The 72,089-nt window shown below is 45.1% G+C and overlaps 2 long non-coding RNA genes across 2 annotated transcripts; one reads left to right on the forward strand and one right to left on the reverse strand.

The window, feature by feature from the left end:
• Nucleotides 1–8,780: 8,780 nt before the first annotated feature.
• LOC132386191 (uncharacterized) lies at nt 8,781–49,320 on the reverse strand. The gene is made up of 4 exons (XR_009509427.1): nt 48,811–49,320; nt 38,084–38,176; nt 14,894–14,963; nt 8,781–9,212 (listed from the first exon to the last, which is right to left on the reverse strand). It is a non-coding gene; the product is annotated as an uncharacterized LOC132386191 (long non-coding RNA).
• Nucleotides 27,453–36,173, forward strand: LOC132386192 (uncharacterized). The gene is made up of 4 exons (XR_009509428.1): nt 27,453–27,482; nt 30,102–30,266; nt 31,873–31,919; nt 36,045–36,173. It is a non-coding gene; the product is annotated as an uncharacterized LOC132386192 (long non-coding RNA).
• Nucleotides 49,321–72,089: the final 22,769 nt, after the last annotated feature.

Below are 72,089 nucleotides of genomic sequence, written 5' to 3' on the forward strand. Positions count from 1 at the left end.
CATTGGGATCCTCCTGCCTGCCTCGTCTGAACACTGGGATCCTCCTGTCTCCCACGAACTCTGGGAACCTCCTGTCTCCCACGAACTCTGGGATCCTCCTGTCTCCCACGGACTCTGGGATCCTCCTGTCTCCCACGTCTCAACACTGGGATCCTCCTGTCTCCCTCGAACTCTGGGATCCTCCTGTCTCCCACGAACTCTGGGATCCTCCTGTCTCCCAAAAACTCGGGGATCCTCCTGTCTCCCACGAACACTGGGATCCTCCTGTCTCCCACGAACACTGGGATCCTCCTGTCTCCCACGAACTCTGGGATCCTCCTGTCTCCCACGAACTCTTGGATCTTCCTGTCTCCCACGAACTCTGTCTGAACACTGGGATCCTGTCTCCCACGAACTCTGGGATCCTACTGTCTCCCACGAACTCTGGGATCCTCCTGTCTCCCACGAACTCTGGGATCCTCCTGTCTCCCACGAACTGGGATCCTCCTGTCTCCCACGAACTCTGGGATCCACCTGTCTGCCTCGTCTGAACACTGGGATCCTCCTGGCTGCCTCGTCTGAACTCTGGGATCCTCCTGTCTCCCAATTCCGAACTCTGGGATCCTCCTGTCTCCCTCGAACTCTGGGATCCTCCTGTCTCCCACGAACTCTGGGATCCTCCTGTCTCCCACGAACTCTGGGATCCTCCTGTCTCCCACGAACTGGGATCCTCCTGTCTCCCACGAACTCTGGGATCCACCTGTCTGCCTCGTCTGAACACTGGGATCCTCCTGGCTGCCTCGTCTGAACTCTGGGATCCTCCTGTCTCCCAATTCCGAACTCTGGGATCCTCCTGTCTCCCACGAACTCTGGGATCCTCCTGTCTCCCACGAACTCTGGGATCCTCCTGTCTGCCTCGTCTGAACACTGGGATCCTCCCGTCTGCCTCGTCTGAACACTGGGATCCTCCTATCTGCCTCGTCTGAACACTGAGATCCTCCTGTCTGCCTCGTCTGAACACTGGGATCCTCCTGTCTGCCTCGTCTGAACACTGAGATCCTCCTGTCTGCCTCGTCTGAACACTGGGATCCTCCTGTCTGCCTCGTCTTAACACTGGGATCCTCCTATCTGCCTCGTCTGAACACTGAGATCCTCCTGTCTGCCTCGTCTGAACACTGAGATCCTCCTGTCTCCCACGTCTGAACACTGGGATCCTCCTGTCTGCCTCGTTTGAACACTGGGATCCTCCGGTCTGCCTCGTCTGAACACTGGGATCCTCCTGTCTAGCCTGAACTCTGTGATCCTCCTGTCTAGCCTGAACTCTTTGATCCTCCTGTCTAGCCTGAACTCTGGGATCCTCCTTTCTCCCACGAACTCTCGATACTCCTGTCTCCCACGAACTCTGCGATACTCCTGTCTCCCACGAACTCGGGGATCCTCCTGACTCCCACGAACTCGGGGATCCTCCTGACTCCCACGAACTCTGTCTGAACACTGGGATCCTCCTGTCTGCCTCATCTGAACACTGGGATCCTCCTGTCTCCCACGAACTCTGGGATCCTCCTGTCTCCCACGAACTCTGGGATCCTCCTGTCTCCCACGAACTCTGGGATCCTCCTGTCACGCACGTCTGAACACTGGGATCCTGTCTCCCACGAACTCTGGGATCCTCCTGTCCCCCACGTCTGAACACTGGGATCCTCCTGTCTCCCACGTCTAAACACTGGGATCCTCTTGTCTGCCTCGTCTGAACACTGGGATCCTCCAGTCTGCCTCGTCTGAACACTGGGATCCTCCTGTCTGCCTCGTCTGATCTCTGGGATCCTCCTGTCTGCCTCGTCTGAACACTGGGATCCTCCTATCTGCCTCGTCTGAACTCTGGGATCCTCCTGTCATCCACGTCGGAACTCTGGGATCCTCCTGTCTGCCTCGTCTGAACACTGGGATCCTCCTGTCTGCCTCGTCTGAACACTGGGATCCTCCTGTCTGCCTCGTCTGAACTCTGGGATCCTCCTGTCTGCCTCGTCTGAACACTGGGATCCTCCTGTCTGCCTCGTCTGAACACTGGGATTCTCTTGTCTCCCACGCCTGAACATTGTGATCCTCCGGTCTGCCTCGTCTGAACACTGTTATCCTCCGGTCTGCCTCGTCTGAACACTGGGATCCTCCTGTCTGCCTCGTCCGAACACTGGGATCCTCCAGTCTGCCTCGTCTGAACACTGGGATCCTCCTGTCTGCCTCGTCCGAACACTGGGATCCTCCTGTCTGCCTCGTCTGAACTCTGGGATCCTCCGGTCTGCCTCCTCTGAACACTGGGATCCTCCGGTTTGCCTCGTCTGAAGACTGGGATCCTCATGTCTGCCTCGTCTGAACACTGGGATCCTCCTGTCTGCCTCGTCTGAACACTGGGATCCTCCTGCCTGCCTCGTCTGAACTCTGGGATCCTCCTGTCTGCCTCGTCTGAACTCTGGGAACCTCCTGCCTGCCTCGTCTGAACACTGGGATCCTCCTGGCCTGCCTCGTCTGAACACTGGAATTATCCCGCCTCATCTGAACTCTGAGATCCTCCCGCCTCGCCTGACCTCCGGGATCCAGCCCCACCTGCCTTACCCCTTGCATGCCATGGCATCCCCATCCTGTCCTATCTCTAGTACTTCAGTGTCTGCGTCCTGCATTTGGGTCCAATCCTGCCCCCTACCTGACAGCTATCCTCTGCCGGATTCCTACCGAAACCCGAGGGTCGCCCGAGTACCACAGGTCAGTAGATTCGGGGTAACGAGGTATTGTGGGTTTAAAAGTTTATGAGGTATCGCGGTAACAGAGGATCCGAAGAGATGTTGTGAGTACTTAAAGTTTGTAAGGTATTGTGAGAATTCAAGTCTCAATACTGGAGACCCACAGGGCTGCTTACTGATTCACCTCCTCTACTCCCTGTACACCAATGACTATATCGCCAACCACAGTTGCATTATGCTATTGAACTCTGCCGGCGTCACTACATTCATTGGCCTAATTTCAAACAGTAACAAGATGGCCTATCAGGAAAAAGTCATGTATCCTACACAGGGGTGTCATGAAAAGAACCTTTCCCTCAATGTCGCAAAAACTAAGCAGCTACTGGCGGGTTACAGGCGGAATGGAGACGGGTTCAACCCTGTTGACATCAGTGTGTCTGGATTTGAGAGGGTAACCAGCTACCAATTCCTCGACATCCACATCCCTGAGGACCTCACATGGACTGTGCACACCAGCTCTGCGCTGTGCAGGTACAACAGCACCACTTTCAACTCAGACGGTTTGAGAAGTTTGGTATGGGCCCCCAAATACTATTAACTTTCTAGAGTGGCACAGTTGGGAGCATCCTGACTGGCTGCATGACTCCCTGATGTGGAAACTATACCCCGCTTAATTGCAGGACTCTGCAGCGAGTGGTGAAGACAGTCCAGCGCATCTGTAATTGTCAACCCCCGATGAAAATGGACATTTTCAAGGACCGGTGTATGTCAAGGGCCCGAAGTATCAAAGGGATCCTAGCCTTTCCAACCACAATCTATCCCAGTGGCTACCATCCGGGAAGCGATACCGCAGCATAATAGTTTCGTCCAAAATCTCCGGGATAACTTCTTCACCAGGGCATTAGACTAATAAGCTCACGCTGATTTGAGTGCACACGATAATACATTGACTGTTCTATTTATTATAAATGACCATGATTGCACTTTGCGCATTGGGATGGAGACGTAACGTCAAGATTTTTACGCCTCATGTATGTAAAGGATACAATAAATAAAAACAATTCAGTTCAGTTCAATTCAAATTCAGTTCCCAGCACTGATCCTCCTGGAACGCCTCTGTCCACAGATCTCCAGTTCGAGTAACACCCTTCAACCATTGCTTTCTGTTTGCAATCTCCACCGAGCGTAAATGCTCTGGATGAGATCACCATGACAGGCCTTGTTGAAAGCTTTTCAAATTCGACTAATACAATATCCACCCCGGGCTTCATCAATCAACCATTTTTCATAAACAATGTGATCAGGTTTGTAAACTATAATCTCACCCACACAAAGCCATTTTGCAAACCTCAAAAAAATATGCCTTTACCGATGTGAGTTGAGTCTATGAGTAAGAATTAATGTAAAGACTAATGCACGAGTCAACCATTTACTGGACGTACAACAAAGCTGGATGAGCTCAGCAGGGCCGGCAGCATCCGTTGAAAAAAGCAGTCAATGTTTTTGGTCGAGAACCTTCGTCAGGACTAAAGTAGCAGGGGGCAGGGGCCCTACGAAGAAGATGGTGGAAAACGAATCAGAGGAAAGATCAAGGGTGGTGAGGGGAAGCAGGGCGGGGTTAGGCAGGAGAGGAGAAGAAGGTATCTAAGGGGAAAGCACAATGGGTTGCTGACCCCACCAGACCACCACACCAGCCTCCGGAACCAGCATATTATCCTACGCAACTTCCGCCACCTTCAACAGGAACCCACCACTAAGGACATCGTTCCCTCTCTACCCCTCTCTGCTTTTCGCAGGGATCGTTCGCACGCATCTATCCGATCTTCTCTTAAATATTGAAATCAAACTTGCATGCAACACTCATTCTGGCAGCTCGTTCCAACAATCTCACAACCATCTGAGTGAAGAATTTTCCTTTCCTGTTCTCCTTAAACTTTCACCCATCATCCTTAACTCATGCCCTCTGGTTGTAGTACCTCCCAAACCCCGTGGAAAAAGCCGACTTGCATTCACCCAATCACTGGGACTTCATCTGTGCAGGGGTGATCGATACCAAAGGGATGGTTTGCATCTTCACCAGAAAGGGGTGGTGGTCAGTATCCTGAGGTTCTGCGCTGTTTTTTCACCACACGCTTTCTGACAAACGATCATCGCAATTGGCAAACAAGAGGAAATCTACAGCTGCTGGAAATTCGAGCAACAAACTCAAAATGCTGGAGGAGCTTCGCAGGTCAGGCCGCATCTTTGGAAAAAAAAATACTTCTTCTGTTAATGCTGTCTGGCCTGCTGAGTTCTTCAAGCAATTTTTGTGTGTAGACCATCGTACGTTATAGTCTGTAACTTCCTTTTGGAATTGAAGACAATTCGATGTGGCTGAACCGAGGCGAGATAGCCGATCCTTTGCTGAGAGCAAGGAAGACACAAGCTTCGATCGGTGTCAGCACCGTGCGAAAGCCAGTTGCAGGTGCTGAGGTTTGGGCAAGATTGACTCTGTGTTTTACTTTAGTAGCAATGTTAGATCTGTGAAGGGAGCACTGGTCTGAACTGCCCAGAGAAATTACTCTTGCCAATGGAACTGTTTTGAACGCTGACATTAAATTTCTTATAATGGACTGCACGAATCCTAATCTCTGAAACTACTTCACGAGAATGAGCGTGAAGTCTGTTATTGCAACTACGGGGTAATGGGATCAGATTTAGCTAACTGTACAGACAATAGCTATGTCACCAGTAATATCACAACTTCTGCTGATGGCAGTTACAGAGTCGGCTGGCAGGCTGAACAAACGCTGTCAAGGGGTTATTACAATTCGGCATATGTAGTACCAAATAGATACCATCTGCCAGCGTTGAAGGATGAGGGAGACTGAGCAACGTTACTGGATTGCAGTGTTCCTGTTCTGGGACCGTGGATAGACATGAAAAGCCAGAGAAAGCAGCACCTCCTAGTGGCCACATATTTTAATTCCACGTCCCATTCCCATTCTGATATGTCTATCCACGACTCCTCTACTGGCACGATGAAGCCACACTCAGGTTAGAGGAACAACACCGCATATTCCGTCTGGGTAGCCTCCAACCTGATGGAATGAACATTGATTTCTCTAACCCGTTAATAACCTTCCTCCCTTTCTTAGCCCATCCCTGATTGATTTATTCCCCACCCTCCCTTTTTACGGAGACACTAATCTTACCTCCACTAATGCCCACTTTTAAGTACTCACCCTGGCATTTTAAAGCTGCACCTTGTCATATTTGATACTTGCACCCTGGGTAAGTGATTCTGCTTGTCTCCTCCTCTCTTAGTTTTATAAACTTCTACCATTTCACCTGTCAGCCTCCTTCACTTCGTGGAAAACAGTCCAAGTCAGTATGATCTTTCCTTGTAACTGAATCCCGCGGTCCAGGTAACATTCCTGTGAATCGTTTTTGCATCGTTTCAGCTTAACCACATCCTTCCTCTCGTGGTGACCAGAACTGCACAGGGTACTCCTGATGGTTTCATTATTGATTTGTACAACTGTATTATGATGTCCCAGCTCCTCCCAAAGCCTTTTGCCGATGAAGGCAAGCATGACGTGCACCTTCTTCACAACCTTGTCTACCTGTGTTGGCACCTTCATGAAATTATGTACCTGTACCCCAAGTCTTTCTTTTCGTCAACAATCCTCAGGAACCTATTATTCTCTGTCTGTGTCATAACCTGCTTTAACTTTCCAAAATCCATCATTGTGCATTTGTCTGACACTGTAACAAAACCTCTCTATTTCTCTACAGCAATAAATATCAATGAACCATTCACCTCTGAACCTTGGTCATATATGTTTTTATGAACCACTCACTACACCCATCTCTACTTTGTTGTGCAGGAGAACACATTGCCGCCTCTCTATTTCTCTCATTGACAATTTATCTCTACATAAATAATTGTCTGACTTTTGTTTCCTCCTGCTTCTCTGCATGCCATCACACTTTACCACATTAAGCTTCATTTACCAAGTATTCTTCTCACCAGCTTCCCCATGTCTTGTTGGAGAGACCAAATGTTCAATCACAACACGTCCCCTCATCACGTTCCCCATCATTGACACCGTGGATTCCGCACATTCTGCCCTTCCATCGGGTCATTAATATCAATAAGTCACTGATGATCCAGAACTGGTCCCTGGAAAACTCCACCAATTATATCCTCCTTACACGTTACTCTGTCTCAGTATGATAACCTGACTTCAATCAATATTAACACACTTCCTTCCCAGCACAGAGCCCTTGTCTTGTGCACTTGCCTTACATGTGGTAAATGCCCCTGAAAGTACAAAGACTCACTTCTCCAACTTCCCCTATAAAGTCTCAAAACTCTGGTATCACACAGAATGCTGGTGGAACGCAACAGGCGAGGCAGCATCTATAGGGAGAAGGGCTGTCGAAGTTTCGGTCCGAGACCCTTCGTCAGGACTAACTGAACGGAAAGATAGTAATTGATTTGAAAGTGGGGGGGAATGCAAAATGTCAGGAGAAGACCGGAGGGGGTGGGGTGAAGCTGAGAGCCAGAGAGGTGATTGGTAAAAGGGTTACAGAGCTCGAGAAGGGAAAGTATCATGGGACGGGATGCCGAGTGAGAAAGAAAAGGGGAGGGGAGCACCAGAGGGAGATGGAGAACAGGCAGAGTGATGCGCAGAGAGAGAAAGAAAAAATAAAGGGAAAAAGGGGAAAAAAACTAAATATGTCAGGGATGGGGTAAGAAGGTGCATTAACGGAAGTTAGAGAAGTCAATGTTCATGCCATCAGGTTGGAGGCTAACCAGCTGGTATATAAGGTGTTATTCCTCCAACCTGAGTGTGGGGTGAAGAGTCTCGGCCCGAAACGTCGACAGTGCTTCTCCTAATAGATGCTGCCTGGCCTGCTGTGTTCCACCGGCATTTTCTGTGTGTTGTTTTAATATTCAGTAACCCAGGTTACAGGGTCCAAGACCAGGTTCCAGATGGACAGGGTGGTGAAGAGGGGTTTGGAACACTGTCCTTCAGTCAGGGCACCGAATATAGAAGCTGGGAAGAAATGGTGCAGATGTACACCACGTTGGTTTCGCCGTATTTTGCAAATAGTGTTTAGTTCAGGTCGCCCTGCTGTATGACAGACACCAATCAGCTGGAAAGAGTGCAGAGGAGATTTACTGGGATGTGACTGGATCTGAAAGGACTGAATTGTGAAAGGTGTTTTGGACAATTTTCCCTGGAATGTCAGAGAATGAGTGCTGGTATTGCAGAGGTGTATTGCAGTGTGGGTCGAATAAAACAGTCTTTCTGCCAGTGTTGGGGAATCAGGAACCGGAAGGCATTGGTGTAAGAGGAGATCTAATAGGAACCTGAAGGGCAACATTTCCAAGCACAGGCTGGTCAGCAAATGGAATGAGCTACTGGGGGTGTGGTTGAATCAGGTACATTGAAGCAGTACTCGGACAGGCTAATGGGAAGCAAAGGTTTTGAAGGATATGGGTCAAAAGGTGGGAAATGGGAAAAGGACGGAGGATAACATTGTTCATAATATCGTTGTGAGGCGGTTACAGACCAGAAGCTCAGATGGGAATTTTGGTCAGTGTGGACCATTTGAGCTGAAGACTTGTTTCTGTGCTGTGTGAATCTGACTGTAAACCCTCTTGGTTTAGTTCAATGACATTAAACTTTTCTAAATGACTTGTCATTTCTTCACAGATTATAGACTCCAGTACAGTTACCTACTTTTTTTTCCTTTCTCTTCCACCCTTCAGCAATGGTTTTCAGCTCCACTGGGACCTTTCTGTAACAGTGATTTTTGACAGATTCCAATGTCTCTACTTTCTCTCCAGCCTTCCTGTGAAACCGTCTGGTGCAGGTCGTTGGGAACTGGATATTTTGCTTTTAGTCCCATTAGTTTATCACCCCTGATGGTGATTGCTACACATTATGGCACAGCATTGAAATGTCACCGTTAGATATCTGTAGGATGTTTGCTATGGCCCACTGAAAACACTAATGGAAATTATTGAGTTAACTAATCTGTTTTTCCTTGATATTTTTATCTTTTGTCTCATCATGAGTTACTGGAAAAATCCCGACTGTTTTGTCCACCCTGTCGTTGCCTCTTTGTTTGTTCTCTGAGTTAATATTTACCTTGAACTCTTTTAACCACAGACTGTTGTTTGCTCCCTGTGATTCCTCTGTCTGATCGGGATAAATGTCGGCTCTAACGAACCTTCTCCTTAAACATCTGCCACTGCTCATATTCAGGATCCTTCACCGCAAGAACTCTCTGTAATACCACCTCTTTACACAGATTACAACTGAAATGGCATGTTCCTGGGTAAATAAACTACTGTATGAAACTGTCTCTGACCATTCCACAAATTCCTCTTCCACTGAACCAGTCTGATTATTTTAATCAATAAACAAACAGAAGCAAACACACAGAGAATGTTGGAGGAACTCAGCAACCAGTCGACAGCTCGGGCTGGGAACCTTCATTCTGATTAAAGAGAAAGAGACAAAAGCCAGAATTAGGTGATGGGGGAGGAGTAGAAGGACAAGTGAGTGCGGGAGGGGTCTGGTTTCTGGAGGAACGATTATGTGAAGAGCTGAGTGACAGGCAGAAAAGGCAAAGAGATGAAGAGAAAGGAATCTAACAGGAGAGACGCAGGACCACGGGATTACACAAAAGAGATGGAGAGCCAGACAGAATTGATGAGGAGGTCATGGCGGTGCGTGAGGGGAAGTGAAGGAGTAAAAAGCCACCAGAATGGGGCGGGGGGATCCGAAGGAACGCTGAGGTGGAGTGGGCGGAAGAAGCACAGGATATTCATTTCTTGAATTTGAAGAAATCAATGTTCATGCCGTCGAGATTGGAGGCTACACAATCGGAATATGAGTCGTTGCTCATTCAACATATACTTGGCCTCATCGCAGCAGGAGAGGGGGCCATAGTCAGACATGCTGTTGATGGCCCTCCGCTGGTCAGGTTCGACCATGGATATTGTACCTTCGCGGATGAAAGTCAATATGCAAGTCAGGGTAGTACGATACATAAAGCAAGCTGTTGCCCATGCAGGGGTGAATGCTCTCCACGCAGCTGATGAATCCAGAGCAATGGTCGAGACCGATGCAGTCAGGCACCAGAGGTGTCGCAGAATTAGCGGTGTGTCTCGAAGTAGGGTTGACCGTCTCTAATGACATTTGATCTATTTCTGTCACAGCCCTAGCTGTATCTACACTAACTTCCCTCAAGGTCCAAGGGAAAATCCTGTCAGGACCCAAAGGCTTTTGCCATTTTATATTCGTTAAAAGCGCCAGTACTTCCTCTTTTTTACTCATCATAGTTTCCACAACTACCATACTTGTTTCCCTTATCTTACACGATACAATTTACTTCTCCTTATTGAATACCGAAGAAAATAAATTGTTCAAAATCGACCCCATCTCTTTTGGCTCCACATATAGCTGTCCACTCTGATTCTCTAAGGGACCAATTTTCTCCCTTACTATCCTTTTGCTATTGATATAACTGTAGAAACCTTTAGGATTTATTTTCACCATACTTGCCAAAGCAACCTCGTATCTTCTTTTAGCGTTTCTATTTTCTTCCTTAAGAAAATTTATTTATATTCTTTATATTCCTCAAACACGTCATTTACACCATGCTGCCTATATTCATTATAGATCTTTCTCTTTTTCGAAATAATCTTCCAATGTCCCTTGAAAACCATGGCTCTCTCAAACATCTCACACTCTCTCATACCCGGACTCCAGCACCATCAATACTGGTTCAAAAGACCATGTAATGGCCCCCCGTCGATCTCGGCTGCCACAGCAACCCAGGGCATATTCAAAATCCGGACTCCAGCACCATCAATGCTGGTTCCAAAGACCATGGAATGGCCCCGCCGTCGATCTCGGCTGCCACAGCAACCCAGGGCATATTCAAAACCCGGACTCCAGCATCATCAATGCCAGTTCCAACGACCATGGACACCTTCAACGCAATTGCGCAGACCCCAACTGCGACTCCAGCCTTGAACACCAGGCCGGGTCTTCACGTGCAGCGGTTGTGACTCCTGTCTGACCTTCCCCAAGCACCACTCTGCATTCTCCTCTCCCTCAATCCCATCGTCAGCTCCTGGACCCTCAGAGGCTCCACCTTCCTCTCACCCTAATCCTCCCCTCTCCACCGACTTCACCAGCCTCTCCCCTGTGATCTTATCTCTCAACCGTGCCGGGAATTTACCATCCCCTCCGACATTCAACTCCCTGAGGCAGAGTGCTCTGTCCTCAGTAAAGACCTCATCTTTGTGCTCCTTCGCCCACACCTCAGCGAGTTCGACGTACGCCATGATGCTGAACTTTTCTTCCGCCGGCTCCGTCTACGAGCCTAATTCTTCGGCAAGGACTCCCACCCCCACCGATGACCCGTCTTCAACCAAACTCCTCTTCATCAACACCCCGCTCTGGTCTTCTGCCTGCTCTGGATCTCTTTATTGCTAGCTGCTGACGGAACATCAACCATCTGGACTTCCACTTGTTCCACTTCCAACCTCACTTCTTCCGAAAGCTCTGCTCTCCGCTCCAACCCCAAACTCAGTATCAAACCCGCTGATAAGGGGGCGCTGTCGTGGCCTTGTGTACTGACTTCTACATGGCCGAGGCACAGCGACAACTCACTGATACCTCCTCTTACTTACACCTCGATCATGACCCTACTAAGGAGCACCAGGCCACTGTCTCCCAAACCATCACCAACCTTGTCAGCTCAGGGGAGCTCCCATCCCCTGCCACCAATCTCATAGTTCCCACACCCCGTACTTCCCGTCTCAGCCTCCTGCACAAGATGCCCAAACCTGCCTGTCCAGGTAGACCTATTGTCTCAGCTTGCTTCTGCCCGACCGGACTCATTTCTGCGTATCCTGACACTGTTTTATCCAACCTTGTTCAATCCCTTCCCACCTATGTTCGTGACACTTCTCATGTTCTGAATTTTTTCGGTGATTTTTAGTTCTATTGCCCCCCACTGCTTTATTTTCGCCATAGATGTGCAGTCCCTATATACCTCCATCCCCCACCAAGAAGGTCTTAAAGCTCTCCGATTATTTTTGGATTCCAGACCAAACCAATTCCCGTCTATCACCACTCACCTCCGTCTAGAGGAATTCGTTCTCACTTTCAATAATTTGTCCTTTGGCTCCTCCCACTTCCTCCATACCAAAGGTGCAGGCAGGGGCACCCGCATGGGTCCCATCTACGTCAGCCTTTCTGTTGGCTTTGTGGAGCAGTCCATGTTCCAAGCCTATACGAGTATCTGCCCCCCTCTTTTCCTTCGCTACATCGACGACTGCATTGGTGCTGTTTTCTGCACGCATGCTGAACACGTTGATTTCATTAACTTTCCCTCCAACTTCCATCCTGTTCTCAAATTTACCTGGTCCATTTCCGACACCTCCCTCCCCTTTCTTGATCTACCTGTCTCCATCTCTGGAGACGGCTTATCTACACATATCTTCTATAAGCCGACTGAATCTCACAGCTACCTGGACTATTTGTATTCCCACTATGTCTCTTGCAAAAATGTCATCCCCTCTTCGCAATTCCTGCGTCTCCGCCGCATCTGCTCTTGGGATGAGGCTTTTCATTCCAGGACGAAGGAGATGTCTTCCTTTTTCTATATACCGTCTGGGCAGCATCCAACTTGATGGCATGAACATTGACTTCTCTAACTTTCGTTAATGCCCCTCGCCTTCTTACCCTAGCCCTGATTTAGTTATTTCCCCCCCCCCCCGCCACTTTTTGTTCTCTCTCTGTCCATCATGCTGCCTGTTCTCCATCTCACTCTGGTGTTCCTCTCCACCTTTCTTTCTCCCTAGGCCTCCCTTCCCATGTTCCTTTCCCTTCTCCAGCCCTGTATCCCTTTTGCCAATCAACTCTCTAGCTTTTTGCTTCAACCCACCCACTCAGGTCTTTTCTTATATTTTTGCATTTCCCCCTCCACCTCCTATTTTCAAATCTCTATCTTTTCTTTCAGTTAGTCCTGACGAATGGTCTCGGCCCGAAACATCGACAATGCTTCTTTCTATACATGCTGCCTGGCCTGCTGCGTTCCACCTTCATCTTGTGTGTGTTTCTCGAATTAGCAGCATCTGCAGATTTCCTTGTGTTTACATTGATTTCTTACAATTTTAAAAGTAAGGTTGCTATTAATTGATACCAAATTATTCAAAGGAAAATTTTCATTCTTATGAAAATTTATTTTATGTCCTGAAAACTGGCAAAAACAGGAGAATGAAGGAAGTACGAAAGGTAATGAAGTCTTAACATTAGAAATTTAAAGCAAAAGGTCATCGGCATAATGCAAAAGTTCTAAAGAAAGGACATATTTGACACAGCTTTGTGGACCAAGAAGCCTGTATTGTGCTGTTGCAATTCTACGTTCTGTATGTTCCTATTCTACCTGTTTCCTCAACACTACATGCCCTTCCACGAATCTTTCTAACATCTGAAACTTGGCAACACAGCCATCTATTCTATCATATAAGTCATTATATACAGCAAAAAAAAAGAAGTGATCCCAACACCGACCACTGTGGAACACCACTGGCCACTGGCAGGTAACCGGAAAAGGAGCATTTTATTCCCAATTGCTGCCTCTTACCAATCAGCCAATGACCTGACCATGTTAATAACATTCTAGTAATATCATGGGCTCTTAGTTTTGTAATCAGCCATCTGTGTGGTAACTTGTCAAAGGCCTTCCTGACGTCCAGATAAACAAAATCCGCTGCATCCCATTTATCTATCCTACTTGTATTCTCCTCAAAGAATTCCAACAGGAAGACGTGAATTATTCAACGAGTAAATAAATAGACTAAGCTCAGAGATAGTGCTTAGCCGATGACGAATTATTTTGACACAACTAAAGCATCCATTTATCACTGACTGAAGAGTCGTGGAAGATTGAAGATTGTCACCATCCAGACTTTAGGTGATCCTAACCCTCTGTGCAATTCCCAATCTACAATACAAGGTCAGCAATATTCATTTGTTACTGAAAGCTTGGAGCCATAAAAATGTTATAAAATAAACATTTAACATTGAATCGGATAGAAAACCTGATTCATAAAGGTTTGGATACAGGAGGAAGTGGTTTATGATGAATGTTAAATTGTGTCAATGCTTAAAATAAGGGATAGCAAAAAATAAAGGCCTGAAAGAGGACCACAAGCTTTAGGTTTGGAGGCCATTGTGCCTCAATGACCCTGAGTTCTATGTTGTCTGGAGACAGGGGCTTCCGCTTTGGCTCTCGGCAGTATCAGCCGTACCAAATAGGTCAATAAGTAGAGGCCAGGCTAAGAGAGGTCCACGGGTCTGGGCGTTCAGCCAAGGAATAACAACTCTGACTAGTAAGACCAAACTGCTCCAGAAACAGCAATGAAGAATTATTCTAGATCTGAGTGTAAGGCTTCTCCTCAGTCTCCACGTGGGATGTGTACTGGACTGCACTGAAACCCAAGAGGAAGCTAGTGACATGGTGAAGAAAGCCCTGACCACGGCCAGAGAAGGAAGACATTTATTTCTGCCCTAACTGTCAGTAGTGTAATTGGCAGAAAATATAAATATAATAGTTGCACTTGGACTTTTAGCATTTTTCATTCTCAAATTATAACAGCTCAGAAGTGGTAGTCGGATGCAGCAAATTGAAGTACTTTATTACACAGAAGGAAACAACTCCAATGTCATGATGAACATCCTCTTATCATTAGTCGTGTGCTCTGAATCATTCACCAGGAAATGCTGATGGATATTTGCCATACACACACATACTCATTGCAGAAATCAAAATCATATTTCTGGAGGTGTATTTCCTTAGCATCAGCTTGGCTTACAATTGAGACTGGATACAATTGGAAAGGAAGCTGAAATGTTTTCTCTGGAACACCAGAGACTGAGGCGGGATCAGATAAAAGTTTATAAGATTAAAAGAGGCACAGATAGATTAGACAGGGAGTATCTGTTTCCCGTGGTTGAAATGTCAAATACCAAAGGGCAGGCATCTAGAGTGAGAAGGCATGGGTTCAAGGGGCACATGAGAGGTAGGCTTTTGACTCAGAGAGTTGTGGATGACTGGAATGCATTGTTCTTACGAGCTCTTAACAGATCTTTACTTACCAAACGGTTACCTGCTGTGTTCTGGACAGCTATGTGGGAATATGCATCTCAGACTTTCGCACATATTTTCCTGTGAATTGACAAGAAACAAAGAACAGTGAATTCAGCTTGCAGCTCCGTTATCTCAGACTATTGACTTTGTTGCCCATGGAAGAATTCCACAGCATGCTTTCTGGAGTGCTGTTGCACTGAAAAGGGTTCAGGTATGAGGACAGGTGACAGAAAATAGTTGAGAGAATAACACACGCCAATCCTCATGGAGGGATCAGAAATTAAATGAGGGAGCTAAGTTCCTGGGTGTGAAAATATCCGAGGACCTAACCTGGACCCAACATATTTATGCTGTGGTAAAGAAGGTATTTCGGCGGCTATATTTCAATAGAAATTTGAGTAGATTTTGAATGTCACCAAAAACGCTATACTTTCTTGGAAGCTTGACAAAATTTGACATGTTAGCTGAAACATTTACAAATTTCCACAGTTGTTTGTTAGAGAGTATATTGACTGGTTTTCTCGTGGCCTGATATGGAAGCATCAATGCCATTGTACGGAAAAGCCTGTCAGTAGTAGTAAATATGACCCAGTCCGTCATTGGTAAACCAAACCCACTAATCCCTCCTACCTAATGTCCAAATCCCTCCATCTTCCTGCATCAGATCACCTCTCAGTCTCTGGAGTTGCAGTGAAAACAACTATTTTATTACCCCTCTTGTGATAGTACACACCCTTTAACTGAGGCAGCATCCTGGTAAACATACTCTGCACCCTCTACTGAGCCTCCACATCCTTCCAAGTGTGGGGCCACCAGAACTTTATGCAGTGATCCTGACGTGGCCCAACGAGAGTTTTACCAAGTTGGAACATGAATTTTGAACTCAGTACCTGGACAAATAAATGAAAGCATTCTGTAAGCTTCTCTGAAGCAACATATCAACCTGTGTAGCTACATTCAACTAGCAATGAATGGGGATGCCATGATCTCTGCTCAGCAACACTCTAAAAGACCTTGTCCATAACAGAGTTCTGTCTCTTTGCATTTGCCCTGCAGAGTTGCAGTTCCTCACATTTCTCTGGGTCAAATTCCATCTGCCATTTCTCAGCCTATATCTGCAACTGATCTATATTTTGTTGTATTTATTGCCACTCCCTTGTACTATCCACAGCTCCGTCAATCCTGGTATCATCTGCTAATTTACTAACGAATCCATCTACATTTTCATCCAGGACATCTAGAGACATTACAAGCAGCAGAGGTCCCATAATAGATCGCTGTGAAACTCCACTAATCGAAGACCTCCAGCTCCAATGTTTTCCTTCAACCACTCCTCCTGTCTCTTATGCGAAAGCCAGTACTGACTCCAAACAGCCAATTCCCTGCCAACCACATGCATCTGAATTTTCCGGATTACCATCCAAAAAGACTTTGCCCAGCGCCTGAGTAAAATCAATGTAGATACATGCACTGCCTACCCTTATCAAGCTCTATGTAAATAGCTTCTATTTGGATAAACAAGTTTGCCAAGAATAATCAATTGAAGGTGACCATGAACAAACAGGTCCTGACTCAGTGTCGTCAGTTGGGGGTCGTATGTCCTCACTGTCCCTGGGAACAAATCCACATATTTAGACATCAAAGTTAACACTATTGCTGCCAGAAGAAGTGAGAAACAAGATACACTTAAACATCATCCATAACATTTCCAATCTGTTGAACCCATTTCCCTGCAATTTAGTGAAAGACTGTCTATAGCCGTAGTTATGTGACTTGTCAGGACCTCAGTCCGAGCATGATTCAGCTGTACCCTGTCCAATCAAATCATCTACATTCCTCCCCAAAAGTGGGACCAAAGTATCATGAATATCAGCAATCTTCCTCCAGTCTTTGAGGCACACTTTTAACTCCCTAATCTAATTGATCCTGTAACAAGCGCACGCACTTTACATAACAATGCAGAGTATATTAACCTTTTGATTCTGATTCCTATATTTATTTCTCAGCTGCTTAGCAGTCACTTTTCAGTGGTTATCCTATTTGCTGGACTCACCTGGACCAGGACCACTGATCATTTTTTTTTCTCCCACCCCAAATTCCTCCGCAGTTCAGATGTGATGCCCCAAATCTATTATTTACTTATTTATTGAGATGCAAGATGGAACAAGGACTTCCATCCCCTCAAGCTGCGCCACCTAGTAAACCAAGGTACAAGCTGTGTAATCACAGGACAATTTGTAATGATCAATTCACAAGCCTATCGGTCTTTGAACCGTGAAAAGAAACTCGATCAGTCGGGAATATACCAAGCTTTCCACTCAGTGGATGTAAAGAGACTCCGAGCATGATGGGACTGGAATTGTTCTCCAAACTCCGGAACGTCCCAGTCGCCCCACTCTTTAAGAAATGTGAAAGGCAGAAGATAGGAAACAAGGGGCCAGATAATCAGACTTTAGTGGTAGGGACGATGTTGGAGTTGATTGTAAAGGATGTGGTTTAGGGATTCTGGGAGGCACGAATAGCTTGTCGGAGGCATGGTTTCCTTGAGAAAACCTTGCCTGACTAATCTGTTGGAATTCTTTGAAGAAAGAAAAAAATAAGATAGACAAATATGTTGATGTTGTGTCGATGTAGATACGTTGATGTTGTGGACATAGATTTTCAGAAGGCTTTTCACAAGCTGCCACACATAAGGCTGTTTAACAAACTATAAACCCATGGTATTATTGAAAAGATACCAGCACGGATTCAAGAAGTGCTGCTTAGCAGGAGGAAAAGAGCGGGGAGAATGGGATTCTTTTCTGATTCATTACCCTGACTATTGGTGTTCCTCATGGCTTTGTGTTGTGACCAATTTTTTTTTATTATATCAGAATGATTTGAATGATGTGATTGATGGACCTGATGGAATTGATGGCCTTGTTGCAAAGTTTGCAGACGATACAAAGATAAGTGAATCGGCAGGTGGATTTGAAAGAATAGGGAAGATACAGAAGAATTCGACACATTAAGGGAATGGTCAAATAAGTGGCAGATGAATCCAATGTTGAGAGGTTTATGGTTGTAAACTTTGTTAGAAGAAATGAAAGTTTTACTGCTTTCTAAATGGAAATAAAACATAAAAATCTGAAGTGCAAAAGCATTTGGGATTCCTGTGCAGCATTTGAAAACTTAATTTGTTGGTTGATTCTGTGGTCAGGAAGGTAAATGCCGTGTTAAATTTTATTTCAAGAGAATCAGAATATAAAACCGAGGATTGAATGTCTTGTAATATGAAGAGCATTTAGAACATAGAACATGGAAAACTTCCTGCACAATGCAGGTCCTTTGGCCCACAATGGTTTACCGAACATTTTTTTGAATTTCGAATTTACCCCGGATTACACATAGCCCTCTATTTTTTCTAAACTCCATGTTCCATCCCAGGAGTCTCTTCAAATACCCTATTGTATCCTCCTGCACCATTCCACGAACTCATCACTCACTGCTTAAAATACTTACCCCTGACATCTCCTCTGTATCTACTTCCAAACACCTTCAAAATGTGCCCTCACACATTAGCCTTTTCAGCCCTGGGATAAGACCTCTGACTATCTGCACAAACAAAGCCCCTGATCATCTTATACACCTCTATTATGTCACTACTCATCCTTCGTTGCTCTGAGAAGAAAAGGACAAGATCATTCAATCTATTCTCAATGGGCATGCTCCTCACTACCGGGACCATCCTCGTAAATCTCCTCTGCACCCTCTCTGTAGTCTCCACATTCTTCCTTTTGTGCAGCGACCAGAACTGGACACAGTATTCCAAGTGGGGTCTGACAGGGGTATATATAGCTGCAATATTAACCTCTCGGCTCTTGATCTCAATCCCACAGTTGGTGAAGGCCAATGCACCGTATGTCTCATCAACCACAGTCAACCTGAACAGCAGCTTTGAGTGTCTTATGGACTTGGACCCCAAGATCCCTCTGTTCCTCCACACTGCCAAGAATTTTACCATTAATACTATATTCTGACATCATAATTCACCTATCAAAATGAACCACCTCACATTATCTTTGTTGAACTCCATCTGCCAACTCTCAGCCCAGTTTTGCACCATATCAATGTTCTGCTGTGAAATCTGACAGCTTTCCATACTATCCACAACACGCCCAACCTCTGTGACATCAGCAAATTTACTAAATCCTCTTCCACTTCCTCATCTAGACCAGTTATAAAAATCAGAATGAGAAGGGCGTCCAGAACAGGTCCCTGAGGCACACCACTGGTCGCCGAACTCCATGCGGAATATGCCTCGTTTAAAATCACACTTTTCCATCTGTGGGCAAGCTAGTTCTGGATGCTCAAAGCAATTTCCCTTGGATCCCATGCCTGCTTAGTTTCTCCATAAGCTTTCCATGGGATATCATATGAATTGCATTACTAAAGTCCATATACACTACGTTTTCCGCTCTACCTTCATCAATATATTTAGTTACATCCTCAAAAAATTCAATCAGACGTAAGGCACAACCTTCTTTGACAAAGCCATGCTTTTAATTTCTAATCATATTATACCTCTCCATATGTTTATAAATTCGACCTCACGGGATCTCTCCACCAAAGTACTAACCATCAACTGAAGTAAGACTCACTGGTCTTCAATTTCCCGGGCTAACTCTGCTTCCTTTGTTGAATAATGGAACAAGATCTGCAACACTCCAATCCTCCGGAACTACTTCTGACCCATTCATGAAGCAAATATCATTGCCATGGGCTCCACCCCTCGCCTTCCACAGTCGCCTGTGTTCCATTCACACGTATCCCCCGGCACTCTTTATTGGTCCTATTCTCTCACGTCTTATCCCTTTGCTATTCCTGTCATTGTATAATGTCTTGGGGTTTTCCTTTATCCTGCTCATCAATCCTTCACCTGGCCGCTTCTGGCTTCAATCTTCTAGATCTCAATCATTATCTAGTCTTTCGCACTTTTTATGAGCTTTTGCTCTCCTCTTGATTAGATTTACAACAGCATTTGTACCCCATGGTTCCTGTCCCGTACCATCCTCTCCCTGTCTCATTAGAACACATCTCTTCAGGAATCCACACAACCATCCACTGAAAATTTACCACATTTCTGCCATACATTTCCTGATAACATCTGCTGCCAATTCAAGCTTCCACGTTCCTACCGGATAGCATGATATTTCCCCCTACTCTTATTAAACGTTTTCCAGCTTATCTGTTCCTATCCCTATCCAATGTTATGGTAAAGGAGATAGAATTGTGATTTCTATCTCCAAAATGCTCTACCACTGAGAGACCTGACACCTGACTAGGTTCATTTCCCAACACTCGATCAAGTACAGCCTCTCCTCATGTAGGCTTATCATCATATTTTGGCAAGAAACTTTCCTGAACCCACCTAACAATGCCACTCCATCTAAACCCCTTGCTCGATGGAGATGCTAATTAATATTTGGGAAATTAAAATCGCCCACTAAGTCAACCCTGTTATTATTGCATCTTTGATGTCCCTGTCATCTGAGTCACAGGGGCAGACTCTGTGTCAGAAGTGCCACCATAGTTGCTTCCCCCATAGACTGTCTCCCCCAACAGTACTCTGCATTGTTTACAAAGCATTTTCATAGCACCAGACATGTTAGACTGCCACCAACATAATAGTACCCTAACCCCATAACCAACATTTCTACTTCATATCCAAGATCCACAAACCCGCCTGTTTCAATGAATTTCTCCCAGAGCCATGGACAGTGAGATCTCTTCCTAAAGGTAAATGCCTTTTCAAAATATTCTTGGCCTCTGTTTGTTAACCCTGAGTTTTCCAGAGCCCAACTTATTCTCAAAAGTATCAGAAGCAAAGTGGATCTACCTCAGTCTGCACAGGTGAATTTGACTTTCCTCCACTTCTGTAATTTGTGCATTGTTAACCTACACCGACAAATACACCAGCTCAACAGGTTCAGTAACTCAAGTTCAAGTACAGACAACCAAATAAAGAAATGTTCCTCCAAACCATGGTGCACTCAGAAAACATATACCCACAAAGCACAGCACATAAAACACACCATTATCACAAATAAATGGCTAAAATAAAATTCACAATACATGCAGTGGGCAGCACGGGTGAATTGTAAAGAGTAAACAGTAAACAATAAACAGCTCACATTGCTCGTGATGAGACCTTGGTGGTGAGAGGATATTTATTAGGTTCTCAGCCTGAGGGAAGAAGCTGTTACCCAGTCTGGTAGTCGTAGACCTGATGCTCCAGCATTTCATTCCTAAAGATTGTGGGTGTCAAAGAGATTGGCGGATGTGTGGTACGAGACCTGAACAAGTTCAACTTCGTTATTTCACTAATGCTGCCCTCAAACGTTGTTAACATTCATTCTGTCTTTGTTCCTTGAGCGTGTCCTGTCAACCAGCCAGTCCAGAATTCTTGTTGTCATGGAGAATGGCTGAGAACAGAAGCAGTTCTTGCAGTCTCCATTTCTCTAAGTTCATCTTTCTCCCTCTATGATACGTCAGTCTTCCATCAGCTGAATAACAGAACTGAGCAGCAACAAGATAAGCAAGGCCACATGGTCGACAGGCACCAGTAGAACACACAAAGGGTGAAATATACATTGATCAATTTGTACTTTTTATGACTGCACAGAAAATATATTGGAATACGATGCACTGTTTCGATGTAAGTGAACAATTGGTGAGGTGTAGAAGAGGATATTTTAGGTCCGAATGTAAATGTCTGGGTCAATACGAGTGGCATTCAGATCTGTCACTGAAAGGGTAGCGATGAGCGTACTGGAAATATAGGTGCAGCAGATAAACACCAGTAACATTTTTAAACCTGATGTGGATGTAAGACAAAGAACACCATGTTTGACAATACGGTTAGATATCTGTTTATTAAGTTTAACTAAATCAACAGGGAGTGAAGAACCAAGAACTGAAAATAGAGAATATCCTTGTGTATCAGTACATTCTAAATTTACCCACTGTGGGCACAATGGTAAATCTAAGTCTAATTTCCAGTATAATAAATTCCGAATATTATTCGCCCAATAGTAAAATCTAAAATTGGGTAAAGCTAAACCACCATCTTTTTTAGATTTCTGTAACTGTCTTTTACTTAATCATATTTCAACGGAAAAATGGGAAAATACAAATGGTTAATTCCTCTTCTATATGTGCAAAACATGCTTTAATACAATTTAAGGTTGTACATAGAGCTCATATGTCTAAAGATAAGCTTGCTCGGTTTTATTCTCATGTTAATCCTCAATGTGACAGATGTTATTTAGATGTGGCTTCATTGACCCACATGTTTGGTCATGTCCTACTTTACATAATTATTGGAAGGACATATTTGCTACCATTTCCTCAATTTGGAATATTGATTTACAACCTCATTTTATTACTGCAATTTTTGGTATACTAAATGAAGATGATACTCGATTCTCCCCTTCAATTAGACAAATGATTGCCTTTGTAAAATTAATGGCCAGGAGATCTATATTACAAAATTGGAAAGAAGTAAATCCTCCTACCACATTTCAGTGGTTCTCTAAAACTATTTCTTGTTTAAGTTTAGAGAAAATTAGAAGTACTATTTTTGATTCATCAATTAAATTTGAAGAAACTTGGGGACCGTTTATTCGACACTTACATAAGAATTAATTTGGCTTCTTCCAGACATTTACTCTTATTATTCTTGTTCTGGTATGGAGTTCCGGAGTTTTTTGACACTATCATATACATATAAACTATTATTATTGCCCATGTTAGTTTAGGTTTTATTTTTATTATTTTCTTAAATATACATTTTTTCTTGTATGTTATACTTTTTTTTTCTTTTGACGATTATTTTAATCCTTTACATGTATAATCAATGTAGGTTAGATTGATTATTGTATGATCTTCTTTTTGCTGATAGTTTAATAAGATATTATTATTTTGTTACCAATTTCAGTTTCAAATCTATTGTATTCATAACCTGTTTAATATAATATTATGTTATGTTTTTTTATAAAAACTAATAAAAAGATTGAAGAAGAAAGAAGACAAAGAACACCATGAATGTATCAAGTTCAGAAAGTGACCAGCCTCTGATCTCTGCTGGATAGTGGAACAGGTTTAGTAGTCCCACAGGAAACACTGAGATTCTAAAGTGTTTGAGATTATCACTCATCATTCACTCAAAATCTACATTATGCAAGCTGTCCTCTTACTACAATTGTTCTCTGGAGAGCCTGCTCAGCATGGCCTACGACAATTAATCTGGGTATGTTTCCATCTTGGCCCACAGACACTTCATAACGCCAGTCCATGGGGTTAATTCAGTATTAAGCCCGAAGGCTGAGTGCTGCTTACTATATATAAAGTCACACTCGATAACGGAGTCAGCTTACAGGGGAGCTGGAAGCACTAGTGACAGTAGATCAGTTTGACAATTGATCCTCTGCACTGGTTTGCCAGCTGACTGCACATCAGCTAGACTCAAAGAGCACAGGGCCAGTTCCAGAGCGAGCAGCTGCTCTGCTGACATCGGCAATCAGTGAGGAGCTTTTTCCACAGACTCAGTGTTAAAGATTCATCGGCTGAAAACACATGTCCACTATTACAAAAAGAAAATAATTTGAACTACTTAATACAATAGATTTGGAGAAATATACTGCACAGAAAACAGGCACTACGGCCAAACACATCCACGCTGAGCAAGTTACCTGAATGAGCTTCTTATTTGCCCTCAATGACCCTCTAAATCTTTCAAATCAATGCACATGTCCAAATGTCTTCTAAATGGTAAAAACATGTCTATTAACTTAGTTTGTACTTAGTAAATCTGAGATGAATTTAGCCAGGGGATTTCCCAGCTTGTGAACTGGGAAGATCTGTGGAATGCCACTCTCTCTTTTTGGACTCTATGGAAAGTCTATGGTGGAGCTGAGTCCGATGCAGGATTTACAGTTGTCCATTTATGGGGATTTCCCTCCACAGATACGTATTAGTCGCAATTAGAGATCAGACTTGACATCTATTGCACAAAGACCAGCTCGTTCAATTCATACAAAGTCTGCAGGGTAACATAGTATTCCTCAGCTGACGAGAAATAAATCTCAATAATTTATTCACGATGCCCGATGACCTACCTTTTTCCCTTCAGGAGCTGGGGTTTGGATTCAAAGATATTAAGTGGTGTAAAGTGCTGACCACTGATTTGCTACGTGGAAGTGGGTGAGATGATTCTGCATTGACAGAAAAGCTGACGTCATCCTGTTACATATTCCGGCAACAATGAATATATGTTCGGCAAGGGGTTCTGTATAACAAATAACACGTTTATTAAACACAGAAAACAAACCCCCCCAAAAGTAACCAAACACTAACGTAACCGGAAACAGCTGCTGTGCGGCAGCTCAAACAGTCCTTAAAGCGATATTGCAAAAACAGTTCTTGAAAGTAGTATTGCCAAAAGTTCGATATGCTCACAGTTCAGCTAAAAGGAGAGACTTTATAAGACTATTTAAATTTTCTTTCACGTCGCTTCACTTCCATACCCGATGTCGAACTTCTCCCACGACGAATTTACAAAATGGAACGGCTTAAAGGCACTGACCTTTCCTTTATCACACTGTCCTCAATCTCCGGCTTTCCCGCAGAGATTAACACGTGAACAGTCCACGAAATCCTTTCGATTAAGGATTAAATAAGGTCGAACCCGTTTCACCGTCGAAATAGATCCTCCTCGATCTTCGATCTTCACTCTCCACTGATTTCGGAACTAGCAGTATTTCAAGAACCTGCTGGCAATGATCTTTTAAACTTTTGGCATTTGATAAAACTTCAACCTTCAGCTAAACTGCGTCATCCCATTAAATCACGCAGTGGCATGAAATCAACTTGACAAATCCAGCCACGAGCTGCCCCTCCTCACAGGGTGGGGTCTTCCTTTTATAACCAGTAAAAAAAAACTGTCACATGATCTCTACTGGCGGGAAAATGACGTCATTTCACCATCACAAGACCATTACCTCAAGTCCAGTACAGCTTCAACCCCTGTCAAGTGACAAGGGTACCACTGTCATGTCACGAGTACGTAACCATCCATTCGTGGAATATACTGTTTTTAACTTTCCATTTGTTTTACAGTACCCAGTGAAAAACATCCACTTCATGTGACAGAAGCCAAAACAGATCATAAGTCTGTTGGTTATTCAAACTTTATCTGGAGACCTAATAGAGAAATCCCATCCTTACCCATTCTGGTTTTTCATCACTCTCATCCCTACATCTAGACTCCTGACTCTTATCTGCCTCCTGACAAGCCTTTTGATAGTATCAAGTCTCCAGGAGCTTGTCAGGACGGGGACAGGATTGGACCCGAATGCAGAACGCAGGCACTGAAGTACTAGGGGTAGGACAGGATGGGGATGCCGTGGCATGCAGGGGCTTATGCAGGCGGGGCTGGATCCCCGATTTCGTGATAGGGCAGGAGGATCCCAGAGCTCGTGGCGGGCCGCATGGATCCCGGGCAGGGCCACCTCCCAGGCTAAAAACACGGAGGCATCTGCAAGGAGCGGACACCTGGGCAGGTGCGGGGCACAACCCTTAGTGAGCAATGGGTGGAAAGGGCAGAATCCCCACCGGGCAGCGGCAGTCCAGCCGGGCCTGCCTGAGGGAGGCAAGGAATCAGAAGAAAGCTGCGTCCAGCGTGAGCAGTAGGGCTACCGTGATACACCGGTTTATTGGGAAGGGCAACCAACAGCGTGACAGCGCAGGCAAGGCGACTAAGGCGGAACAGCGGGACCAGCGCACACGAGAGAAGCAGTGGAACAAGTCCAACCGGACAGAACATATGCAGAAGAGGCCGGCAACAGGGCAAAACAGGATTCCGAGCAGGCCGGCAACCAGGGAAAGAGCAGAATTCAGAGCCGGCAGCCCAGGTACAGATCGGGTTAAACCGGCTTCGGAGTAGGACAACCCACACCCAGGCTCAGTCCCCGAGTCCCTTATAAACACCTGCCCCCTATTAGGCTACAGCTGTCCCTCCTTAAGTCAAGACGATCCAATGGCTGCGGGTGACAGGAGGGCTGGCTGGAGGAAGAGAAGAATGCTTAGATTCATGGTACTTTGCTTCCACTATTGCGGAAGGATGGAGATGATTTGATTGGACAGGTTCCAGCTGAAACATGCTAGGTCTGAAGTCCTGACAAATCACATAACTAGGGCTGTGGACAGTATTTCAATAAATAGCAGGGAAGTGGGTTCAACAGATTGGAATTGGAATGTTTTTATTATTGCCATAGGTACCGCAATAGTGAATGTTTTTGCATGTATACCCTTGAGACAAATCAAATCATATCGTTACACAGTGTAATGAGGTAGGATAAGGTAAAACATTAATAATGCAGAAGGTGTAGAATAATGTGCAGAATAATTACAATAGAATTAAGGAAAAGTATGGATGAAATAATAGCATCCATGACATCACTGACGAGCGCTGCCTCAAAAAGGCAGCATCCATCATGAAGGACCACCACCACCCAGGACATGCCTTCTTCCCATTTCTACCATCATGGAGGAGGTACAGGAGCCTGAAGGCACACACTCAATAGTTCAGCGACAGCCTCTTCCCATCTGACATCGGATTTCTTACTTATTTAACTTTTTTATACTATTTTTATAGAAATCTAACTGTGATTTACTGGTTTTATTATAATGTATTACGATGTACTTCTCGAGCATAACACATTTCAAGACATATAGCAGTGATATTAAACCTAATTCTTTTTGTGAATATTAAAGAGGATACAAAGAGTACTTTTACAGATGTATAAACAGTAAAAGAGAGTGTAGAATGGATATTGGACCTCTGGGAAATGACACTGGAGAAGTTGTCAGACACACTGAAACGGCAGAGAACTGTACACGTACTTTGTGTCAGTCTCCAATGTTTTCCGACATGAAGAGATGCCAGAAATTGAAGCCTGGGCGGCATTGAGTATCATCACTTTTAATAAGGAGATATTGCTTGGAGAGTTGTAAATCCTGACGGTGGATGGACAAGACATCACGGATTCGCAAAAAGAGGCTGAAGCGATTGTGAAGGCATTCACAGTGCAAGAATAATTAGTCAGGAATTGCTCCCCGTGACCGGGAAATCACAAATGTCACTCTACTCCTGAGGAACACAGGAAGGAAAAAGATAGGAAATTATTGGTTGCTGACCAAGATTGCAGTGGACGGTGCAATTTGAGAGTCCATGCTACGGATGAGGTATAAGTGCATCTTGGTTCTTACTTCTCCTAACAGTAAGAGTGTTCACTTTGATTGTGTAAATATGTGGATTTCATCTCCAGGCACAGTGAGTATATAAGATCCCCATTTGAATACACTAAGATATGAACTGTTTGTTCATAGTCACAGTGCATTGATTACTCTTCACAAACATGTTTATCCAAATATTTGCGCCATTGCAAAATACTCCATTTGAGGTTGTTCCCCTCCCTGAATCACAATATATAGGGGACAACCACCGAAATCTGATACAGCAGCTCAAAGAAAGCAACTTCGATTTCTTCGTTACAGGTAAATCTGATTTGTCTGAGTCTTTCTGAAATAATTATTGACAAGCATTAAATGGAGATGGCTTCATTGGTAAATTGGCAGATGATGAAACAATTGATGGAGCTGTGGATAGTGTGGAGAACTGGCAATAAATACAGCAAAATGTAGATCAATTGCAGATATAGGCTGGGAAATGGCAAATGGAATTTGACCCAGATAAATGTGACGAATTGCACCTCAGTAAGGCAAACGCAAGACAGAACACTGTTATGGGCAAGGTCCTTTGGTGTTGCTGAGCAGAGAGATCATGGCATCCTAGTTCATTGCTAGTTGTAAGTAGCTACACAAGTTGGTATGTTGTTTAGAAATAGGCGTACAACATGCTTGCATTTATTATTCAAATAATTTAGCTCAATTCTCATGTTCCTACTTTGTAAGACTCTCGTTGGGCCACATCTGGATGACTGCATACAGTACTGGTCGCCCCACACTTGGAAGGATGTGGAGGCGTTGGAGAGGGTGAAGAATATGTTTACCAGGATGCTGCTTCATTTAGAGGGTGTGTGCTATCACAGGAGGCGTAATAAAATGTTGTTTCCACTGGAGCTCCAAAGGCTGAGGGGTAATCTGATAGAGGATTGCAGGAAGATGGAGGGTATGGACATGGTATAGGCAGGAAGGATTAGTGTTTGGGTGTTTTTGATTTGCTTTATAGCTAGTTCATCACAACATTGTGGCCCTAATGGCCTGCTGTTGTGCTGTACTCTTCATTGTTCTATGTTCTCCTTAGTTCTCAAAGCATTTTCATAGCAAACTGACCCATTTGACAGTTACCTTGTAGCTGTTGGTTAAATCCTTTGCGATTTACAATTTGCTATTTCTAAACTCAAGGTAAAGATTCCAATTAGAATTTTAAATCTCTCACAATATCATTAGACATGTTGGCTCCTAAACTACACAAGCAGCAATGACGTTAAATTAGTTTCGACATTCCATGTTCATGAGATGTTCTTCTGCACACCATTGATTTAACATGTGGTAATTTGAGTTAATAGCACCTTTCTGTCACCTTAAACAGTCTGACATATCACAGAAACAAATATTTTCACCCATAGAACTGCCAAAGATCAGATGACTTATCTTTAAACGCTGGAATCTCTTGTACATGAAAGTCGCTGAAGGTTCTGAGATTCTCAAACCACCCTGCCTGGCACATGTGATCAATCCATGGTCAAGGTCACTAAGATCTCATTTCTCTTCTATGCTGATGTTTGGTCTCAACAGCAAATGAATCTCTTGACCATTCCTGCATGATTTTATGCATTAAGTTACATCGAAAATTTTGGATGATGAGATATCGGCACTAACAAGTGTAGTGGGATGTACGGGTGTCCATAATAAAGTGGCCACTGAATGTATTATGCTCTGATTGGGCTGTCCTGAACCATTTCTCTGTCACTGAGGTATTTTAGAAGTAGAGTTTCTGATAAATTGAAAAAACAGCATCCAATCTCACTCATGCAGCAACGTTACGACAATGTGATTGATAATGACACTGATAGAAAGGACAAGGACTGAACACCAGGGAGAACTTGCCCATCTTTTCCAAGGTACATGGAAATCACTCAAGAGGCTTTAACATCTCTGTCTGGATTGCTTCAGAGCTGCATTGAAATAGCATCCTAGAATTTGAACTGTTCACAAGATTGGACCTTGAACCCATTCTATAGACTCAAGGGAAGAATCACACCACCTGGTCACACTTGACACTGATACGAACTCAGCATAAAAACAACTTTAGGGAAATGGAAAACAATCAGCTCAGCAAAGGCAGCAGTACAGGAACTTGCAGCTCATACGGAATGGAATCTAAATTCAAACTCTCTGTGATTAAAGAAGAGAATAGTAATTTTAATGTTATTCTATCTACAATTGAAGGGTGTTCTAAAGTAGTCTTCAAGGCTACTAGAGTCTGTACTTCTGCAGATAATCTATTACCTTGTGACAGGTATCTGATTGTACAAGACAATATGTGGGAACTGAATTCAGCACAGATATACTATAGCCTATTGTTGAACACACACAACTTAAAACTACAAAAATACAGTATTGCCTTTAAAACTGAACTGATTTACTGTCCCAGCTATCCAACGATAAGTCATTCTTGTCCTATAGAAGGATGTCTGTATTCACTTTACCTGTATTCTCAGTTTTCTGAAATATTCTACCTCTCAATTTGTAGTTTCCAAAAGTCATAGGAGCAGAATTAGGCCATTTAAACCCAAAGGGTTTGCCCCACCATTCCATTTTGGCTGATTTATTATCCCTCTCAACCTCATTTGCTTCCCCTGGTCAGGAACCTTTCACAAACATACTAATGAATAATCTATCAATCTCCACTTTACACATCCCCAATCACTTAGCTTCACAGCTGTCTGTGGCAAGCAATTCCAAAGATTCACCACCTTCTGGCTCGAGAAATCCCTCCTCATCCCTGTTGTAAAGGGACATACTTCTACTCCAAGGCTGTACCGTCTGGTCCCAAACTCCACCACCACAAAATACATCCTCTCTACTTCAACTCTATCTAGGTCTTTCAATATCCATAAGCTTTCAATGTCCTTCTTTTCTCTTTACCAGAGCTATCAAAAGTGAGATACCTTCCTCCAGATAATGGCCTTCCAAAAAACACTTGTCGTCCTGGTGTTTCTCCTGCTGCTTGTTAACACTGAGTTTTCCAAAGCCCAAATGTCCAGTCGTCATGAAACCAGATTAAACAGTAATGCAGAGGGAATTTCTTCACAGGTAGGATTGTCTTACCTCCACTTCTTTAACAGTGTTCATTGTTGAATTTTCTTTACAGATATACAACCAAACGAAACAACATTCCTCTACAACGTGCTCCAACCACAGAACATTGATCGCACAAAGCACATAAAACTAAATATTGTCAAAAATAAGTGAATAAAATATAATTCACAATGCATGCAGTGTGCAGCACATTAAAAAAAAACAACTAACAGTAAAGAGCTCACTGTCTTGTGATGAGAGGTCGGGAGTGGCAGGGCATTCATTGGTTTTGTAACCTAATGAAAGAAGCTATTACCCAGTCTAGCAGTCATAGTTCTCAAGCTCCAGTGCCTCCTTCCCGATGATTATAGGTCAAAGAGATTGGGAGATATGTGCCAGGGATCCTCAATGATGCTTTGGGATTTGACTAAATCAAATGTGTCAGATCATTAATATTCCAAACAACATTTTATTTAAAGTCAAACATCTATTTTTTGATATAATGAACATACTGAAATGCAATAAAAAAACATTAATTTTTCCAAGTCAAATTGAGTTTATTCTTATTATCATAAGTTCAGTGAGGTACGGATTCAGTACCAAGGAAAATTTGCATGCAGCAACATCACAAAGATGAAGGGACAGACAGCACACAGAATATAGATTATGCATTAGCTCTTCCTTAAGTCATGCCATATGCAATAAAGTCGATTTGCCATCATGAGTATATATTTTCAGAAGTTAATTGGCTGGAATAGTAATGAATGGGAGATTGGTTTGACTAGACAAAATAGATGAATGTCACTTGAGGCAGGCATCCCCAACAGGGCTGAAAACATTGTCAATTACAATTTCCCACGAGACGTTACTCACGGACAGTTATAGAAAATCGGGTTGGTCTTGCAATGGAAATGTTCCCATGATAGTTCAGGGTTTATTCATCGAGAAGATACTTTGATTGATGCACCAGTTGGGTGGGAGGTGGACGGGGTAATATTTTGGTAATATTTTCTGAGGAGCTGACTGGTCAAACTAAACAGTGAGAACTGGTGCCGAATACTTTCCTGTGTTCAATGGTGGGTGAGGTTCACCAATGACGGACTGGGCCATATTTAGTACTTATTACAGGCTTTTCCGTACAATGGCATTGATGCTTCCATATCAGGCCAAGATGAAACCAGTCAATAAACTCTCTAACAGACATCTGTAGAAATTTGTTAATGTTTCAGATAATAATTCAAATTTTGTCAAGCTTCCAAGAAAGCATAGCATTTTTGGTGACATTCCAAATCTCCTCAAATTCCTATTGAAATATAGCCGCCGTCTCACCTTCTTTACAGCTGTATCAATATGTTGGGTCCAGGTTAGCTCCTCGGACATACTGGCCCCCAGGAACTTTAAATGGCTCCCTCACTGCATTTCTGATCCCTCCATGAGGATTGGTGTGTGTCATTCACACAACTATAATGTGTCATCTGTCCTCATACCCGAACTCTATATTCTCAAACCCGACCTCCGGAAAACACGGTGAGGAATTCTTCCATGGGCAAGAAAGTCAATGGTCTGAGATAACTGAGCTGCAAGTTGAATTCACAATTCTTTGTTTCTTGTCAATTCACAGGAAAATATGAGCGAAAGTCTGAGAAGCAGATTCCGAACATACAACAGGTGACTTTGTGGTTTGTTAGAAGTAAAGGTCTGTTAAGATCTATTAAGAACTGTGCATTCCAGTGATCCACCACTCTCTGAATAAAAAAAAAAACCCTACGCCTCACATGCCCTTTGAACACACGCCTTCTCACTTTAAATGCCTGCCCTTTGATATTTGACATTTCAACCCCGGGAATCAGATACTCCCTGTCTACTCTATCTATGCCTCTTTTAAACTTATAAACCTTCATCGCAATTCCCCTCAGGCTATGGTGCTCCAGAGGAAACAACTCACCGTCCTTTCCAATTGTATCCAGTCTCAATTGTAAGCTAAGCTTTCGCTGAGGAAATACAGCTCCAGAAATATGATTTTTATTTCTGCATGTGTGTGTGTGGCAAATATCCATCGACATTTCCTGGTACATGCTTCAGAGCATCGACTGATGATAAGAGGGTGTTCACCATGACACTGGAGTAAACTCTAGATGTCACATTCTCCTGTGTAGTAAAGGACTTCAATTTGCTGCATCCTACTACAAGTTCTGAGTTATCATAATTCAAAAATGAGCAATGCTAAAAGTTCACGTGCAACGGTTGTATTTATATTTTCTGCCCATTACACTACTGGTGTTTTTGGCAGCAATAAAGGTCTTCCTTCTCTGGCTGTGTTCAGTGCTTCCTTCATCATGTCAGTGTTACGCCTGTGACAATAGACAATAGGTGCAGTAGACCATTCGGCCCTACAAGCCTGCACCGCCATTTTGAAATCATGGCTGATCAATTACTATCAATACCCTGTTCCTGCTTTGTCCCCATATCTCTTGATTCCCTTATTCATGATACCTATCTAGCTCCTTCTTGAAAGCATCCAGAGAATTGGTCTCCACTATCTTCCAAGGCAGTGCATTCCAGACCCCCACAACTCTCTGGGAGAAGAAGCTTTTCCTTAACTCTGTCCTAAATGACCTACCCCTTATTCTCAAACCATGCCCTCTGGTACTGGTCTCTCCCATCATCTGGAACATATTTCCTGCCTCTATCTAGTCCAATCTCTTAATAATCTTACATGCTTCAATCAGTTCCCCTCTCAATCTCCTTAATTCCAGCGTGTACAAGCCCAGTCTCTCTAACCTCTCTGCGTAAGACAGTCCAGACACCCCAGGAATTAACCTCGTGAATCTACGCTGCACTTTCTCTACAGCCAGGATGTCCTTCCTTAACCCTGAAGACCAAAACTGTACACAATACTCCAGGTGAGGTCTCACCAGGGCTCTGTACAAATGCAAGAGGATTTCCTTGCTCTTGTACTCAATTCCCTTTGCAATAAAGGCCAACATTCCATTAGCCTTCTTCACTGCCTGCTGCACTTGCTCATTCACTTTCAGTGACTGATGAACAAGGACTCCGAGATCTCTTTGTATTTCTCCCTTACCCAACTCTAAACCGTTCAGATAATAATCTACCTTCCTGTTCTTACTCCCAAAGTGGATAACCTCACACTTATTCACATTAAACGCCATCTGCCTAGTATCTGCCCACTCACCCAGCCTATCTAAGTCACCCTGAATTCTCCTAACATCCTCATCACATGTCGTACTGCCATCCAGCTTAGTATCATCAGCAAATTTGCTGATGTTATTTTTTATGTCTTCATCCAAATCATTAACGTAAGTGGTGAACAGCTGTGGTCCCAATACCGTGCCCTGTGGCACCCCACTAGTCACCCCCTGCCATTCCGAGAAACACCCATTCACACCTACACTTTGCTTTCTATCTGCCAACCAGTGTTCTATCCATGTCAATGTCTTCCCCCTGATGCCATGAGCTTTGATTTTACCCACCAATCTTCTACGTGGGACCTTATCAAATGCCTTCTGAAAATCAAGGTACACTACATCCACTGCATCTCCCCCGTCTAACTTCCTGGTTACATCCTCGAAAAACTCCAACAGATTAGTCAAGCATGATTTACCCTTGGTAAATCCATGCTGGCTTGGCCCAATCCTATCACTGCTATCTAGATATGCCACAATTTTATCCTTAATAATGGACTCCAGCATCTTTCCCACCACCGATGTCAGGCCGACAGGTCGATAGTTCTCTGTTTTCTCCCTCTTCCTTTTTGAGAAATGCAAGATCGCTATTAAGGCAGGGTAGGAGACCCAGGAAATGAGTGAGATAAGTTTGGAATGTCCTGGCCCCCAGCGATACAACGCCACGGAAAAGGTCATTGTTTCTTGGAGGCGGAATTGTGTATTGAGTACTCTGCTTCATGGAAGCCCTCAGGCAATGTGGGCAGGTTAGGGGATGGCATCATTCCACCCTGAGTGACATCTGAGACCCTATGAGTGGGGATAAAAGAGGGTCTGGGGAACAGCTCCTTGAGACGCACCAGAAGAAAGGCTAGAACTCCTGTAACAGCGTAATAGTGAAAGCCGGCGGAAAATCCCACGTAGAAATATAGAAATATAAAACCATAAATAATTAAATAATAATAAATTATGCCAAGTGGAAGTAATCAGTGATTCAAAGTCATTTTATTCGTGACAACATTAATTCGTTATCAGCTAAGCACTGTTTCTGAGTTTAGTCTATTCATTTACTATATTAATAATTCACATGTCAAGACAAGACAAGGTAAAGGAGCAGAAGTAGGCCATTCGGCCCCTTGAGTCCGCTCCGCCACTTCACCATGAGCTTAAGTATTCTCCCATCTCCAATTTCCGACTTTTTCCCCATATTCCTTGATACCCTGACTAATTAGATTCTCATCAATCTCCTCCTTAAACACCCTCAATTATTGGGCCTCCACACTGCATGTGGCAAAGAATTCCATAATTTCACGACCATGATGCCTCAAACAGAATTACAGGACAATGAGTTCCAATCAATTTGTAATCAATGCCCACATTACACAATAATCCGTTTTGCTTTGGTATCATACTACAAACTTTCTCAATGTTTCTGTTGACATGTCACTCATTAAGTGAATACCAAATCGTCAGTCCTGTTGAAGTGCTTTGAAGTGCTTTGTAATTTAATTAAAATTGTCATTTGATAACGTATATTGATAACTTTTATCAAAAGTAATCAGTCTATAATATTAGCTAAGCAGAGTCTGCTGTGTCACATATCGGGGAATATTTCTGTTCTCTTGATAAAACTAGATCTATGTAAAGGCAACAAAGGAACACATTATGAACTTTAATTAATATTGTATAATACAATAGTTGTATCTAGTCTCAATTGTAAGCCAAGCTGACACTGAGGAAATACAGCTCCAGAAATAATATTTTTATTTCTGCAAGGAGTATGGGTGTGTGGCAAATATCAAGCAGCATTTCCTGGTGCATGATTCAGAGCACACGACTGATGATAAGAGGATGTTCACCACGACATTGGAGTAAACTCCAGATGTCTCTTTCTTCTGTGCAGTAAAGGAATTAAATTTTCTGCATCCTACTACAAGTTCTGAGTTATCATAATTCGAAAACGAACAATGCTGAAAGTCAAATGCAACTGTTCTATTTATATTTTCTGCCCATTACACTACCGGTGTTTTTGGCAGCAATAAAGGTCTTCCTCTCTGGTTGTGTCCAGGGCTTCCTTCATCATGTCAGTACTTCCACTTAGCTTTCTCTACTGTCTAGTATGCATTTCATGTGGAGACTCAGGAAAACAGTTACACTCAGATGTAGAATTATTCTTTATTGCGTTTCCAGACCAGTTTTGATTTACCAGTCTGAATTTTTATTGCTAAACTGAAACCCTGAACGGGCAGGACCCATGGACATCTCTTCGCCTGGCCTCTACTTATTTACCTGTTCGGTATGGCTGATACTACCAAGAGCTAAAGCAGAAGGCCCTGACTCCAGACAACATAGAACTCAGGGTCATTGAGGCACATGGTCCTTCAAACCTGATGACATGTCTGTGGTCTTCTTGCAGCCCTTTATTTATTGCCATCCCTTATTTCAAGCATTGGCACAATTTAACATTCATCATAATCCACTTCCTCTTGTTCCAAACCTTTATGTGTCAGGTTTTTTTTTATCCTATTCAATATTAATCATTTGTTGTATTCCAGGTTTTAAGGTACTATGCTTTCAGTAACAAATGAATATTTCTGAACTTGTGTTGTAGATGGCGAGCTGGCCAAAAGGAACGAGCACTCCCAGCAATGATCCATCGGAAGGAATTCAGTCTGCCAGAAACTTCAGTCAGACAGACAGACTGAACGACATACTTTATTGATCCCGAAGGAAATTGGCTCTCGTTACATTCACACTAAGCAGGAATTGTGTAGAAATATAGCAATATTTAACTAGAAATAATTAAATAATTATAAATTATGCCAAGCAGAAATAATCAGTGATTCATAGTCACTTTATTTGTGACAACATTAATTCGTCATGAGCTAAGTACTGTCTCTGTTATAGTCTATTCGTTTACTCTATTAATAATTCATATTACATTTCAAGCAAGGTAAAGGTGCAGAAGGAGGCCATTCGACCCATTGAGTCTGCTCTGCCACTCCACCATGAGCTGAACTATTCTCCCATCTAGATCCAATTTCCGACTTTTTCCCCATATCCCTTGATACACTGACTAATTAGATACCTATCAATCTCCTCCTTAAGCACCTTCAATGATTGGGCCTCCACACTGTATGTGGCAACGAATTCCATAATTCCACCACCATCTGGCTAAAAATATGTACCTTTTGCGATAATTTGATGAGAATGCCAGTAGGATAGATAAAGGGGATGCAGTGTATTTTGTATATCTGGGCGTTAAGAAGTCCTTTGACACAAGTGCCACACAGAAGGCTGCGTATTTAATTAAGAGCCCATGATATTACAAGAATGTTACTAACATGGGTAGTACATTGGCTGATTGGTAGGAGGCAGCGAGTGGGAATAAATGGATCCTGTTCTGGTTGGCTGCCAGTGGCTAGTGGTGATCCGCAGGGTTCCTATGGGGCCACTTATTTTTATGCTGTATATAATGACTTAGATGAAGGAATAGATGGTTTTCCTGCCAGGTTTGCAGATATTAGGAATATTGGTGGAGGGACATGAAATGTTGAGGAAACAGATATGATAGAAACATAGAAACACGGAACTACTGCACAATACAGGCCCTCCAGCCTACAAAGCTGTGCCGAACATGTCCTTACCTTAGAAATTTTGCATTATGCCGATGACCTTTTGCTTTATATTCCTAATGTTGAGACTTTATTAGCTATCGTACATTCTTTTGTCTCCTGTTTTAGTCAGTATTCAGGATAAGAGTGAACTTTTTCTATTGAATCATTTAGTATCAATTAATACTAACCTTCCTTTTAAAATTGTAAGAAATAAACTTACTTATTTGGATGGAACAATTACTAAGAACCATAAATAGTTATTTAAAGAAAATTTGGGCCTGGGACCCCAAGATCCCTCTGATCCTCCTCACTGCCAAGAGTCTAGGCATTAACTCTACATTCTGCCATCATATTTGACCTACCAAAATGAACCAGGCCACACTTATCTGGGTTGAACTTCATCTACCATTTCTCAGCCCAGTTTTGCATCTTATTAATGCCTCATCTCATTAAATTACCTCGTCTCAGTCATTTATAAAAATCACGAAGAGTTGGAGTCCCAGAATAGATCCCTGAGGCACAACACTGGACTCTGGCCTCCATGCAGAATATGACCCGTCTCCAAGCACATTTTGCCTTCTTGGGCTAAGTCAGTTCAGGATCCACAAAGCAATGTCTCCTTGGATCCCATGTATCCTTACTTTCTCATGGGGTTGAGGAGGAGATAAAACAAAGGATCATCAGTGATTGAATGGCAGAGCTGATTCAATGGGCCCGATTATCTCATTCTGCTCTTATGTCATATGGTCTTAAATAAGTATGTCTAAAATTAATTATTTATAATAATTTTGTGTTTAATGGGGACAATCTCAAGAGCACAGATATTAGGTATGGTGAATAAATGTTGCCAATATCAGTAGTAACCACTTCCAGTCTTACAATAAATGCTAATGAAGAACACATTGTATGTATGTTTCATTGATTGTTAATTATTATTACAAGTGTTGCACTATTTCACATTTCTTTAACACACATTATACAGTGTTGAACTTCTATTGGCTGGAACTTTTGGTAGTGACACTATGTTTCTGACCTTGTGCTGTTGATCAGTTTTAACCCAGATGCTCACTGTAACTTGCGGAGAAGATATTCCTGATGTCACTTTCAGGGTCTATGGTGCAGCTGTCTGAAAAAAAATGAACAGCACAAATGTCATTATTGTAATCGACATACGGCAACATACATCATCTCCAATAACTATATGATTTTCACTCCAATGGAAGAACTGCAGGAACGAGACTGCAGGATTTTCTGGGATTTGAAATCAGATGCTGTCATTCTCGTAAATGCTTATGTAGTGTTCTCACACAGCTGTAAAATAACTCTGAACTAAACACCAAGCATAAACCAATCAATGAGGCGGTCCCAGTAAGATTAACCATTTACTGTTCACTCTTCCACATTAAGGTATGGTGAAAACTGTTGATAAAACAATACAAAAAATATACTGTATTTGTTTCCTTCTTGACATCACATTTACATCATAAACACTTGCAAAAGTAAAACTACAACAACAATCTTACATTAAAGTGCAACATACAGTCAGAATCTACCCACGCCATCGACTGGCTTTAAATACACTTCAACACAAACTATCCGCAACTCTTTAAATAACAAAAAACATAAACTTTATCAATCATCATTACTTTTAACAGAATCAGCGTTAACATTTTTAATTCAACATATCGATTATCTCATGAACTTAGGGCGTTGATTCACTAATGTTTCTAGTGCGTAGAAAGAAAACTTTTCTCGCGCTGATACTGTACACATAAGCCCCCTCCCTCCTGTTTCTCCAAACCGGTATTCTCCCACAACACACGGCGTAACTGGGAGTGACGTCATCGCATGCCGCTATATATCACAGAAAACGAATTTACTTTAAACAACCTTAACTTTAACTAGAAATTGATAACAAACAAATTACTAAAGCAAAAGTATAATAAACTAAACAAATGCCTTAAAGGCAACACAGCTTAAGATCTCAAATGACTGCTCCGAAGATAAAATAATTGGTTATTTGGGGAAAGAAATAAGTATATATAATAAAGTTATTACGAACTCCGTGGAGCATGTGGGGATCTTCAGATATACAGGCACTCTCGCTTTCTTTCTTTTTTTTTCATTTTCTTTTTTTTCTGTAGGGTTGTTAGAGGGGAGGGGCTAAGGGTATATTTGTTTTTCTTTCTGTAATTATTTGAAAACGCAATAAAAAACGTTTTAAAAAGAGGATCATTAAAAAAGGTCATTTAGTACAGAGTTAAGGAAAAACTTCTTCTGCAAGAGAGTTGTGGGGGTCTGGAATGCACTGCCTCGGAAGGTAGTGGAGGCCAATTCTCTGGATGCTTTCAAGGAGCTAAAGAGGTATCTTATGGATAGGGGAATCAAGGGATTAGGGGACAAGGCAGGAACAGGGTATTGATAGTAATTGATCAGGCATGATCTCATAATGGCGGTGCAGGCTCGAAGGGCTGAATGGTCTTCTTCTGCACCTATTGTCTATTGTCACAGGCGTAACACTGACATGATGAAGGAAGCCCTGAACACAGCCAAAGAAGGAAGACCTTTATTGCTGCCAAAACACCAGTAGTGTAATGGGCAGAAAATATAAATAGAACAGTTGCACCTGAACTTTTAGCATTGCTCATTTTCGAATTATGATAACTCAGAACCTGTAGTAGGATGCAGCAAATTGAAGTCCTTTACTACACAGGAGAAGGAGACATCTGGAGTTTACTCCAGTGTCATGGTGAGCATCCTCTTATCATCAGTCGATGCTCTGAAGCATGTACCAGGAAATGTCGACGGATATTTGACACACACACACATGCTCCTTGCAGAAATAAAAATCATATTTCTGGAGCTGTATTTCCACAGCGTCAGTCTGGCTTACAATTGAGACTGGATACAATTGGAAAGGACGGTGAGTTGTTTCCTCTGGAGCACCATAGCCTGAGGGGAATTCCGATGAAGGTTTATAAGTTTAAAAGAGGCATAGATAGAGTAGACAGGGAGTATCTGATTCCCGGGGTTGAAATGTCAAATACCAAAGGGCAGGCATTTAAAGTGAGAAGGCGTGTGTTCAAAGGGCATGTGATGGGTAGGGTTTTATTTATTCAGAGAGTAGTGGATCACTGGAATGCACAGTTCTTAATTGATCTTAACAGACCTTTACTTCTAACAAACCACAAAGTCACCTATTGTGTCGAGGGAATCTGATTCTCAGACTTTCGCTCATATTTGAATTAACAATTAACAAAGAATTGTGAAGTCAACTTGCTGCTCAGTTATCTCAGACCATTGACTTTGTTGCCCATGGAAGAATTCCTCAACGTGTTTTCCGGAGTTCGGGTATGAGGAGAGATGACACGTTATAGTTGAGTGAATGACACACACTAATCCTCATGGAGGGATCAGAAATGCAGTGAGGGAGCTATTTTAAGATCCTGGGTGCCAGTATGTCCGAGGAGCTAACCTGGACCCAAAATATTGATACAGCTGTAAAGAAGGTGTGACGGCGGCTATATTTCAATAGGAATTTGAGGAGATTTGGAATGTCACCAAAAACGCTATGCTTTCTTGGAAGCTTGACAAAATTTGAATTATTATCTGAAACGTTGATTAATTTCCACAGATGTCTGTTAGAGAGTTTATTGACTGGTTTCATCTTGGCCTGGTATGGAAGCATCAATGCCATTGTACGGAATAGCCTGTAATAAGTACCAAATATGGCCCAGTCCGTCATTGGTGAACCTCACCCACCATTGAACACAGGAAAGTATTCGGCACCAGTTCTCACTATTTAGTTTGACCAGTCAGCTCCTCAGAAAGTATTTCCAAAATATTACCCCGTCCACCTCCCACCCCACTGGTGCATCAATCAAAGTATCTTCTCGATGAATAAACCCTGAACTATCATGGGAACATTTCCATTACAAGACCTACACGATTTTGTATAACTGTCCGTGAGTAACGTCTCGTGGGAAATTGTAATTGACAATGTTTTCAGCACTCTTGGGGATGCCTGCCTCAAGTGACATTCATCTATTTTGTCTAGTCAAACCAATCTCCCATTCATTACTATTCCAGCCAATTAACTTCTGAAAATATATACTCATGATGGCAAATCGACTTTATTGCATATGGCATGACTTAAGGTAGACCTAATGCATAATCTATATTCTGTGTGCTGTCTGTCCCTTCATCTTTGTGATGTTGCTGCATGCAAATTTTCCTTGGTACTGAACCCGTACCTCACTGAACTTATGATAATAAGAATAAACTCAATTTGACTTGGAAAAATTAATGTTTTATATTGCATTTCAGTATGTTCATTATATCAAAAAATAGATGTTTGACTTTAAATAAAATGTTGTTTGGAATATTAATGATCTGACACATTTGATTTAGTGAAAGCCCAAAGCATCATTGAGGATCCCTGGCACATATCTCCCAATCTCTTTGACCTATAATCATCGGGAAGGAGGCACTGGAGCTTGAGGACTATGACTGCTAGACTGGGTAATAGGCTTCTTCCATTAGGTTACAAAACCAATGAATGCCCTGCCACAACCGACCTCTCATCACAGGACAGTGAGCTCTCTACTGTTAGTTGTTTTTTTAATGTGCTGCACACTGCATGCATTGTGAGTTATATTTTATGCACTTATTTTTGACAATATTTAGTTTTACGTGCTTTGTGCGATCAATGATCTGTGGTTGGAGCAAGTTGCAGAGGAATGTTGTTTCGTTTGGTTAAAGAAGTGGAGCTAAGACAATCCTACCTGTGAAGAAATTCCCTCTGCATTACCATTTAATCTGATATCAAGTCGTCTGACCCCTCGGGCTTTGGAAAACTCAGTGTTAACAATCAGCAGGAGAAACACCAGGACGACAAGAGTTTTTTGGAAGGCAATTATCTGGAGGAAGAAATCTCACTTTTGATAGCTCTGGTAAAGAGAAAAGAAGGACATTGAAAGCTTATGGATATTGGAAGACCTAAATAGAGTCGAAGTAGAGAGGATGTACTTTGTGGTGGGGGAGTTTGGGACCAGACGGTACAGCCTTGGAGTAGAAGTATGTCCCTTTACAACAGGAATGAGGAGGAATTTCTTGAGCCAGAAGGTGGTGAATCTGTGGAATTGCTTGCCACAGACAGCTGTTAAGCTATGTAATTGGGGATGGGTAAAGCGGAGGTTGATAGATTATTCATTAATATGTTTGTGATAGGTTCCGCAGCAGGGGAAGCAAATGGGGTTGAGAGGGATAATAAATCATCCAAAATGGAATGATGGGCAGACCCGTTGGTTCTAAATGGCCTAATTCTGCTCCTATGACTTTTGGAAACTACAAATTGAGAGGGAGGATATTTCAGAAAACTGAGAATACAGGTAAAATGAATACAGACATACTACTATATGACAAGAATGACTTATCTTTGGATAGTTGGGACAGTAAATCAGATCAGTTTTAAAGGCAATACTGTATTTTTCTAGTTTAAGTTGTGTGTGTTCAACAATGGGCTATAGTATATCTGTGCTGAATTCGGTTCCCACATATTGTTTTGTACAATCAGACACTGTCACTGAAGGTAATAGATTATCTGCAGAAGTACAGACTCTGGTAGCCTTGAAGACAACTTTAGGACACCTTTCAATTGTAGATAGAATAATATTAAATTTACTATTCTCTTCTTTAATCACAGAGAGTATGAATTTAGATTCCATTCAGTATGAGCTGCAAGTTCCTGTACTGCTGCCTTTGCTGAGCTGATTGTTTTCCATTTCCCTAAAGTTGTTTCTATGCTGAGTTCTTAACAGTGTCAAGAGTGACAAGGTGGTGTGATTATTTCCTTGAGGCTATAGCGTGGGTTTGAGGTCCAATCGAGTGAACAGTTCAAATTCTAGGATGCTATTTCAATGCCATCCTGAATGAATCCAGGCAGATATGTTAAAGCCTTTTGAGTGATTTCCATATACCTTGGAAAAGATGGGCAAGTTCTCCCTGGTTTTGAGTCATTTTCCTTTCTATCAGGGCATAACATTGCTGCATGTGTGAGGTTGGTTGCTGTGTTTCCAATTTATCAGAAACTCTACTTCTAAAATACCTCAATGACAGAGAAATGGTTCAGGACAGCCCAAGCAGAGCATAGTACATTCAGTGACCACTTTATTAGGAACACCCGTACATCCCATTACACTTGTTAGTGCCGATATCTCATCATCCAATATTGTCGATGAAACTTAATGCATAAAAGCATGCAAGAATGGTCAAGAGATTCATTTGTTGTTGAGACCAAACATCACCATAGGAGAGAAATGAGATCTTAGTGACTTTGACCATGGATTGATCATTTGTACCAGGCAAGGTGGATTGAGAATATCAGAGCCTTCAGCGACTTTCATGTACAAGAGTTTAAAGCGTTTAAAGATAAGTCATTTGATCATTGGCAGTTCTATCAGTGAAAACGTTTGTTTCTGTGATATGTCAGACTGTTTAAGCTGACAGAAAGGTGCTATTAAGTTACCACATGTTAAATCAATGGTGTGCAGAAGAACATCTCATGAACATGGAAAGACGAAACTAATTTAACGTCATTGCTGCTTGTGTGGTTTAAGATCCAAAATGTCTAATGATATTGTGAGAGATTTAAAATACTAAATGGAATCTTTACCTTGAGTTTAGAAATAGCAAATTGTAAATCGCAAAGGATTTAACCAACAGCTACAAGGTAACTGTCAAATGGGTCAGTTTGCTATGAAAATAATTTGAGAACTAAGGAGAACATAGAACAATGAAGAGTACAGCACAACAGCAGGCCATTAGGGCCACAATGTTGTGATGAACTAGCTATAAAGCAAATCAAAAACACCCAAACACTAATCCTTCCCCTATACCATGTCCATACCCTCCATCTTCCTGCAATCCTCTATCAGATCACCCCTCAGCCTTTGGAGCTCCAGTGGAAACAACATTTTATTACGCCTTCTGTGATAGCACACTCCCTCTAAATGAAGCAGCATCCTGGTAAACATATTCTTCACCCTCTCCAAAGCCTCCACATCCTTCCAAGTGTGGGGCGACCAGTACTGTATGCAGTCATCCAGATGTGGCCCAACGAGAGTCTTACAAAGTAGGAACATGACTATTGAGCTAAATGCTTCGAATAATAAATGCAAGCATGTTGTAAGCCTATTTCTAAACAACATACCAACTTGTGTAGCTACTTACAACTAGCAATGAACTAGGATGCCATGATCTCTCTGCTCAGCAACACCAAAGGACCTTGCCCATAACAGTGTTCTGTCTTGCGTTTGCCTTACTGAGGTGCAATTTGTCTCATTTATCTGGGTCAAATTCCATTTGCCATTTCCCAGCCTATATCTGCAATTGATCTACATTTTGCTGTATTTATTGCCAGTTCTCCACACTATCCACAGCTCCATCAATTGTTTCTTCATCTGCCAATTTACCAATGAAGCCATCTACATTTAATGCTTGACAATAATTATTTCAGAAAGACTCAGAAAAATCAGATATACCTGTAACAAAGAAATGGAAGTTGCTTTCTTTGAGCTGGTGTATCAGATTTAGGTGGTTGTCCCCTATATATTGAGATTCAGGGAGGGGAGGAACCTGAAGTGGAGTATTTTGCAATGGCGCAAATAGTTTCTATTTGGATAGACATGTTTGTGAAGAGTAATCAATGCACTGTGACTATGAACAATCAGTTCATATCTGAGTGTATTCAAATGGGGATTTTATATCCTCACTGTGCCTGAAGATGAAATCCACATATTTACAAATCAAAGGAGAAGTAAGAAGTAAGAAGTAATGTTTTCTTTTCTTCTTGACCAGCCTTTGTACACCAGAGTTTCTGCACACTACCATCACTTCCGTGTCTCATGGGAACGTAACTGTTGCAGAACTTCACTCAAGTATTCCCTGAACATTTGCCACACTACCGTACTTTTCCTTGAGAGCATTTGTTTCCAAATTCCTGCCTGATAGCCTCATAATTCCCCTTATTCCAATTAAATTCTTTTCTAACTTGTCTGCTCCGAATATCTCTCCAATGATATTGTAAAGGAGATAGGATTATATTCACTATCTCCAAAATGCTCTCCCACTGAGAGATCTGACACCTGACCAAGTTCATTTCCCAATACCAAATCAAGTGCAGCCTCTCCTTTTGTAGGCTTAACTACGTATTGTGTCATGAAGCCTTCCAGAACACACCTAACAAACTCCACCTCATAAAAACCCTTGCTCTAGAGAGATGCTAATCTATATTTGGCAAATTAAAATTTCCCATCATGACAACTCTGTTATTCTTACACCTTTCCGGAATCTCTTTCCCTATCTGCTCCTCGATATTGCTGGTAATATAGGCTCTCCCCTTTTCTGTTCACTGTTTTGGGGGATTTTCACTGATTTTGAAGGGCCGTGCCTCACACAGCCAGAGTGTTGCAATACAATACTCTCCTCTGAGGTATGAGCAGAATGGTGGGTAAATATTCGATGGAGCAGAAACAAGTGGGGTCAGCAAAAAGGAGGCTCTAGATGTGATGGAGGCTCGAGTTGATGGGGAGTAGAAAGAGGGAACCAGAGCAGGAGGATGAGGTTACAAATGAAAGTTCAGCAACATCTGGAAACTGATTGACTGAAAAAAAAGAGGTTTATGCTTGCAAAATGCTGGCGGGTCTCAGTAGCCCCAGCAGCATCTATGCAGAGGAATAAACCGTGAATATTATGGGCCCAAACACTTCATCCTACCTAGACTGTTTATTTCTCTGCTGAGATGCTGCCTGACTTGCTGAGCTCCTGCAGTACTTTGTGTGTTACTTTGCAGTTTATTCTCAGCATCTGCCGAACCTCGAGTTTCATATCTGCAGTGGGACTTTGACAGTTGTCATACAGAATGCCTGTTGACATTGAGTAATAAAGAGGAGAAAATCTGCAGTTATTGAAATCCAAGAACACACAAAATGCTAGAGAAACTCTGCAGGCCAGGCAGCATCTGTGGATAAAGTACAGTTTACATTTTGGGCCAAGATTCTTCAGTAGGACTGGGGAACAAACAATGAGGAGTAAATTTAAAGGTGGGGGAGGGGGAGAGAAACACAAAGTGATAACTGGAACTGGGAGAGGGAGAGATGAAGTAAGGAGCTGGGAAGTTCATTGGTAAAAGACCTACAGGGCTGGGGAAGGGCAAGTCTGATAGGAGAGAACAGAAGTCCGTGGAAGAAAGAAAAGTGGGGTTGGGAGAAACACCCGAGGGAGGTGATGGGCAGGCGACAAGAGGGAAAAGTGGATGGGGATTGATGAGGGAGGGGAGGCATGACCGGAAGATCAAGAAATCGATGTTCATGCCATCAGATTGGAGGCTGACCAGCAAGAATACAAGGTGTTGTTCCTCCTACCTGAGTGTGGCCTCATCGCGACAATATAGGAGGCGATGGATTGACATTTCCACTGACTATATTGTTTCTGGAAGCTTGCTGTGTTGAAGTAGATGCTGAGATTTCTGCGTAAAAAACATTTAAAAAAAAAAAAAAAAAAAAAAAAAAAAAAAAAAAAAAAAAAAAAAAACATTGACTGCTTTTGGGACATGTGCTGTTGAACCAGCAGTTGTCCCCTCAAACTAATCCAGTATATTAAAACAACATGTCCCCTCCCTTTTCCAAAATATAATTCAACCACTCTAATACCATATATCCCATATGTTTACACAAATGGGAAATCAGTAATATTGGTCTATAACTAGGAGGATCCAACAGGGGTTTACCAGGATCCTGAATAGACACTACAATTGCAATTTTCCATGAGGAAGGAAGATGGCCTGAATGCCAAATAGGATTCAAAAATGTAATATTATCTCCAAAGAGCTCGGGCCATACGTTTAAACATGCAATAACTTATATCATCCTTTCCTGGAGCCGTCAGCCCTGTATTAATAATCATTTTCCTAAATTCACACAAATAAAACTCTACATCACTCTCATTGCTACAGCAGGTTTCCAACACGTCTGGGTATTCACTTAACAGCTTATCCCTACATTGTTTAGTCTCTTCATTATTTTGATTATGAGTTACAGCAAATGACCAAGCCAGTAACTAAACCCTCTCAGTTTCAGTCACAATTGTATCACCTTCTTTAATCAATACTGGGAACCCTATGAATCCCTCACCCCCATTTTCTTAATCATTCCCCTAACACCTCCAAGTTTAATAGTCCTTCGAATTCTAGCACAATATGACCTCTAGTAAATATTTTTCACAACCTTCATTACTTTCCTCACCACGGCCTGTGACCTGTTACACTTAATAAGATCACGCGGACAGTGATACTTCTTAACTTTCCAAAATGCCACATTTTTCTCAATAATTGCCTCGGCACACTCCTCCGTCCACCATGGTACAGCTTTTCTCCTATTAATGCACTTTTTAATATGAGTCTCTTCCAGCAAATTTGAGGAATAACGTGACAACCTTTCTTTGCAGAAATCGACATCATGCTCTCCATTCCATCCACACAGATGTTCCATTCATCACATAAAACATTAAAACTTCTCCAATTTGCTTTACCGAAATTCCACCTCCTCAAAGTGGCATCTTGGTCTAAACCCAGGCTTATAAATAGAGGAAAATGATCACTCCCCAATGTTTCATCTCCCATGACATACCACTCACTCACTGCAGCATGAATGTTTGAAACCAAAGTTAAATTTACAGCAATTTCAGAACTATTATGAACATTAAATCTCATAACTCTCCCACCAGTTAGACACAGTGAAATATCTAAAACTCTTCTGCAATCAAACCAGCACCATCATTCTGAGAACAAGCCCACAGTGAAGACTATGCATTAAAATCCCCAACCATACAACCCTTAGTGAGCTGGAGCTACATATACTCTCCAAGACATCAATCGAAAGCTTTCCACCATGGTTATAATAATATACCTCTTTAATGTCGCTCCTTGTTGAATCAAATACTTCTACAAGTGTCTCATACATTTCATTCACATCCACAACTGTATGCCTTCTCCCTTTCTGTATAAAATTTGCAATAGCACCTTCTCTACCAAATAATCTATCACGCGTAATTACAATATAATCCTGGAAGGAAGAATTTAAATGTGGGAAACTAGGTTTCCTGAATACATACAACGTCAGATAGATTTGATAATTCTGAAATAAACTTGGAGTCTTGACCTTGAAAAATTCTGGCTTCCGGAAATATGCGTATTCTCCCTTCATATACAGTCTGGAGAAATGTAGCGGGACGTTTATGATTGGTGAAACAGATTTAAACTAAGTGTAGTTAATATTGCCACGGTGTCTGAAGATTTAGTTCAATTGATAAATGTTAGCGGACGGTCATTGTGTAAACTCACGTCAGTTTACCAGCGGATGGCCCTTCAGAAAGTGGAGCTTTAACAAATACAGTGTGAACAAACCGTGAGTGTTCAGCTCTCGTGTTGGAATGGGGTTAAGAGAAGTAACCAAAATGGGACAAAACTCAAAGAACCGCATTCTCCACGGTAATTAAAACAGAAGCAACAATTAGTGTCTTCTTCAGAGAAACCTGATGACCGAGAGGAAATGACAGGGAAGGGGTGCGTCACGATTCCGTGCCTGTGCAGAACGCAGGAATGCAACAGAGAAATCGGGATTCTGCTGAATAGTGGACAGCAATTTCTGAGTAACGGAGATAAGATTCTGAATGAGCGCATCATAAAGCAATTTTCAAACTTACCTCAAGTCCATGTCGCAATATTCTTTTAATGAAACCGTGAGTGGCTCTTAAAAGATCCTTTGATTTTCCCGTTTGTTTTGTCAGTAAACTTGTCTTCAGTTGGAGCTGGTGTACTTGGTCACCGCCATTGTCCCTTCGGACACGGCGTGTTTAGCCAGCTCCCCGGGCAGCAGCAGGCGCACGGCTGGATCTCCCGGGAGCTGATGGTGGACCGCTTGTTGTAGTCGGCCAGGCGGTAAGCCCCACCCGCGATGCGCTCGAAGATATCGTTCACGAATGAATTCATGATGCTCATGGCCTTGGAGGAGATGCCGGTGTCGGGGTGAACCTGCTTCATCACTTTGTAACTCTCCTTCCTCGACCTCTTGCGCTTCTTGCCAGACTTGCTCGCCGGTTTGGACGGAGCTTTCTTGGCGCCCTTCTTGGGAGCGGGTTTCGGTGGATCAGGCACTTCCCCGTCGGTTTCAAACACAATAATAATCAGAAACTGTTCGGAGCCCGGACTAAATGGGCAGCGCACAAAATGGTATGTTAATTAGAATGGCGACGCTGAGCATTCCGATTGGCTGCTTGGAGAAAGGAATCACCAAGCGGAACGCTGGGGGATGGGAAGCGGCACCAATGTGTGACGGTTCGCGCTGCGTTTAATACAGGAGGAAGGACAGAGGGCAGAGACAGGCGGGGGTGCGGGCTGCAATTGAAAAGGGAAACGCAAATTTAAAAGCAGTACGAAAATAAAATTAGATGAAATATTGTAAAATTAAACACGAAGACGTTCAGTTCATGACACAGGGCAGCAGGAGAGCGAAGGAGAGATTTGGACATTTCAAAGTAAAGTTCAAATCGAGTTTATTTATGCACACAGGTGAAAGGAACAACGGATTTGTAGCAGCATCACAGACACATTTCATCTGACACAACATTGACAAGAAACACTGGAATTAAATATAAATTATACCAACATATTCAAATAGACAGAGGACTATCAGAACAAAATCAAAATAACAAAGAGATTATGCGGGCAGTCGGAGAATCACCCCTTTTGTGTTTCTTCATCTCGTCACTCTCGATTCAGTGTCACGCTACGCTGCCACATTGATCCGGCACATGCCTTCATCCACCAGGTCCAACACTTGCCTTTGTTGGATCTTACTCCTCCTTACACTAGTCTTCGAGTTTGTGGGTGTGTGGCCAGGGTTAGAAAGGGTGGGTGCCACTTCTTAGGATTGGGTTTGAGGGTAGGGCTTGTGGATGTATATGTGAGGCTGGAAGAGATAAAGCTGTGGAGTTTAGTATGGTGAGATATGTGGGACTATGGTGGATAGGGTAGTGTAGTGGAGCCAATTTAATCTAGCCGATGCCTTTCATTAACGTGGCCTGACTCCCATTTGGCTTAAAGAACCGGGTGTGCAAAGGGACACATCATCAGTACTGCAACCTGGAGTCATTGGGGGTTTCGGGTCGTTAATCATGAGACTCTCTTGCCCAGGTGACCGAGCCAGGGTTGATCAGACCCAGCTTGTGTTTATCCCATGGACCAAGATAATGTGAAGCACTGTAATTCTGCATGTTGTGGGTATTTTCGAACTTGTTACTTGGCTGTATTTTGACCAATTGGAGAGTACAATGTTCTGAGGCCTTGATATCAGGCTTTACCTCCTCGTAAGGTACCACTTTCCTGCTTTAAATTTACATCTGTCTTTATTTTGCATCTGTGTGCCTGGGATAGCATGGGTTAATGATTGAGGTTTGCAGATTTGTCCATAATTCCAAAATACAAAAATCTCTGAAATCCAGAACTTTTTCTGCTGACATGACGTCACAAATGGAGAATTTTACCAGGATTAAATGGCTTGTCATATGAAAAGCGTTTCATAGCTCTGGGCCTCTCTCCCCGTGACATTGAAGAAAGAAGGGTTACCAAATTGAAACCTATCAAATAGTGGAAGGGCTTGATTGAGTAGATGTGGAGAGGATTTTTCCTGTGGTGGGAGTGTCTAAAGCCAGACCACACAGCTTCAAAATAGAATATCCTTTCAGAATGGAGAGGAGGAGGAATTCCTTCAGCCAGAGAGTGGTGAATCGGTGGAATTTTTGCCACAGGCAGCAGGAGAGGCCAAATCACTGGGTATAGGCAGAGATTCATAGATTCTTTAGTGGTCAGGGCATAAAGGGATACAAGGGCAGATAAGAGGTAAGAGGATAAATTGATCAGTGATGATGAAATGGCAGAGCGGGCTCGATGGCCTAAATGGCTGAATTCTGCTCCTATATCTTGTGGTCTTATGGACTGAGTGACGAAAACTCTCCCAGAGACTGGTGATCTCAGCTTTGACACAACCCAGCACCTGAGGCTCCAGATAACTTAAACAGCAAATACAAAAGTTCTTCATTTTCTGATTAAAGAGATATCATTCCATTTCCATCCTGAATGCATGTCACCTCATTCTGATGTGAATGAGTAATGATGCTTTGGGCTGAGAACCTTCACCCTGAGATCTGATGGAAGGGTCTTGGCCCGAAGTGTCAACTGTTTACTCTTTGTCATACAGGCTGCCTGTACTGATGAGTTCCACAAGCATCTTGTGTTGCTTTGGATTTCCAGCATCAGCAGATTCTCTCGTGTTTGCGATTTACACCTCATTCTGAGGGTATTTTCCTCAATGATGGAACTCTCATTCAGGGGAAAGATCCTCTTTGCCTACTGTCTGTCACATCCTGAAAGAATCTAACAGATTTCCTCGTTTTCTCATTAACTGCAAGGAATACAGACCCAGCCCACTCACTGTCCTCTCACATAACCAACCCTCCATCCCTGGAACCAGCCCAGTCGGTGCGGGGAACAGTCACTCCACTCCCTCTATTGCAGGGATATCCTTCCTGAGGAAGTGTGACCAAACACGGACCCTGCATTCAAGGTGTGCTCTCACCAGGACCCTACAGAACCCACTGAGATATCTGTACCCCTCTTCTCCACTCCTCCTGGATCACAGGACAAAATACTGTTTGCCCCTCTCATTACTTGTTGTATCTGCATGTTAACTCAAGTGATTTGTTTACAATGACACCCAGGTCCCTTTGAACATCCCCATGTGGAAATGATTCTTACAGTTTGATCCTGCGAATAGGTGATCTCACTTTTCCCCACATTCTATTCCATCCGCCTCATCCTCAACCATTCACTCTCCTCTCTACTTCCCCCAAACCTTCTCACTACTGACACTGTCCGTCCCGCTCTGCCAGAGCAACAGACGTTGTCGCTGAGTTGTGCAGCACAGAAACAGTCCCTTCAGCCCAACATATCCATGCTGCCAAAGTGGACAAACAAAACCATTCTCAGTTACCTACATTTGGCCCATGTCCCTGTGAAACTTCCCTCTCCACAGTGCAAGAGATATTGCAATGGTGCCGACCTATGCCATCACTGTAGGTAGTTTGTTCCATGTAAATAGCGCCTTCTGTGTACAAAACCTGCTCCTCATGGTCCCATTTAAATCTTCCCTCTCTCACTTTATACCTGGAATCTCTAGCGTCCAACTCCATGACCCTGGAGATAACAGATTCACTACTGAACATATCAATGTCTGCCATTATTTTATCAACCTCTCTAATGTCACATACACTCTGATGAGGAATTTCCAGCCTATCCAGCCTCCTGTTAAATCCCTTTTGCACACTCTCCAGTTTAATGTCACCCTCTAATCACAGGGCAACTATAAATGTACGTCATGCTCCAAGAGTCGTTTCCCCAAGGTTGGTAGAGCTGTAATGTGACGTCACGGCCGAGTGACCAATACTCTCCCGATGAATGCTGGTGTGGCAAACACCTTCTTCACCGTCCTGCCTACCTGTGTTTACGCTTTGAAGGAATTCGATATCTGCACCCCGATATCTCTGTTTTACAGCACTCCCAGGGACCGACCATTCCCCACGGCAGTTCTGCCCTGGTTCGTGAATGACAATGGAACATCTCTTGTTCTTGTTTGCAGGCTCGAAGGGCAGAATGGACTACTCCTGCACCTATTTTCCATGTTTCTATCTCACATTCCTCAAATCACTGAGCTCATTGATCACCGTCCTGTTGTATTGCTAGTTACATTTTTTCACTCTTTAAAGGGATCTGCATATTTGCTGAGCCGGGCATTGACATTGTCTGCCGAGTCTTTAATGAATGAACTGCAGCAGCAGACCTGACTCAGCTCCCAGGCTTTTCCTTGCAGCGATACACGCACAGTGCTGGGGGAACTCAGCAGGCCAGGCAGCATCTGTGACCGACGTTTCAGGCCGAGACCCTCCAGAATCTGAACAATGTTTGGTTTTCCTTCGATCCTTTCCCAAGTTACTGGATAACATAACCCATCCTCCAATCCTCTGCCACCACTCCTGCCCAAGAAACACACAGAGAGACAGAGCGGGGAGGTGAGGGGACAGAGTCAGAGTGACGGACAGAGCCGAGAGCGGCCTCTCATCGTCCAGCTCCGCCTTCACTTTACTAGGCCCGGCAATTTCCAATGGTTTATCCGAAACACAGAGCTCCAGAGAGGGGAAAGAAAACTCCCTCACATACCACGTGCATAGTGAAAGATTCCTAGGAATTTACTGGCTGTCGGACTTCGCAATCAGAATACAGTGTGATTGGCGCAGGATTAATTTCAAATCGCCCGCCAATTTCACAGCACCCAGCAACGGTGCTTGATTACTTTTTCATGTTATTTACCATTAATTGTATCATGGATTAATCTGTTTCAAAAGTAACTAAGCCAAATATATCGATAAAAATAATTAAAAGGTTGTGGACACGGCTCCCTCTGTGAGGTGTTGGGTGGCTCTTAGAAGAGTCTTTGTGTTGTTCTCCGCCTTCACTTTACTTGGCCCGGCAATTTCCTATCCGCAGCACAGCGCTCGAGCGAAAAAAAACTCCCTCACACAACACGGACACACTGAAGGTTTTCTGGAAATTTGCTGATTCTCATGCTTTAAATTATAGGAAGTGCTTTTCCACTCCGCAAATACCGAGAAACTCGGTCTGTCGCTCCCCGGCCCCGTGACCAGTGCGAGCGCCCTCACACACAGCAGTTGGTGGGCGAGGGTGCCGTCACTTCCAGTGATAAGAGCGTTAATTCATCAGAACAATTGTTCCTCTGGGTCGCGAGGGAAATGAAAGTCCGGTCACATAGAGGAACAGGATAAGACTGATATTAGGATATATAGACCACGCATCTGGCGGCTTCTAAACCCCAGGTAAAGTGGTGGCTGAGGAGCTGGTGTGAGATGGTTGATGCACCATCAATAACTCACTCTGAGACGTAAGGCGAGATATCGGCTTTAATTGACTGAAGAAGGAACCAGCAGCGAGTGACCATTATACTACATCCTGGAGAATGAGGGAGAGGATCAGACCTCGATCGCCTTTATACAGGGGCCTGTGGGAGGAGCGTGTCCAGACAGGCACATAGTTCACCACATTCACTTTGTTTAAACGTGTCCCCATGTGGCGAAGTTTCTTACAGGTCAAGTCTATCAGGTGGTCGAATCTGTCGCTGCCATCTCCGTAGCACCGGCTGTGATTGCACCGATGCCGGCGATATTGGTGATTGCACAGGAGACGGAGGTTGTGCTGGTTCCAGCTCATGCATGTGCGAGGCACCTGGTATATAGGTGTCATGAGGAGTCTATGTAGGGCCTGGTGAGCGCGGTGTCACCTCGGGTACAGGGTTCATAGTTACCGGAGAGTGTTCAGGGTAGTGGTCTGCTGCACCTGCGGGCGCCAGGTCGCGGATGGAGACCGTGTCCTCCCGCCCATCAGGTAAGACCACGTAGGCAAACTGGGGGTTCGCATGCAGAAGGTGAACCCGCTCGACCAGCGGGGAGTATTTATTCTTCCTCACATGTTTCCGGAGCAGCACTGGCCCCGGGGACGTCAGCCAAAGTGGTAGAGTGGTCCCAGTGACAGACTTCCTGGGAAAGGAGAATAGGAGTTCGTGAGGGGGTTGCACCATCCGACCACCTGGGCCCTCCAAAGGCTTGTGCTTGGCTCAATGATCCTCTCCCTGAGCAGCCGCTGCACCTCTGACTGAATGAAGGCCCTGTCCCGCGCACTGTACCGCCTGCTTTTAGTCGCCACACGTTTACAGTCGGGTTCAGGTTGGCGAACCGCGGCGGGGGAGGGACCTTGAGAGTTGAGAGACTGCAAGTGGTGTCGGTAGGGCAGTTGTTGTGCTGGATGGGATGTGTGTGCCGCTGTGTGTGTGTGGTCAGCAGTGATGAAGTTCCACAGAACTGAGTATTCCAGACAGTGAGTGGTGGGAGGGGCCTGTCATATACCACAGTCACACTTTCGAGATGGCTCTGGAAGTCAAGCCCCAATAGTACAGGTGCGCACAGATTAGGCATGACCAGTAGCGCAAAGTTCCAATATGCTGTGCCTTGGACCACCAATGTCGCTACACAACCCGCCCGGATGTCTGTGGAATGCGACCCAGAAGCCAAATGGATCTTCTGACTTACTGGCCGTGTTGTGAGTCCGCAGCGTTGCATTGTGTCCGGGTGAATAAAACTCTTAGTGCTGCTCGTGTCAAACAGGCATCTAGTCCTGTGCCCCTCCACCCGGATGTCCATCATTGACCTTGCAAGCTGGTGTGGGGCGCTTTGGTCGAGGGTCACAGTGGCCAGAGACGAGCCGTCGGGGTACCCGGTAAGCATCGGAGGGTCGGGGGCGGGGAATGCTGACGCCGACAAAGATGGCCGCCCACATCCGGGGTACCCGGTAAGCATCCGAGGGTCGGGGGCGGGGCATGCTGTCGCCGACAAAGATGGCCGCCCACATCCGTGGTACCCGGTAAGCATCGGAGGGTCGGGGGTGGGGCAAGCTGACGCGGACAAAGATGGCCGCCAACATCCGGGCATGCAAGATGGCGGCCCCCACGTCTCACTGGCAGCGCTGCACTCCGCTCGCAGTTTAGACTTACAGACCTCGGCGAAATGGCCCCGCTTTCCGCAGCTGGAGCAGGTCGCTTCTCGCGCTGGACAGTGTTTTCGGGGGTGCATTTTGAGGCCGCAGAAATAACAAAGCACATGCTTCTGACGGGCCACCGCCATGGTCGGGTACGGGGAGCTGGTGGAATCGCACTGGCAGCGTCGATTTCGCTCGCGGGAGCCGGTGGTGGCGGGGTCGGATGCGTCCACGGAACCGGCGGGGAATCGCGCGACTGGACAGCGTCGGCGTAGTGCAGCGCATCTTCCAGAGCGTTGGCCGTCTCGATCGAGCGTAAGGTAAGATCGGAGTGTTCCAGCAGTCGCTGGTGCACGTACACTGACCTCAGTCCCGTCACAAAGGCGTCTCGCACTAGCAGCTCCGCATGTTGTTCTGCCGCGAGCGTCTTGCAGTCACAAGCTCGGACGAGTGTCTGTAGTGCTCGGAGAAACTCCGCGCTCGATTCTCCAGGCCGCTGTCGCCGGGTAGCTAAACGATGTCTTGCGTAGACGGTGTTCACATGCCGCACGTACTGTCTGTTGAGGGCGTCCAGTGCCCCTTCGTAGGTCGGCAGGTCCCGGATAATGGAATAAACTTTTGGAGTGACCCTCGAGAGGAGAATTCTGTACATAACGGCAGGGTCAGTCGCACGAAGCTCCGCCAAGTCTGATTGGAAGCATGCAAGCCAGTGTTCAAAAGCGAGAGCTGCGTCAGGGTCTTGAGGGTCCAAATCCAACCTTTCCGGACGTAAAACGGTTTCCATGTTTTAAAACTTTCAGTCAATGTAATTGATGCAACCATCAATAACTCACACCGTGACGCAAGGCGATATATCGGCTTTTATTGACTGAAGAAGGAACCAGCAGTGAGTGACCATCATATTACATCCTGGAGAATGAGGCAGAGGATTAGACCTGAATCACCTTTATACAGGGGCCTGTGGGAGGTGCCACAGGAGCAGTCAGAAGGGGGCTTGTCCAGACAGGCACATAGTTCACCACAGAGAGCCAGCAGGCTCAACTTTTTGATACTTGACTTTGTCGAAGGCCTTAACAACATCTGACTCAACAACCACTCAGCTATCTGCAAAGGCGTTTTTGTTTATATGTCCCTGCAACTCTATTTTATTTCACCACTCTGCCTTTTTAATGGCAAACCTTACCGATGGTATATTAGTTCCAATAAAGTTCGGTGTAAAGTGAGAGGGTTGCTCATCGGAGAGCAAATGAAGGCTCTGCGCAAGATGGAGCCAGCGAGGCGCTGTATCCAGGCAGGAGTCTGAGATGCCCCCCAGTGTTTGCTCGGCAGAAGACAATCTCTTTGTGAACAATTGTAGATTACCGTGTATTCAAAGTGCCCAGGGACTTCAAGCTGCATGAATGTGTGTGTGTGTGTGTGTGTGTGTGTGTGTGTGTGTGTGTGTGTGTGTGTGTGTGTGTGTGTGTGTGTGTGTGTGTGTGTGTGTGTGTGTGTGTGTGTGTTTGTGTGTGTGTGTGTGTGTGTGTGTGTGTGTGTGTGTGTGTGTGTGTGTGTGTGCGCGCGCGCGCGCGTGTACATAATGTGTTTTCTTGATATCCTACAAATGCTTGCTATCTTTCCATTCTATACATATTGTCTGTGCTTTGTGCCACGTGGGACTGTTGGCATTGCAATTAACAGCAGATCCTGGCTGTATTCATGGGCAGTTCTCTGTGTTGAAATTACAATGAAATTTAAATTGAAATTAATTAAAATGAAATGAAACCGTTCCGTCTGCAGAGTTCGCACCTTCAGTGGAAGAAAATCTAGTGACACACATGTCTGAAGATCTCATTCCAACCCTAATGTTAAACTCAAAGTTCTTATTATTTTTGGCCACACCTACACATACAGAAGTTTGCAGAAACGGCTCCCTCTTCGTTCCTATATGCTGGTGTCTATAACATAGGCAAAATAGGTCTGTGCCGAACATGTCCCTAACTTAGACCAAACACGAGGAAAGCTGCAGATGCTGGAAATTCAAGCAACACTCACAAAATGCTGGTGGAACAGCATCTCTAGGGAGAAGCACTGTCGACGTTTCGGGCCGAGACCCTTCATTAGGACTAACTTCCAGGTGAGACATCACTTCACCTGTGAGTCGTCTGGTGTGGTATACTGCGTCGGGTGCTCCCTGTGTGGTCTTCTATATGTCGTTGAGTCCCGGAGCAGACTGGGAGACCGTTTCGCTGAACACCTAACCTCGGTCCGCCAGAGAAAGCAGGATCTCCCTGTGGTCACACATCTTAGTTCCACGTCCCATTCCCACTCTGATATGTCTATCCATGGCCTCCTCTACTGTCCAAATGAATGCAAACTCAGGTTGGAGGAACAAAACCTTATATACAGGCTGGGTAGCCTCCAACCTGATGGCATGAACATTGACCTCTAACTTCCGTTAATGCCCCTTCTCCCCTTCTTACCCCATCCCTGACATATTTAGTTGTTTGCCTGTTCTCTATCTTCCTCTTGTGCCCCCCCTGCCCGTTCTTTCTCCCAAGGCCTCCCATCCCATGATCCTTTCCCTTCTCCAGCTCTGTATCACTTTCTCCAATCAGCTTTCCAGCTCTTGGCTTACCCCACCCCCTCCAGTCTTCTCCTATCATTTCTCATTTCCCACTCCCCCCACTATTTTCAAATCTCTGACTATCTCGAAACGTCGACAGTGCTTCTCCTTATAGAAGTTGCCTGGCCTGCTGTGTTCCACCAGCTTTCTGTGTCTTTTGTTTACCCATAGACCTCTATTTTTGCAAGCTCCATTCAACCAGACTGGAGTCTCTGAAAAGACCCTATTGTATCCGCCTCCTGGCTGAATCCATGGGCAGTCCTGTGTGATGGAAGTACAATGAAATATAAATTGAAATTATTGAAATAAAATGAAACCGTTCCGTCTGCAGAGTTCGCACCTTCAGTTGAAGAGAATCTAGTGATACATATATCTGAAGTTCTCATTCCAACCCTCATGTTAAACTAAAAGTTATTTTTAATTTTGGCCGCACCTGCACATACATAAGTTTGCAGAAACGGCTCACTCTTCGTTCCTATATACTGGTGACTATAACATAGGCAACATAGAAATATAGAAGAATCTGCAGCACAATTCAGACCCTTAGGCCCGGAAATCTGTGCCGAACATGTCCCTAACTTAGAACGACCTAGGGTTTACCCATAGACCTCTATTTTTACAAGCTCCATGCAGCCAGCCTGGAGTCTCTCAAAAGCCCCTATCGTATCCGCCCCCACCACCGCCGCCGGCAGCCCATTCCACGCACACACCACACAACGTAAAAAAAAACTACCCTGACAACTCCTGTGTACATACTTCGAAGCACCATAAGTCAATGCGCTTTTGTGCCAGTCATTTTAGCCTTGGCGAAAGGGGTCTGACTGTCCACACGATAAATTCCTCTCATTATCTTGTACACATCTGTCTGTTCACCGCTCATTCTCCGTCGCTCCAAGGAGAAAAGATCGAGTTCATTCAACCTCATAAGGAATGCTCCTCCATTCCAGCGACAATCTTGTATTTTGGGGACCGCATACCATCGAGGAATGTGTTTCTCATCCACAGTACCACTTTTCCGTTCCCCCAACAAAGACAACCCTATCGACACAGCTCGTCAGATTTCACCCGCCTCCCTGCAGTGTCACAGAATCATAGGCAGTGCCAGAGACCTGACCGGTGAGACATTCCCCTGCTTGGTCATTTGCACCCCTCTCCTCCCATCCAGAACTATCCAACGTGGGTTATCGGTTATTGAGCTGGTTGGCCACAAGGGTTCTCTGCAATGGTTATAGCTGTTTAACCCCTTTCACCTTCCTGTCTGTCACCCAGATTCCTGTATACTCCACCTTGAGTGTCAGTACCTCTCTATATACCCGCCCTATCACCCGCTCAGCTTCCTGAATGATCCCGAGTTCGTCCAGTTCTAGTTCCAACGCTGTTACGCACAGTGTTAGAAGGTGCAGCTGGATGACTTTCTTACAGGTGAAGTTGTCAGGGACTCTGGCGGTCTCCATGCCCTCCCACAACCCGTAAGGAAAGCAGTCCACTCTCCTGCAGGAATGCTCACTGCTCTTTCTAACTGCAATTATAAACGAAAAAATTAATAAACTGAAAACAAATCTAGCAACAGTTTTATGCCTCTCTCATCCGTACAGCATCAAATTGATCAGCCCTCTACCTTTCACTCGGACACTGATTACTCGAACAATGTCCGCTGCGATTCCCCACTCCTTTACTCCGAGGTATGTCCGCTCTGCTGCTGTTAATTACACGGATATAGAAATTCAAACAATGAATGAAATTCACCCCACACCGTCCCAACACCCAGACGCGGGATCGGGCACAGATTGAAGCTCCCTCCCCCCGGTCCCTTCACACACTCCGGGGGTCAGAAACTGCTTTCCTCTCAGCACCCCCAGCACTCCGCCGTTCCAGTAGTCCTTCATTTTGTGTCTGTGCCGGAGACTGTGCGTGTGTTTGTGTTCAGATGGTGAGCAGGGAAGAGCAGAGAAGTGGGAGAGGTTGACGGGGAGGGAGTAGGGACGTGGTGTTGAGATAGTGGTCACTGGCAGAAAGTGGTGTGGTACCGCAAGACCGGCCTGTCTACACAGAACCGTGAACAGGATCAGAACCGAGAGATCGACATCCGGAAGAGGGGGTTGGGTATTGTAACACCAGACGTCACCTCTCCCCCTTCCTCCCCAGATTTACAGATGAACGGGGGGAGAGGTGTAGAGGAGTGAGAGGGTTGATGGAACCGTGGAGAGTGTAGGGGATTGAACGGGTCAGGTGGACGGGAAGAGGACATGGTGAAGGACGAGATACCGGAGACGGCAAAGAGTGCGGGAGACGGAGAGCTGATGGAATCGGGGTGTGTAAAAATGATTGCGGTGATGGAAATGAAGGTAGGGGAAATCGACATCGGGTGTAGGGTGTGGGGGTGTGCTGATGTAACACCAGACGTCACATCTCCCTCTTCCCCACAATTCCACATTAACACAGAAAGGGAGCGGGGTAGAGGATGGAGTGGGATGACGGAAACGTGGAAGGCTGTAGGGGACGCAGCGTTTCAGAGAGACGGCGAGAGGAGTTGGGGAAGGGGGGATAACAGAGACGGCGTAAGGTGTAGGGGATAAAACAGTAATGGAGACGAGGTGTGTGGAAGGGAAGGTATGAATACAACGGGGGAAGGGTGGTGACGTTGAGGATGTCCTGTCTGACTGTGGCGAGGTTGGTCGACAAGGAACGGGGTTGGCGACGAGGGGAGTCGTAGGGGAGAAAGGGGCTGATGGAGACAGGGTAGGGTACTGGCACTGCTGGTGGTGACAGAGACTGACGGTGTGTAGAAGAGCGAGGGGGTCATGGAGATGGGCAATGGTGATTGGAAGGGACAGAGTGACTGGAACCGAGAGTGGGGAAGAGGGAGGGACTGACAGAGACGGGGGCGGGGTAGAGGAGGAGAAGTAGGAACAACTGACGTGTAGCGGTGCACAGGAGGGGGGAGTCATGGAGTCGGGGAGGATTTTAGTGGAGGGGAACGGTTCTGATGACGGGGGGGGAGGAGATGACAGAGACGAAGGGGGTTGCAGTTGAGTAACTACACGAGTTGAAAAGTCACGTTGCATTTGAAAAAGACGTTAAAGAGGGGCACCATGTTCGGCTCTGCTCACCCCCTTCTCTTATGTAACCTCTAATTTCTCGGCCGATGTAAGAATCATCCTTCAGGTGGGTGAACCCTCGAAAGGCAGCTTGTTCCGAATGTGTTTCTAGTAGGGTACTGAAAACCTTTGACACCAACAGGCTGGAGTGGACAAGGTGTCGGCAGAGAGGAAGGCTATCAAAAGGTTCGCTTTCATTTCCCGGGCAAGGATTTAATTTTCAGGCTCTTCTGAGGCCACGTTTGGAGTGTGTTTCCATGTCACTTCCACTTTAAGACTCGGAATGCAAATTTATGCCTATCACAATCCTTGCTGGAATGTCTGATATTAAATGGATTATGCTGAGCACTTAGTGCTCAACCGTAGATGTATTTCTAGCACTGTGGGTTGTGATTGACACTTCGGATGCAGTTACTGCCGTCGTTTATTTTGAGCCTAACTCTGAGTTAATTCCAGACCTGACTCTGCACTTGGCTTGACACCATCCATAAGTCCCTGGCCACAGAAGTTATTGTGACGTCAGGAATTTGTGACGATTTAGTCTCTCATTGAACACGAGTAAATATCTATGGATGTCCGCTGGGGGGCGCTCTGTCCAGTCACATCACCGCCTGGTGTGGAATCGACGACGCCGAGGGTGGCCAGGGACTTCAGATGGATGTAGACTCAGCCGGTCCCGTCAAGGGCAACACCGCTCCCTCCGTCTCGTAGTTGAAACGGTGTTTATCAGGATTGCAAGACGAACTCTTCATGGTCGATTTGCACTCTGTGTATTCGAACTTTCCAGAGTAGACAACATTCGAGGCCACTTTCCCATTAGACAATCTCAACCGAAGCAAAATAGATCCAGTTGGCAAGCCCAAGAGTTTTTTTGGACATATTCCCACTACTCCACTCTCTCCACAGCCCGTGTCGGTCTCTAAACTAATCTCAATATACTGCGATCTCCAAGCAGCCCCAAGTCAGTCTCCAAACTATTCTCACTACACCGGTCACTCTCCACGACCCAGCGTCTTTTTTCAGACTAATCTCAGGGGATACATCGGGGCACCGAGATGGGCTGTGGTGGTGGGAAGACAGGAGATAACGGAGACGGTGATGTGTGCAGAGAGGAAATGTGTCAGGAAGAAGGTACAGTATTGCCATGTCATGAGTTTGATACAATTTGGTCTCACATTGTACACGAGCAGATTTCCATGGATGTCCGCTCGGGGGCGCTCTGTCCAGTCGATTGACCGCTTGATGTGGAGTCGTCAACGCCTTGGGTGGCCAGACTCTGCAGAGAGATGTAGAATCAGACAGCCCCCTCAGGGACACTACCGCTCCACCGTCTCGCAGATGAAATTGTGTTTATCACGACAACAAGAGGAACTCTTCCTGGACGATTTGCATTCACTGCATTCGGACTTTCCAGAGATCATCTTGTACACGACATTTCCTATCAAAAGTGTTGAACAATCTGAACAGAAGCAAAATAGATCCAGCAGACAAGCCCGGGATTTCTTTCGAACATTTCCCAGTGCATCGCTCTCAAACTCTCTTCACGGCCCCGTGTCATTCTCCAGACCAATCTCACTACACATTTCGGGGATCCAGCGGGGCACCGAAACGGGTTGTGGCGGTGGGAAGACAGGAGTTGACCAAGACAGTGACGTGTGCCGAGAGGGAGTGTGTCACGAAGCCGGGGCAGCTTGAAAGGGAGGGAATGTGACCTGAACGGGAGTAATGTAAAGGATGCAGTCTGTGACGGAGACAGGAGTAGTGCTGGAGAGCGAAGGGATTATGCATACGGGGGGATTGTGCCCCGCTACCGTGAAGGGCGTGACGGTGTGTCGGTAACGTTGGGCGTTGAGTTCGTGTCCCGTTGAGTGCTGTGTCGGTGTCACGGTGAGAGGGGTGGGTGTCTGTGTTGTAGTGAGGGCTGTGTGGCTCTTTCACTGACTATGTCGGGAGGTCGTTCCCTTAGTTTCGCAATGCAGCGTCATATTCCTGCATCTACCCCGCCCCCTGCGTTTTCCATCCCATGAGTTCAAAACTCTCCCTGAACCTCCTGTAGAGCAGTGAACTTAAATTACCGAACAGTTGAGACCCTTCGGCCCGCAATGTTGTGATATACCAATTAACCTAAATCACATCTGCCGTCACAGGTCCATCTCTATAAATTCCCTGTATATCCACTTGTCTGTCAACGAGCCAGCGAAACGCCTCCATCGATCTGCCTCACCACCGTCTCTGGTAACACAGACCAAGCTTCCATTAGTTTTTGTGTGAATAAAAAACTTGCCGACCTAATCTCCCTTGAAGTTGCCACCCTCACCTCAATGAGAGAAGAAACCAACAATTCCGTCCACTGCTTATGGATTGTGCTCTCTATTCCGGGCAGCATCCGAATAAATCCCTTCTGTATCCTCTCCAAAGTCCCCGCACACGTCCTTCAGCGAAGCGTCCAGAAATTAATCAGGAATCTCCGAAACGTCAAACCCAATCCCAACTCCTATCTGCCCCGCCCTTTGGTTTCCCGGCTCTCTCCCCCATCCACAGAGTGTGAACCCCGAATCTCTACATTGAAATCCCTCTCTCCTTCAACACCTCCCATTATTAAAGTGCGGACCCTTCCCTTCCACACTGAGGTTAAACAACGCTTCGGCTCCAACTTAGCAGGTACATCTTTGCCAGAATAAAAAGCCTGGTCGAATCCACATTTGGCAGATCATTCCGGACTCCAATAAAGTTGGTGTCAATTTGGAAACTAATCATGAGGTCAAAAATAACCTTTTCCATAATTACCTTGTATCTCATGGCTTTGTCATCACTTTTTCCCAGGGCTGAAATGTTTGCCACAAGAGGACACAGGTTTAAAGTGCTGGGGAGTAGGTACAGAGGAGATGTCAGGGGTAAGTCTCTTACTCAGAGAGTGGTGAGTGTGTGGAATGGGCTGCCGGCAACGATGGTGGAGGCGAATTCGATAGGGTCTTTTAATAGCCTTTTGGATAGGTACATGGGGCTTAGAAAAATAGAGGGCTATAGGTAAGCCTGGGTAATTTCTAAGGTGAGGACGTGTTCGGCACAACATTGTGGGCCGAAGGGCCTGCATTGAGCTGTAGGTTTTCCATGCTCCTATGTTTCTATCTTTGATTTCTCTTGCTGATGAACCCGCCTTGCGGATCGGTTGTTGGTCAAATAAGCGCGTTGCACTGATTTATAATGTAGACATTTCCTTGCACCCGAACTCTGATTGGAGGTGCCCCAAGGGGAAATATATATGAGTCTCTGACACCGTTAGTCAGACACTGAGCTAGACTTACCCATACCATCACATCATACACAACCGGAGTCAGACGCTGAGTGAAGCTCCCTCACCAACATTACATCACACAAGTTCCGGGTCAGACAAGGAGTGAAGCTCCCTCCGCGCTGTCCCAGATTTTTGGATAAGGAGTGAAGCTCCCACTCACAGTCGTATAGCGCATTTCTGGAGTCAGAGAGAGACTGAATGTCCCTCGACACTGTCCCGTCACACACTGTTGGGGTCAGACACAGAGTGCGTCTCCCTCCACGCCGTGCTAAAACACACTCCCGGGATGCAACACAGTGTGAAGATCCCTCCACACCGTCCCATTACACACTTTCCGGAGCAGACACAGAATGCAGTTCCCTCCACACCGTCCCATGGCAGACCCCTGTGAGAAAACACGTGATGCTACGTCGACACTGTCCCATCACATACTTTCTGGTACAGACACAGAGTAAATTCCCTGTTCCCCATTCCTTCACACTCTCACCGTTCAGATATTGTTTAGTTCAACTGCCACTCCCCAGCTCAAAACCCGCACAATCGCACCACACACTACTCAAGTCAATAGCAGATCTAAACCCCTCCACTCTCCCCTCTCAGCAATCCCCTGTTATCTCCGCCATTCCAGTTCTCTGGAATTCTGTCCCGGATACTGTGAGTGCGTGTGACAGGATGTGGATTATTCATCGTGCACGTGCTCCCAGTTTTAATCACCGACTCCATATTCCGGGCTGGGATCCGTCCCGCTGCAACGGGATGATAGACTCCCTCATCCGGAAACCACAGTCGGTAGCAACGTTACCGAGTGACAGGTTGTGCTGAGGAAGCAGGGGGTGCTGCAGAAGCGCTCAGAGATCAGAAGAATGGGAAAATACGCGGCAGATTGAATACAGTGCCGGGAATCGAATGGGCATATTTTTTTTTTATTTTGAAAAGACATAAAATCGCACAATATTTTCAGAAGGGAGGGATTTTTTTTAACCCAGGCAACCTGTTCATATTCCATATCTTCACAGAATGGTCTGGGTCAATATTCAGCCGGCCCAAAAATCCCCTCATAAAAAGTGATTTCACAAAAGTTTGAACCGCAGATCTATTTAGTATGTATGAATAGCCGATTTGACGTTAATAAATGAGTGATTAATATTTAATTAATTTTTCAGAGATACAAAATACGCTTCAATATTTGCGGGTCAAATTCGATCCGGCGCAGCCTCAATGTGCAAACATCTGTAGCACCTGCAGAAGTATAAAACTTCAGGGTGTTTTCACTGTTGTCAAATGTCAAAACGGGTCAAACATGACCGGCACAGTGTGTAAGGGTTAAAAACAATCTGCGGTGCAGAGGGATTTGGGAGACTTTGTGCAGCTTTCCCAGAAGTTTAACCTGCAGCTTGAGCCGCGGTGAGGAAGCAAATGCGATGACAGCATTCATTTCGAGAGGACTGGGACGTAAAAGCATTGACGTCATTCTCAGGCTCAATACGTCACTGTTGAGGTCACATTTGGAGTATTGTGAGCAAGTCTCGATCGCTTATCTCACAGGGGATGTGAGACGTTAGAGAGGGTTTACGGGAATTATAACGGGATTGGGATTCGTCTTACTGGGGGATTATTTTACAGGTCTGGGAGACAGAACACCCACACACAGCGATTCAGGAACAGCTTCTTCCCCTGCGCCATCACATCTTTCAAAGCATCAGCAAGAACTCGACATTTCAGCGGTGTTTATTAATATTTGTAATTTACATTAATTATATATCTTTGCACCGTACTGATGCTTCAAAAGAACAAATTTCGGGACTTATAAGATTCAGATAATAATTGAAATTGAGATTCCTGTGGAAAACATCCGATAGGGTGGACAGGACAATTGCCCCGCTGGTCTTCACCAGTCACACTGTGTACAGGAGTCGGGAGGTCACGTTGCCGTGGGACAAGACGTCGGTGAGGCCGCCCTGCTTCAGGAAAAATGCCATTGAACTCGATATATTGTACAGGGAGTTCTACGGGGATATTGCCGAAACTCGGAGCACTGAGTTGTGGTGGGAGGGAGGGAGTGTTGGGACTGTATTCCCTGGAGCGTAGTTATAACCTTACAGAGTTCCATAAACTCGAGAGGAACACAGACAGAGGGAATGCGCACAGACTTTCACCCAGGGTTGGGTTGTCGAGATCCAGACCGCACAGGATTGAGGTGAGAGTGAGGGGAAAACAGAAAGAGAGAGAGAGAGATAGATCAGGGAGACGGAGGGTTCAGAGTGAACGGGGAGGGGAGATACAGAATGCCTGGTGGAGGGAAGGGGAGAGAGGTCAGAGGTGGGCAGAGGGGGCAGAGAAAGTGCGGGCGGAGAAAGGTCGGGTAAATAAGGGAGGTGAGGGCAGAGAGAAAGGTAGAGGGAGCGGGGAAGAGCGGGACGGGGAGGAATGGCAAGAACGAAGAGGACGATGTCGGTGTCTGGTGGGGAGAATATGATGGCGACAAGAGGAGCAGATGGAGTAGGAGGAAGGGGCCGAGAGGTGTAAGAGGTGGGCAGAGGGTGCAGAGAAAGTGCGGGCGGAGAAAGGTCGGGGGAAGAAGGGGAGGCTAGGGCAGAGAGAAAGGGAGAGGGAGCGGGAAAGAACGGAACGGGGAGGAATGCCGAGATCGAAGAGGACGATGTCGGTGTCTGGTGGGGAGAATATGATGGCGACAAGAGGAGCAGATGGAGTAGGAGGAAGGGGTTGAGAGGGTGAGGAGCGAACTTGAAAGGATTTAGGAGTGAAAGTGAAGGAGAGAGAAGGAGGAGAAAATGGGGGTAGTCACTTGATTCATGTCGACTCCACTGGCTGTTGACAGAGACCCTGCATCTTTTCAGGAATATCCGGGAACAAAGGTGCCGACTTCTCGCAGATGAAACGGTGATCACGATCGCAAGGGCGATCTCCTACGTACGACTCGCAGTACATGCAGACGGACGTCCCCGGGGACTCATTGTACAGGAGGGCCAAGCTCACATTCCTGTCCAAGAGGGTTAAACAATTTCAACAGAGACAAAGCAGCTCCAGCAGAGAACACGAGCCGAGACCGACCCCAAGATCGTCCCATGAATTCACTCTCTCCTAACAGCCTGTGTCAGTCTCCAACTCATCCCATTCAACCCCTCTCTCCCCACCGCCCCGTGCCAGTACACAGACAAATACCCAGTTCCAACGTCTCCCGACAGCCCTTTGTTACCCCATCTAATCCCACCGAACCGCTTCCTCACACCAGTCCTCCGTCAGTCCCCATACGAATCGAACGGGTCCACCCGCTTCTCTCCATTCTGATCTGAGTCCCCGAACAAAGCCCACTATCCCACAGTCTCCCCACTGACCTATGTCTGTCCAGAAATGAATCCCACTGTTGCTCTCTGTACCGGACCCAGATTAATCCCGTTGCCCCTCCCTCTACCAAGAGCTTCCTGTCTGTCTCCTAACATATCCCACTACACCGCGCTCTCCCCTCAGCCTCTGGTCCACCTCCGGGCTTATAACACTGGCACCCTCTCTCCCACATCCTTGCGTCAGTTCGCAAACTAATCCCGTTAACCCATTATGTACCACCGCCCTGTATCGGTCTCCAAACTGATCCAGTTTTCCTTCTACCGCCCCTCAAATCTAAGTCACTCACTAAACTAATCACACTGTTGCTCGCTCTTATCACAGCCCGGCGAATATCTTCAAAATAACCCCACTGCACCGCGCTCTCTTCAGCGACATGCGTCAGGACCAGAATAATCCCTGTGTACTGATCTCTCCACACGGCCACTTGACAGTTTCCGAAATATTCCCACTGCCCTGTCCTTCCCCTGCAGACAGGTGTCGGCCCCAAAATGTTCCCATTGTACCATCCCTCCCCATTGAATCACACAATCCTATACCTACGTCAGGCTACAAACAAATCCCAAAGCCCCGCCCTGTTCCCACAAAACCACTTCATTCAGTAAACAAACCCCATCCCCCACCCCAGAGATCAGTCCAAATCTCACCCGGCTTCGCATTTTCCAATCCAGTATGCATAAGTCAGATACAAAACTCTGTGTGATACAAAGCTCTGGAAAAATAAAGTTATTTCATTAATGCCAAAATTGAAAATTATCTACGTAGCTTCTGTCCGTTGATTTCAACAGGAATCTGTTATGGTTGATTCACTCTGAATCTGAGCGGGAGAGTGTGATGGGCAGGTGTGCAGGGAGCATCACTCTGTGTCTGACCCCGGGAGTGTGTGATGGGACGGTGTGGAGGGAAATTCACTCTGTGCCTGATCCCGGGAGAGTGCGATGGGACGGTGTGGAGGGACATTCACTCAGTGTCTGACCCCGGGAGAGTGTGATGGGACGGTGTGGAGGGAGATTCACTCTGTATTTGACCCCGCTGGTATGTGATGATCCCTGTGTTAATGTGGGATCCTCCCCTGCTGTGACACATACCGCTTCATCCCTTGTATTGACTTCCAGCAGCCTTGAATCACGTTTTGAACATTCTTGAATCGCTTTGCGGAAAGATGTTTCAAACGTGGAGACGTAATAACACCGGTCTTTATTTGTGACCCAGTCCTCGGAACACGTTTGCTCTGAAAATCAGGAACAAGGAACGGTGACACACCCGGCTGACACACAGAGTAAATTTCCTTCCATGCGGTCCCATCACGCACAACTGAGGTCAGGAACAGAGTGAATCTCCACCAACACCGTACTATCGCACAAATTACAAGGATCAGGCGGAGTGAAGTTCCCTCCAAACCATCCATCACGCACTTCCGGTGTCAAGACACAGAGTGAATTCCGTACCACTCTGTCTTATCGCACACGCCCGGGGAGAGACACAGAATCTGCAGTCAGGTACCTATTGAGGCTACCTCTACCCCACCGCTGAAACACTCACAAATCGATGCTCGCTCCACACCGTCCCATCACACACTCGGTGTGTCAGAAACAGAGCGAGGCTTCCTCCACACCGTACCATCACAGACCCCGAGATCAAACAGGCAGGGAAGGTCACTCCACTGCGCCTCGTCACGCAGCCTCTGGGCCGGACACAGAGTGAATCTACCTCCGCACTCTCCCATAGCACACCCCCGGGGTCAGACACAAACAGTGAAGCTCTCTCTCTCTCTCTCTCTCTCTCCGGCCCCATCGGACGCACATGGTTTCAGACTGCAGGCTGCTCATTGTCAAATGATACGCTCTTGCGGACAGACAGAGAGTGAATCTTCCTCCGCACTATCCCATCACATACTCCCAGGGTCAGACACAGAGCGAATATCCCTCCACACAGTCATATCACATACTCCTGCGGTCAGACACAGAGTGCAGCTCCCTCCACACCGTCCCATCACACACTCCTGGGTTCGGACACTGAATGAATCTCCCTCCACACCGTCACATCACACACTACCGGGGTCAGACACAGTGTGAATTTCCCTCCGCACCACCCCTCACACAATCCCTGGGTCAGCCGGTAAAATTTATATCCCTCCACAGAGTCCAATCACACACAGCCTTGCCAGGCACAATGTGAATCTCTCCCTCTCCACGGCCCCACCACACACTTCAGCGGTAAGACACAGAAATAAACTCCCTCTGCACACACGGCATATGTCAGATGGAGAGTGATTCTCCCTCTACAGCTTCCAAACACACCACAGAGCAGACTGTCAGACACTGAGGGAAGCTGCCACCTCACGGTCTTATCTCACACTTCAAGTCTAACACGAGTCCCCCTCCTTACGTCACATCGCACTCTCTGGCGAGTCGCAGAATGAAGCTCTGTCTGTACCGTCTCACAACACCTTCCTGTGTTCACACACAAAGTGAAGTTCACTCACGTGGTCAGACTCCCTCCGCAACATCCAATGACAGAATCCGGTGTCACATAGAATGAAGGTTCCTCTGCACTGTCCAATCATAAACTCTTCGAGTGAGACACAAACGCTCTCTCTCAGTACGATCCCATTACCCCCTCTACGAGACAGACACAGGATAAACCTCCCTCTGCACCATCCCATCACTCACTCCCGGAGTCAGACACAAAGTGAATCCCCCTCTGTACCGTCCCGACACACAGAGTGAAACTCTGTGTGCACGGTCCCAGATCACCCTTCAGAGTTCAGACTTAGGTTGAATCTCTCTGGGCACTTCCCATCAGACGATCCCGCTGTCAGACACAGAGTGTAGCTGGCACCATACCGATCGATCACAGAATCCCCGAGTCAGATACAGAGCGAAACTGTAATGTTACTTCTCACAATCCCATGGTCTGACACAGAGTGGATCCACATCGCAACGTCCCATCACACTCTACTGGATTCAGTGATAGAGTGAAAGTTCCTCCACGCAGCCCCATCACACACTCACCGGGACAAACACAGAGAGTATCACCCTCCATACCATCTCTTCACACACTCCCGATGTCAAGCACAGAGTGACGCTTCCTCTCTCCATGCCTGCCCTGTGACGAGGAGCGGGTGAAAGAGGGGGATAATGCCTCACCTCTTCTGCTGGTGAACAATTCACAGATTCGAGCCTTGGTTTCGTTGACAGATCTGTACTTCGTTTCCATCTCGGTGAACCGGTGACGGAGATCGCTCTGCATTCCTTTACGATCGGGCAGATTAGAGTTCCGGTGACATCTTTCGTTCGACTGACGAATCTGTGACACTGAGAGAGATGGTAAAGAATGTTAAGCGTTTACAGTGACACGTGAGTCAGCGTCACGCTACCGAACAGGTCACAGAGAGTGTTGTGTCAGTGTCACGGTGAAGGGTGTCACAGTGAAGGATGTGCTCGTGGTGCAGTGAGAGGAAACGGCGCCACCTTGAAGGGCGTGTTTGTGTTACTCTGACGGGTATATCAATGTCCCGGTGAAGGTGTTTTTGTTGTTACCGTGGGGGTCTGCGTCAGTGTCGTGCGCGGCATGTCCGAGTTGCTGTGAAGAGCCTGTCGGTGTCAGTGTGATAGGAGTTTCAATGCCCCGGCGGGAATTGACAAAGACGTTTCCAGGTGTCATGGTGAGGTGTGTGCTGGTCGCAAAGAGAAGGTTATGTCAGGAACAAAGTGAGAGACATGTCATGGCCACGGTGTGTGAGAGAGTGACACGCTGAGGTGTGTGTCGGTGCAATGAAGAGTTGTACGTCGATGTCACTGTGTTCAGTGTGAATTTAGCTCTCGGTATTTGTTAAGGGGTTTGCCTATGTCAGAGTGAGGTGTGGGTAATTGCCTCAGTGAGCAATGCATCGGCGTTATATTGAGGGGTGATCCTGTCTCAGTAAGGGGTGATACAGTGGCGTGTGAGTCTTTGTCACGATGC

This window comes from Hypanus sabinus, unplaced genomic scaffold (assembly GCF_030144855.1).
Source record: "Hypanus sabinus isolate sHypSab1 unplaced genomic scaffold, sHypSab1.hap1 scaffold_1051, whole genome shotgun sequence".
Taxonomy (NCBI): domain Eukaryota; kingdom Metazoa; phylum Chordata; class Chondrichthyes; order Myliobatiformes; family Dasyatidae; genus Hypanus; species Hypanus sabinus.